The sequence below is a fragment of the Aegilops tauschii genome, chromosome 2 (genome assembly GCF_002575655.3).
Source record: "Aegilops tauschii subsp. strangulata cultivar AL8/78 chromosome 2, Aet v6.0, whole genome shotgun sequence".
In the NCBI taxonomy this organism is placed as follows: domain Eukaryota; kingdom Viridiplantae; phylum Streptophyta; class Magnoliopsida; order Poales; family Poaceae; genus Aegilops; species Aegilops tauschii.
In genome coordinates this window covers 636,682,606-636,754,180 of record NC_053036.3, presented here as the reverse complement: position 1 = coordinate 636,754,180, position 71,575 = coordinate 636,682,606, and the positions used below count along the sequence as shown (strand labels likewise).

Genomic DNA, 71,575 nt, shown 5'->3' with positions numbered 1-71,575 from the left:
CCTCAAAGCGTCAAGCCACGGTGTCCAGATCGAGTGCGGAGGCCGAATATCGTGCTGTCGCCAACGTGGTTGCCGAGTGTTGCTGGCTCAGGCAACTTTTGGGAGAGTTGCGCGTCGACGTCCCCAAGGCCACGGTCGTGTACTGTGACAACATCTCCAGTGTCTACATGGCGGCCAACCCTGTCCATCACCGGCGTACCAAGCACATCGAACTCGACATACATTTTGTTCGGGAGAAGGTGGCACTTGGCGAGCTTCGCGTTCTACACGTCCCAACCACGCAGCAGTTCGCCGACGTGATGACAAAGGGGCTACCTACAGCCGCATTTGAAGAATTTCGGTCCAGCTTGTGCATCCGGCCACCGGACGCTCAACCTGCGGCGGGGTGTCAGCGGATATCCACTGGTTGACCCAGCCCTCTGTATACACGACCTAGTCTTCCCCCCTCTCTGCGCACTAGGCGCACGATCTCCACCTGTGCACGACTGCACAACGGCTGTTCTCTGAAACTGTATATATGCAGAGCTAATGGATCGGCATGCACTGTGGTGTATTGCCTTCTCACAGTACCGGCCGCGGGCGCGCCGGAATGCTGTCTCCTCTCGTCTCAGGCACTCGATGGCACCGATTCGGCAAGAACAATTCGGTTGCGTGCCCTGGTGGGAAATCAGGTGATGATGCTGCTCCTCGACTCTGGCAGCACACACAGCTTCATCAACAAGTCGTTCGTTGATCGCATCGGCTTGGCAACCAAAGAGATGCCGCCGGTGGACGTGTGTGTCGCCAACAGTGACCGTCTCACCTGCAACCGCATTGTTCCTGAGCTCAAGTGGTGGATGCAGGGGCACACTTTTGCCACACCCATGCGCAAGCTGGACATCGGCGCGTACGAAAGCATCTTGGGCATGGACTGGCTCGCCCAGCACAACCCCATGACTTGCCACTGGCAGGACAAATGGGTCAAGTTCACGCACGACGGCGAGGAGGTTACGCTCCGTGGCGTGCCCACCAAGGCGTCCACCACACTCAAGGCGGTCAAGCCCGACGAGCTGCGCAAGATGATCGCGGGCAACCACGTCTGGGCCATGGCCATGGTGGATACATGTGGGCGAGCTCCGCCACCGCGGGCAAGTGGGCAAGCCAGACGCCCCTCAGCAATCTGCTGGAAGAATTCGCCGACATCTTCGCCGCCCCACAAGTCCTGCCTCCACACCGCCAGTACGACCACGCCATCACCCTGGTGGAGGGCGCAGTCCCCGCGAACACGCGTTCGTACCGCTACTCGCCGCTCCAGAAGGACAAAATCGAGCGGCAGGTCAAAGAAATGCTCGACGCCGGCGTGATCACACACAGCGTCAGTCCGTACGCAGCCCCGGTGCTCTTGGTCAAGAAGAAAGACGGGATGTGGAGATTCTGCGTCGACTACCGTCGCCTCAATGATGCAACGATCAAAAACAAGTTCCCGCTACCGATCGTCGACGAGCTGGCGGGCACAGTTGTCTTCTCCAAGCTGGATTCCCGCGCCGGATACCACCAAGTCCGCATGCGCGAAGAAGATGAAGCCAAGACCGCGTTCAAGACGCACCACGGGCATTTCCAGTTCCAGGTCATGCCGTTCGGACTGACGAACGCTCCGGCGACATTCCAATGCCTCATGAACGCGATCTTTAGTAAGTACGTGCGCAAACTCGTGATCATCTTTATTGATGACATCCTTGTTTTCAGTGAAACGGTGGAGGAACACATCGAGCATCTCTGGATCGTCTTCGAGCTCCTGCGCGCGCACCAACTGTTCGTCAAGGAGAGCAAGTGCAGCTTCGCCTGCGACCACATCGGCTACCTCGGGCACGTGATCTCCAAGGAGGGTGTCGCCACCGACACGGAGAAGACACATGCCATGGAACAGTGGCCAACGCCGACGAATGCCACCGAGCTGCGCGGGTTCCTGGGGCTCACCGGCTACTACAGGAAATTTGTGCCGCACTATGGCATCATCGCCAAGCCCCTCACGCAGCTCCTCACGAAGAAGGGCTTCGCCTGGAGCGAGCAAGCACAAGCAGCGTTCGAACAGCTCAAGACCGCGATGACGACGATGCCACTGCTCGCCCTGCCCAACTTCGACAAGCCATTCTCCATTGAGACCGACACGTCCGACACGGGCTTCGGGGCCATGCTCGTCCAGGAAGGCCACCCTGTCACGTTCTTCAGCAAGGCGCTCGGCGTGCGCAACCAGAAGCTCTCGACGTATGAGAAGGAGTTCTTGGCGGTGATGATGGCGATCGACAAGTGGCGCCCCTACTTGCAACGCGGCCCCTTTGACATCCTCACCGATCACAAGTCGCTCTGCAATATGGGGGAGCAACACTTGGAGACAGAGCTGCAGCGCAAGGCCATGGCAAAACTTGTCGGGCTGCAGTTCCGCTTCCAATACAAGCGCGGCCTCGACAATGGCGCTGTCGACGCCCTGTCTCGAGTGGGCAAGCAGCTCGACCTGGCCGCGCTCACGGCGTGCCAGCCGGCCTGGATTTAGGAGGTCCCCAACTCCTACTCCACCGACCCGGACGCCCAGGAGCGCCTGCAAAAGCTCGCCATCACCAGCCCGGACGACGACGGCTACGAGCTGCACCATGGCGTCATTCGTCGCAGTGGCCGCTTGTGGATTGGCGCCAACACCGCGCTCCGCACCAAGCTTATCGCTGCGCTCCACAACAGCGCGGTCGGTGGCCACTCCGGCGTCACGACGACGTACCAGCGCGTGCGCAAGCACTTCGAGTGGCACGGGCTCAAGTGCAACACTGAGGAATTCGTGCAGCAGTGCGTGACTTGCCAGCAGGCCAAACACGAGCACTCCAAGCCAGCAGGTCTCCTGGCGCCACTGCCCATTCCGATCGCGCCCTGGGAAGACCTCACCATGGAATTCATGGAGGGGCTTCTGTCGTCAGAGGGCTTCGACACGATCATGGTCGTGGTGGACCGCTTCACCAAGTTCGCCCACTTCATCCCCCTAAGCCACCCCTTCCACGCGACGCAGGTGGCGCGCGCGTTCTGGGATAATGTGGTCAAGCTACACGGTGTGCCGACATCGATCGTCTCCGACCGCGACAAGGTGTACCACCAGCAATCTCTGGCGGGAGCTGCTCGCCGGCGCCGTCACGAAGTTGCTCTACTCCACCGCCTACCACCCGCAGACGAACGGGCGGAGTGAGAGTGTGAACCAGTGCATGGAGATGTACCTCCGATGCGCGGTGCACGACACCCCGAGCAAATGGCGTCGCTGGCTGCCCATGGCGGAGTTCTGGTACAACTCAACCTTCCATTCATCGCTCAATTGCACTCCGTTCAAGGCGCTGTACGGAAGGGGGCCAACTTGGGGGCAATGGCGGCCTGGCCGGATGACGCTCCCCCCGGTGATGACCTGGACTGGGCAGCGCACATCCGCGCCCAGCTGGAGCGTGCCCAGAAGCGCTTCAAGAAGCATGCCGACCGCAACCGCACGGAACGCCAATTCCAGGTGGGTGAGCAGGTACTCCTGAAGCTCCAGCCCTACATGCAGCAGTCCGTCGTCAGCCGCCCCTGTGCCAAGCTCGCCTACAAGTTCTTCGGGCTGTACACTGTCGTTGAGAAGATCGGGCTCTTGGCATACAAGCTCGACCTGCCAGAATCGGGTCTTCCACGTCTCGCAACTGAAGCCGTTCACGCCGGATTACACGCCGGTGTATGCTGAGCTGCCGCGGGTGCCTGACTTGTCCGTGGTGAGCATGGCACCTACGCGCATCCTGGAGCGACGCATGATGAAAAGAGGCAATGCGCCAATCGTGCAGATCAAGGTGCAATGGGGGAACAGCTCGCCGCCGGCCACCACCTGGGAGGACTACGAGATCCTCCGACACCGCTTTCCAGAAGCTCTCATCTGGGAGGACGACGAAGCCAGCACTCAAGACGGAGCTCGCTCTCAAGGAGGGGAGAATGTCACATCTGGCCACTTGTCCACCACTTGTCCAGTGTGACGTGGCATGGATCGGGCCCCACCTGTAAGCGTGAGTGAGAGAGAGCGAGGAGAGTGTTTAAAAGTAGCCGGCCGCCTGTGGCTAAGGCATGCGATGTGACAAGCTGTAAACCTCATCCCCAATCCTTCCTGTGGATGCAATATCTTCTTCCTCTCCAAGTCTCTCTCGCTCTCCCTTACCTACTCCCGATCCCCTTCCTCCTCAGTTCGTTACACTCCCTCGAGCCTCGACCTCCCCGGCAACCTTCCTCCCCTCCCAAGTCCTTGTCTAAGATGGTTGTGAAGTTGATATCTTATCTCTACTTATCATTTTGATGCAGCGCGGCATTAATGAAACTAGCAGATCTGGAGTACTGTGGCACCACTAGGTAAAGTGTGGCACCTTATAATCTGTTCTTTTGTTTGTGTGTGTGCGCGCGCGCGTGTAATATAAGAACATCCACAAATTTTGCCCAATGAACTTTATACTTCTGTGACTAAGCATTGCCTTTTCTTGATAATACCAATTACTAGTTAAATGACACTTCTTGATAAGTAAATAAAATGTTGCTGCAGTAAAAGATATTATAGCTAGTCAGATGTTATATTATGCAGAAAAACAGCAGCACTTCCTTTAGTACGTCCTTTCACGTGTGTCTGTCTGCCAATTTATACGACATGACCTTTTTGACCAAATGGTTTCCACAAGCCTGTTATTACATTTTTCCAAATAGAGACCACCATGCTGTTACTAGGAATTCCATCATTTTCGCCTCAAAATTTAGGATCTTGTTCTACAGTATCTCAGGGGTGAAATTGATCGTTGTCGTAGCAGTGTTCATATTTGAATTTTGAAGCCAAGTAGTTCTGTCGTGCAACATGATGGATTGGACTGAGGTGCCTGATACTTTCTAAGAGCATAGTTCGTGTGATATTTGCTTGCTGAGATGCCTGGATTCTTGTAGGACAGTGGTTGAAATGTATCTCCTTTTCCGTATCCCCTGAACATGTTGTAAGCTAATTAATATCTCTCTTGCAGTTACTTTATCAAGCTGTTTCTGGATAAGAAATATTCTTTGCCGTACCGTGTACTCGATGCTGTTTTTGCCCATTTCATGCGGTTTCTTGACGATGAGAGGAGCATGCCTGTTATATGGCACCAGTCACTGCTCGCCTTTGTGGAAAGGTTAGTGATGGATGTGTAAAGTTTGAAGGCATATTTTGGTTAATCGGAAAAGCATCACTCTTAATTCAGCAGAACAATTACTGTGCTTGTAATATAGCAGGTTCTCTTTACCTGCTTTTCTTCTCTATTAAACCTTTTCCCATAACTGGGGCAAAGTGCTTAATGGGAAAAATGTTCATATACGGAAATCCTCTCATTTCAAATTGTTCCATATGGACGCTGTTGCAAAGTTTCCACTTTTTCATCCACGTGTTGCTAAATATTTTTATGAACAGATATAAGAATGAGTTGGAGAAGAAAGACAAGGAGCAACTCTTGCGCTTGTTAGATAACCAGAAGCATTATTTGGTACGACTCTCATTTCGCCATTCGCATGCCTGCATGGATTTCGGAACGCTGCTTATTTTACTGAAATACGCTCGCCGCTGTCCATGTATATACAGGTGACTCCAGAAATTCGTAGGGAACTTCGGAGCAGCGCCAACAGGGGCGAAAAGCCGACCGATATGTCGATATATATCCTTTACTGGCCGCACCATTTATTTCCAGTCCTTTGCTTTGCATGTTAATTGCTATATCTGGTCAAGCAAAATATTTCATTGTGCAATCAAAGCCTTTCTACTGCCTTGTAACACAGTTGTGTCCTTAACTCCGTCCTTACGCTCACCTGTTTCCGTGATCACCAAGCCGATTGAAGAGGACAGGTGGAATGTGCCAGAGGTGCCCATGGAGGAGGATTAATGGCCGGAGAGCGCCACAGTTTGTTTGCTGTGTGGACTTCATCGGCGCTTCAGTTTTGATCATAGCGTGTTTTTGCTGTGTGTACCTTCTTTTTGCTGTTGAGGAGATATATATATATATATATATATATACCCTGGTTTGTAAGAACCGCTGCTATGGAGGTTTGATCGAACACGTTAGAACAAAAGAGTTGAGATTACATTTCAAAATGTATTCATGGTTCCTGAATCTGGCACGGTGTAGATGAAGGAAGTGAACCTTGTGTATCATTGGAACACAACACAATTTTCTGACACTACGTCAAATGTTAGGGCTGCCCTTTGTTTGGATACACACTACAGTAATCTTGGGTCTAATCAAATCTTTGTTGAGACCCTTAAAAAGAAGGGACCAAATTCAAATTCAAAAGCGAAATGAAATGTCCAAAAGTTAATGGCGTAAAATAAACATCCGTTTTGCTAATCCTCATCTAGATGAGAATTGGTTATAAGTGACATATATGTAACTTAAGGGAATAAAAGGTCGCCTACTAGATGCCCAAGTGTTTCGACACTAGTTATTTTGACATTAAAGGTGCTACAATAATCCTCATCTAGACTACATTTTTAACACACAACCTGACACTTGCCAAAGCTGCTGCAAATAAGGGAAATTGCTTCAGATAAAATCCATTAAGAGATCAGGAATAGCTAGCAGGTTAAATCCTTGTTATAGCAAGTCTGAAAGTTCAGGTGTATCACACCTCACAGAAATAAATGCATTGCCTACAGTGTAGCTAATAGAAATAGGGATTGCCATGTAAATTCTCCCCTTCGTCAATTCAAAAAACAGTGAATCATACGTACTATATAGGTACAGTACACATTTTAAATTTTTTTTTAAGCAAGCATACTTGTATGTCCCCACATAGACAGCAACTCATTCTAAAATTATTTCCCAGTAGTGCAAAGAAAATCCATCTACAAGATCATCAATCACCTCTAATTTCTCACATCCTCCCACTCACGCCGATGCGGGACTATTTCAAGGCTCCCAAGCTCCTGGTCGTCGTCTTCCACAACATGCCCGTCGAGAAGATGAATGCGCATCAGCCTTGGCGACGCCCTCATCATCTGCTTCACAAAACAAGTCTGCCAACTAACACCGTTGAAGCCAATGACCACTAGTTCCTTCAGGAGGTGGTACTCGTGTTCCCCTTGCACATCTAGTCCAGCACCCATGTTCTCTGAGCTCTTGTCAATCTGCACTCAGATCACAAAATGTTTACTTTCACAAATTATTGAGAACTAGAGCGTACGTTTGGTTTCAACACATACACGACTATGAGATTATTTCATCCAGGAATTAATGGCATACATGAACATGGAGCGACTCCAAACAAGGTGCGGCATCTAGTAGGATGAAAATCCAGAGTATGTCCCAATGTATCGGCACGTTGGCGATGAAAAGCTTCCTGAGATGACTGAACGCACTGGGAATGGCGGTTGGCTCAATCCACATCTACATAAACCAACATGCAATGATCTTTTAGTAGGTAGAGAAGAGACGTAAAGTTGGTATTCCAGAATGAGTTTTTGAGGTAGGTTCTCTCGCCTGATGTCCTTTCAGTTGCAGAACAAGCTTCTCCAGCAGCGGCATCCCTTTGAAGAATTTGCTCAGCGGATATGTCATGTTGCTAACTTGTAGTTGTCCACTTGTAGTCTCTTTAACTTCGATGCCGGGGCACAGATTCGTAAAACAGGATAGTAGACACAAGAATACTTGAGCCTGAAGTCCACAAGCTGCACACAGTTGGTTAGAACATCGCCAACGCTTCCAAGATCCAAAATCTTGCACAGCGTGAGCTCCGTGAGTCTGTGGAACAGCAAGGAGTTGAACGCAAAATGATGGAAACAACGTGATAGCACAAGCCGCTTCAGCCGCACATTCTGCAGTAATCCATCCAAAAGCCGGAAGTCATAGAGATGACACCCGAAGCCTTCAAAGGCAAGCTCTAAATCTTCGACGCCGGATCCGGCAATCGCTGCAGTAATCCATTGATCAATGCAACCGCTACTCGTCCTAAAGCTTTCAATCCTCAGCTTCTTGACAGACCTGCGTCGGAGCACGTTCCTGGGAGCCAGAAGAAATGCATTCACCCGTTTAATGTAGCATCGCATGGCGCGACGCTCATAGCGTTGCAGGACGGATGAGAGGCGACGGATCCTCCCCATCCACTGCTCATACCGACCTCTGACAGCAACAAAATCAGTCAGATTCTGCGTGTTCTTCTTGTCTGCTTGGTACCCTGCCTTGACATCCATCAGGATTTGTTTCAGCCTGTAGTAGCGTGGAGGGAGGAGTTGATGAACAGAAAGGAAATAACTTGTGTGCGACCCACGAGGAAGATGCAGCCATCGCTTGGAAAGGATGGTGGTGGTTATTGTTGTGCGTGCATCTAGCTTGTCAAGGATCATGATTAGCATGTCGTCAGGTAAGGTGCTGATCCTGTCATCACAAGTGTTGTGTTCCTTGTTCCTATGCATCTGGTTTTGTTTCCATGATGAAAAAGAGTAGTATGAACTTTTAGTCAGTGATTCCAAAAGAGTTTAAACTATAGATCTTAAACAGCATTGCCTCTCCATAGCATTACAATTAACGCATAGAGGACAATGGAGCAATCCAAAGAAGAAAACAAATAACTGCCCTGCCGTCTACCCTACCCTAGGGAGCTTGAGAATGATCCAAGCACAGATCTTTGGAAGGATGCAAGGATATATAGAGGGATACCCGTTTGGAGCATGAGGAGGCGTCGGTCACAGCCGAGAGATCGGATGCCTTTCTGAGACGGCGGTAGCGTCGAGGAGGATTGCCCGTGTCCATCGGATCCGAGCAGTGATGATGGATGGCTCACCGGGCGGTCGGCGCCTCGGCGGTGTGTAGATCTGGGCTTGTTTCTCCCTCGAGTTCGGCTTTTATATGACCCTAATGGTATCTCCAGCACGGGCATCTCGAGCCGGACTCAAAACGTGTGCAGGTGGACCGGTGTCACACCGGTTAAAAAAAACATCCGCACACCTTAAACCGGAACCTTTTTTTTTGGGGGGAAAGGAGGATGTACCCCCGGCCTCCTTCAGAACCATCTACCCCCCCCCCCCCCCCCCCCCCAACGGATCTGCTTTTCTACTTGATAGCGATTATCCAAATCGTTGTTACTGAGTGCGCGTGACTAATTTTGCCACCCCAGGCCCCAACGATGGGACCTAACCCGTTCTACTTTATAGAAGCGCAACTGAACGTCGGACCAACCCCTAACGATGTCGTCGTCCTGGCTGCCAGACTCGTTCACCCACGCCGATAGCACGCACCAGTTCTTGCGCGCGTTGAGGAAGGATTTGGACGCTTACACGTGGCCGTAATCGGAGCGGCACCAGGTCCAGCAATCCTCGATGCTTCGCTCATCGTCCACCTCTGGCGAAAAGATGACCGTCACATCATCGTACCGCCCGACAGCCTAGTAGTCCTGGGTCGTGTTCATCACGCTCGGCTTCAACTGTACAAACATTTTTACATTGTTTAAAATGTTGCTCCCATTTAAAAAATCAAAAGGTGTTTGGACTTTAAAATTTTGTTTTTCGAAAAAAATGTTTCAAAAAGTATTCAATTTTTCAAAACTGATTCTGTTTAAAAAAAAATTTCACTTTTTAAAGATTATTGAGAATTTTTCTCACTCATCTGTTCAGGTTCCAATAGTTGGTCCCGTTTTAAAAAAAATCAAAAGTGTTCGGACTCTAATTTGTTTTTCAGGTTTCAAAATTTGTTCCCATTGTTTAAAAAAATGTTTATGTTTCAAAAAGTGTTCATTTTTCCAAAATTGATTCTGTTTTAGAAAATTTATTCATTTTTTCAAATATACAGTGCTTTTTCACACATCTGTTCAGGTTTCAAAAGTTGCTCCCATTTCTTTCAAAAAATGCTCGCACTTTAACATATTGTTCAGGTCAAAATTGTTTATTTTCAAACAGTGAACCCTTTTTCAAAATTGATTCTGTTTTCAAAATGATATCCTTTTTTAAAAAAAGTATTCAGAATTTTTAAAAAGTAGTCGCACTTTAATTATTTTCCAGAGATTTCACGAATTGTTTACATCTTCCATATTTGTTTGCCCTTAAAAATGTTTCTTCTAATCTCGACGTTACTGTCTGTTGTTAAATGTTTCGGGCGTCTAATTATATCAATGACTGCCATCTGTTGTAGCGGCTTGCGTGAGCGTTCAGTAGTGCCAGGTCTCAAGTTCGATCCCTATGTGTTGTCTATTTGGTGTATATTTTTGCGTCGCGCGTTATGAAAAAAGAACTTGCTTCGCACGTGGTGGGCCGGTCCAATAGCGTCCGCAATCAACAGTTGTCAGTCTTTTTAGGGAGCAACTAGTTAACGAGCGCTCCTTCGGGAGCCTCGCAACGATCAGCGCCACTTGACGCGCTCTCAGCCATTCGTCACGTGTCGCGCTCTGTACGCTCCCTTCAGATTTTGTTTTTTTATTTTTCCGCACGCGTTTTCAGCTTTTTAAACGGTTTTTCCCAGTTTTTATCGACGTTTTGGTTTTTTCCCGGTCTTCCTTCGCGTTTCGACCAAAAAAAAGTTTGAAATTTTTTTTCCCAAAAAAACGCGTTTACTTTTTTTTCTTTCGTGAAAAGTCACGTTTTTTTTTGCGAGAGTCACGGCCGTGCCTTCCGGAAACGAAAAAAAACGCGTTTTCTGTTTTTTTTCTTTCGCGAGAGTCACGGTTTTACTTCCGCGAGAGGCACTTTTGTGCTTTCGTGAGAGTCACGGCCGTGCCTCTCGGAAAGGGAAAAACAAAACGCGTTTTCTGTTTTTTTTTCTTTCGCGAGAGTCACGGTTTTGCTTCCGCGAGAGGCACGGTTGTGCTTTTGCGAGAGTCACGGCCGTGCCTCTTGGAAAGGGAAAAAAATACGCGTTTTCTGTTTTTTTTTCTTTCGCGAGAGTCACGGTTTTGCTTTTGCCAGAGGCACGGTTGTACTTTCGCGAGAGTCACGGGCGTGCCTCTTTCGGAAAGGGAAAAAGAACGCGTTTTCTGTTTTTTTTTTCTTTCCACGAGAGTCACGGTTTTGCTTCCACGAGAGGCACGGTTGTGATTTCGCGAGAGGCACGGGCGTGCCTCTTTCGGAAAGGGAAAAAACCGTGCTCCCGGTTTGGTTTTTTCGTCCGGTTTTTTTCATGAAAAAAAGTTCGTCAAAACCTATCAACATGCGATCTAGTTTTGAAGATCTCGACGCGAGGAATCCAATGGTGAAAACGGTTTGAGATTTGAACGCACGGTTTAAGAGATAAAACGTTTTGAATAAACGAATCTACGAAAAAGGGGAAAACTCGCAGGTTGCGACAAGTGGCGCGCTGCATGTGCGTCACTTGTCGTGACCAGATGGAGTATTCTTTGCAACGAGTACTCCTTAATTAGTGATTTCGGTCTTTTTACATCATGTATTGTGAAAAAAGAAAAAAAATAATAGACTGAAAAAACGGAAAAGAAAAAGGAAATCTCGCTTCGCGCCTGTTGGGCCGGCCCAGTTGCGTCCGCAGTGAACAGTCCCGGGATTAAACCTGCCACATCCATAATCCCTGTTTGGGTTCAAAATAGACCGGGATCGACAAGTTTGGTGTGCTCATTTCAGGGATTGGAAGTTCAGGGATCGATTTAGCTTTCGTCTATAAATTCAAGGTTTATTTTGGACTTTTTCCCTGGTCCGTTGGTGCCGTGATGCAACAATATTTTGGCCCATTACCGTAGGCTCCTCGCTCGACGGCGCCCCGGCCGCCACCGCCGCCGCTTTGTTATGGCATGCCCGGTGAGGAGGCCCAGTATCGGGTGGGATGCCACGTTCATGTGCTACTTGTATGCTATGGACCGTCGGCAACAACGGCAAGGCAAAGTGATCTCCAATCCTCAAGATCGCAAGCCGCCGTATCTGCTCTGCTGCCTGTACGAGCCCTTGCATGCACAAGAGAGTTACAGTCTGACAATGGACGGTGTGTTTGGTTATCATGCAGCTTAAATGTTGGTATATCTTCTACTCCTCCCAGTGGCGGAGCTTCGGCTCAATTCGGGGGAATAATATGCTTTGGGCTAATTTTCTTTCAGGGGCACCGCCCAGGTTGGCCCCTCAAAAGCTCCGCCGCTGCCCTCTGTCATGGAAAAAGTGTCTTTGATTTCGTAAAACTTAGGCCCTCCACTATATAGGTCAAAAGAGATGTTAAATTCATCTTTTCTCCGTTTGACACCGGTTCCCTCCATTGCCCAATCGCCGCCATAATTTTTTTTATATGGAACCAGAGCAAGTAGCCGCTCCGATTCCCAGCCGGTGTCAAATACGCAAAACAGTAAACAATTAGCGCCATGGCCCACTGCAGAAAGCAAACCACATTCAAGTAACTCACGTGAAGCAAGTAGTCGATGGCTTGATTAAGTTTTTTATTCGTGTCTAGGTCCTGTTTTTTTCCAGGCTGCAAACACAACGTTGTGAAATCGGTGCCAAATAAATTCTTCAGGGCATCTCGCTACCCAACCGGTTACATTTCATTGGATTGGGCATCGCCTACATAGTGGAAGGCTTTAAAGTTGTACTAAACCAAAAACACTTATTTTGGGAAGGAGGGAGTATTTGAAGCCCGGAACAATAAGCCTCTTGTTGACAGTGATTTAGCAAAATCTCATTTCCTGCTAACATTATAGATAATGTGCCAAATTCTGCTAAATGGTATAATACTTCATAATTGGAATCATTTTTCTATGCTGGTAACAGTTTTAAGAAACACTCCCTACATGTGGCATGTTTCAAATGTTAAATTTTGTTAGCAACATGTGCTTGGATAATAATGTTGATGATTTTGTTGGCAATTTCTAGTGCGGCATAAGGCTATCAACATGCCATCTTTGTATGTGCTATTTGTTCATCAGCTAGGTAGGTTAAACGAGTAAAGCAACGCCGAACATGAAGATGCAAGACAACTGCTTCTTTGACAACAGGTTTTAACTGGGTGGAACTGAAACATCCGCTCCGTTCCATATACGCTTGCTTGTTATAGTCAGCATCTACTCCTCACCCAACAGGGTGAGGTTGGAGTTGGACCAAACATCCCAAACACATACAACATCCATCACAACCAAGGTGAACAACGGCGGGTAATTCGGTGACGACGCTTACTAACAGTTTACACGAAAATTTGGCATCATCATGGGCTACGCCGATGTGCCGGGCACGTCTTCACCGGCCGCTGCAGGAGGCCCCGAGCCAGGCTTGGCCCGCTCGACCACAGGAGGCGGCGGTGGCTTGGATGGCCTGTTCGGCTTGATGAGCCCCACTTTCTCCGCCGGTATGTCAAACTGTCGTTTTCACACAAGCAAAACACAACGCCGCAATGTCAGACGTCAGGTGTCGCGTAGTTTGTTATATCATAGTAAACAAAGAGGAAGCCATATTGCACGTCAATGATGTTCGCGAGGGAAACTTATTAACTTACCCTGTATCCACACCCAGAGATGCACGCGTTGAAGCACTCCTGGTGAGCAAACAAATCAAGTTTATTAGGAAAGAAAACACCGGTTACTGAATCTGTCAGGAAAAAATCACAATAGCAGTGATGGAGAAGCAGATACTAATTTGTTGTTTACAAACTATTTAACGCAGAGCTTTCAGCAGTAAGACAGAATCATAGACTTGCAGATATGGAAATAACACACCGTCCAGAAATTTACAGTAAAACAGCTTGCACATTGAACTGGCATAAAACTATGTATAGAAATGATCCCCATAAGTAACCAGCCAGCTGATAGATACTGACCAGACTATCTATGTCGTATTAATATTTGCATACCAAATTTTCGAAATTAATCAAACAAACTAGACTAGTGCAATCTAACTTGACAGTAAGTAACAATTCAGAGTTATCTACCTGCTGACTTGCGTTCTGCCTGTTAGCAGAAAAGCTGAGGGCTCAATGGCTCATGCTATCACTCAGGACAAGTTTTAAATACAGGGAAAACCAAGGATTCAGTTATCCCAACAAAAATCCCCAAAACTAACATATGTGTTCCAAGGAAAATGGTAAGCAGAAGGGAAATATTGTGATATACTGATATCGCACAGAAAAAATGTATACTGTACAGCAAACACTATAGAATCAGGAGTGTCCTGTTCATGGTCAGAACATGTGAATCCTATATAAATACTTATCAATGTTTACTATTTCAAATCACTTTTCACAGCGCAGTATCACACTGCTATTCAATCTTAATTATATATGGCCAGCTAATTTTCTGAGACTGTCTCACAGTTGCAGTCCAGGCGTCGAAACTTGCAGCTTAGTACTTCTGCTGCTCCAAGGACTTGGGAGTTAGGCCCAGCATGAGTATGCATAATTTAAACAGATTTATAGGTAAAGGGGTTGTTGCATAACAGATTTTGTACTTATAGTCGAAGGGGTTCAGTGAGGAGAAGACATCTGAAACAATTTAGAAGATGTTATATTAACAGATCAAGAACTCACCAAGGAGTAACTGTCCTCTCCTGGTGACCGATCGATATAAGCACTCCACTGACGATCTTCCAACACCGGATCCTTGTAGCATATTTCAGTGCATTTACCTATGCCTGAGGATTTCACAGCATGTGAGTTAGCTTGCACATTGACAGGTGTACAAATTGAAAGACAACAATCTGCTATTTTACAGTCACCCAGAAACATAACAATCTGCTATTTTACAGTCACCCAGCATTAAAAAAAAAGGCATATACAAGTAATGAAGAAGACCTTACTGTAAGGAAAATCAGAGACTTGTTTCAACAACAGAAACAATTTGTTTTAAAAAAGCAAGCTCTCCTAGGCCATGGAAATAATGGAGAAAATGCAATTTCCTAAGCAAGCAAGGCACCAAGAATGGAAAACAAATAATAATCCACTGATTACCACTACAATTTACACGCATAGCCATATTTAAAATATCGAACGTCTACGCTATACGACAAGGAGCGCATCCACGGATACAATAACGAAGATCTACACTATACGACAAGAAGCGCGTCCCCGGATACAATAACGAACATCTACGCTATACGACAAGAAAAGGCGTCCTCCGACATTTCGCAGTCAACCACGATTGTTACGTGTCAGAATAGAATTGTGGCAGGTAACGACTATTGGCGAATGCTACTAAAATCTGAACCATGAACAATGCCAATTCAACAACACATGCATAATTCACTCTGTTTTCCAGGGCAATCGATTTAGGAAGGCGACAGCCAACATAGATTAACCACATTGCATATATCAAATTCGAAACTGACGAGGCACATAACCAAAAATAAATCTGAAACCAAGACCAAACCAGCGGATCAATCAGTCAATCAAACAGTTGCATTCCGCGGCTGGTGGTTGGGCAGGGGGGCACTCACACTCCTCCCAGGTGTCGCCGTCCGCGTTGCACCCCTTCTTGCAGAACACCCTCCCTGCGCGTCGGCGAAACGGCAACCGACCAACCAACCAAACAAACCAACCGTCAGTCTCGATCAGCCACAGACAAGAACCCGCTTTGCGCGGGGAGAGATTGGGAGGGAGGGAGAGGGCGCGCGGGGGGCAACCGACATGGGATTTGGACGAGGGTCGCGTACTTCTTGGTGCAGCAGCTGCCGCACGGCGGCGTCCAGTCGCCGGAGAACATCGCCTTACCCTGTTCACGACGGCGCGCCGGCTCGTCCGGTCCGGCGGGCGTTCGCGCGTACGGCGCGTTCGGCGTGAGGGGGGTGGGGTGGGTGGAGGATGCGTGCGGCGGCGCCGGTCACGGGAGGGGCAATGGGGGGTGGGTGGGGGTGGGGTGGGGCGGAGGGGGGAGCGGAGGCGGCGGAGGCCTTGCGCTTTTGAGGTTGTCTGGTTCGGAGGAAATGGGGGAGGCCCGGAAACTGTCGGGAAGGCCCCTCCACGCTTCTCTGTTCGCGGATGGGCCCTTGGTTGCCACCATGAGAGAAATTTATCAGGTTTGCAGGGAGCAAAGCGCAAATGTGCGCTTCACCTATTTATTCTAGGTATACATACCGTATTTTTTTTAAAAAGATTAGCAATTCATTTTGGTATATTTGTGTGTGGTGATTTTTTTGCTCTATTGGCCAGAATTAAGGTTCTATGAAAACAAAAATATCAGTATGAAATTCTTAGCGGCACAACCGTAAAAAATAATCGCTGCCGGCAATTTTTGAGTGGTTTAAGTTTCTGTCTGGCCATTGGTATCTAATTCTCAACCAAGCTAGATGTCGGTGGGCACAAAATAGTTACAAGGTGGTCTCATTTTGCCCATTTGGCCGTCAACGAGATAGTGGGTTCCCTCCCCTCCGTCTGCCGCTCCGTTGGCGGAAGGGTGGGATAACCACGGATCTTGGCTCTGGCATGTAGATAGGGTGTGGATAGCTAGGGTTTCGGCTGGCAGCACTGTGGAGGCAAAGGTGCTGCCGGAGCGAATAAGGGTGTCGCCGCTCCTTCCTATGTGTGTGTCTTCTAAGCTTCGATGGGGAGCGTGCAGCTTGTGGTGCTCGAGGAGCTTCACATCTTGCGAGGTTATGTTTCCTCTGGGCAATCAATGAGATAATATCGAAAATCGTGCATGGTAGGGATCTCGTCCTTCGACCCCGTCGTGGTCACGTCACCTCCTCTAGTGGGTGTGTGGTGGTGGTGGGGAGGTGTGTTGGAGGAGGGGCTCGCCTGCTAGCTCTTAGGATTGCACGGGTAGGTCTCTGGTGACGAGTCGGGTGTTGTCCACCTTTTTTCAGGGCCACAGGCGATGGCATCCGTTTCTTCAATACGGCAGTACAGAACCATAGCTTCGGTAACTTCTCGCCCGCGGGAGAGGCTAGCTCTAGTTACAAGGCTGAAGAAGAGGGGCGGCATCGGCGAGCCACCGTCTCGTTCCGGATGTCGATGATGTCGGTATCACGAGGGATTGTCTTGTAATTTCTGCTTGTTTCTGGATTTCCTTATAAGGTGGGGCTTGAACAAAATTACTTATTTCCCGCAAACAAAATAAAAAACAATGGCAGGGGTGTGGCATGTACAACAATGATATAGAAACTTTAGCACTCTGCATGATATATTTCTTAGTTTAGCACCATGCTTTAATGACATACTAATTTATTACATTATTCGAATAGAAGTCCATATTAAGCCTACATGATTGTTGACCATATCTCAGCTTCCAAGAGGTGATAGTGATACTACCATCAGATGATGCAAACATGGACAATTCATATTAGTTTATTAGAGGAGCATCCTAGAAATTATCTTGGCAAAACGAGGTATATTTGTTGAGAATGCTGACCTCCTCATCTCCTTGTACTCGTGGATATGGGGAGGGCAAAGATAAGCAACGACTATTGGTGCACAACTTAGAGGGAAAAGGCATATTACCAACCAGTACAAGATGATGCTGCTAAACACCACAGGAAGGTTGAATTCCACATGGTAATGTACATCCATCATCGTGAGAAAAGCATTAATGACTTTGGCAACCACATGAAAGCCAATTACTACTATCAATTACTACAAGTTGTGGGTTTGGCTTAGTATGGGACGTCCGTCGATAGAAATAGTGTTGCAGGGAGGGGGCAGTGGAACAAGGAGGAAGAAAAAGAAAAATAATAATGAAAGAGACGCCCCATGAAGGTAGGCTGCGGCCGGGGTGAGAAATCGAAGAGAAAATGACAGAGTTAACCCAAATGAATGAGCGAGCAATAAAGACTTACATCAATAATGGGTGGGAGACGGCGGGCGATGGCCGGCAAAGAATTTCAGCAGCAATTTCCCCCTCTCTTCTTATTAGGTGACACAGACCAACAAGATCCAATGCGCCTGCCGGTTGATTTGGTGAATCTAGTAGGTCAAGTGTCCATCCTCGTGTCTTGAAGTCCGTGCAGGCCCGTTACGAGTTGTCACCCTTCCTCGCGTCACACATGAAGAATCTCCGGTTTATTTCTCGCAAAAGAGGAAATAATCTCGGCCTATTTTAATGTCTATAAAGATCCTCAAACCCCAAAAGGTCCCAATCACTCGGATCCATGAAAATCGTGACTACAAACCTAGCCCTGTCACGAGGCCACTCCCATCATCCATTCATCTGAATCCATTCTGATGTAAGGACTCGCGACAAAGTTCTACGTAAATGTGAAACTTGTTTCTTAGTGGAATAATCGGCTATTTAGTCCAGGCTTTATTTAAAAAAAAAATTGGCCATAATACTGATAATATTACGCCAATTTGAGAATTAATAATTTAGGCGATGCCTCTACTTATACATGTCTTTTTTGTGTTCTCGTTTTGAAGACGAGAAAACACTAACATGTAGAGCACAGCCAAAAAAGGAACATATCGAATCTAGTACTCACATGCCTTCTATTGTAATGGCATCTCTAATCCAATCCCCAAAACTTAATTTCTAATAAATTTCTGGGAGTAACCTAATCCATCCTCAAAAAATTAGTGCCCAATGTTTTTTCCATACTCAATAACAAATGAGACCCAAACAAAATCTTCCAACCACCTCACTAGGTGTGTCCATTTTTCATTGAGTGTGGGAGAAGGAGAGGATGTGTTTTGAGCACTAACAAAAAATGTCAGTTTGCTCTGATACATGAGGTTGGAGGGGCTGGCTTTTAGCTTGATACAAAACTTGTTGGGCACTAAAGAGCTTTTAGGGATCGGTTAGATGTATCTTTTCCCTTCAAACAAAATCTTTTCGTACTTGAGGTTTTTTAGGACGGATTGGAGTTGCTTAAAAGCATGTACTACGCTCCAAGGTGGACTACTACCTCACAGATGCATGCTTGAGGGGCAACTGCCAGGGAGGATAAAACGCAAAAAAGACGACTGCCTGTAGAGCCAAACAAGTTCTTGCAGAGGAGCCGACTTCCTCACCGAAAAGTGCTTGAGAAAAGCAAAAAATAAGGGAGGGAAAAGACGAGAGAGAACTAGAACTAGACCGGAACGAGCCATGGATGAAACAAATATAAAGATGGAGAGAGAGAGAGAGAGGTGGTCCACAAGAAGACATTGCTTCCGTTGGGTGTGGGTTATCAATACAGTGGCCTCACTATTTTTTTTCTTATGTGGAGTTAAGACCACACCTAGATTCTACCTGCCTGCCTCCATGCTTCATTCCGTGAGAGTGCTCCAAGCACCATAGATGACCAAGATGTCTTTGAAACTCCCGAAAAGGCTATTAGCTTCATAAAACTTCAACTTCAATTTTGATATGAACATTAAGAAATATAAAAGATGAACCGGCTCCTTATTATTAGTATTACAGTCAAAAAATATTTTCCTAACTTTGTCAACTTGTTTGTTGTAACATGATGTTTCAAATTTCGTGTGCATCTCCTCAAATGTGTGAAGAATGTGTGTTAATCTTTCGATTGTGCTCCACTATTGGGGAGCGAGTATTTGTTTTCTTTTACCTTTGCTCAGTGTTTAGCATTTGAACTCTAAGTTGTGACAATCTGCTTGCCTCAAAGCAGTGTGAAACTCTTTGAGTTTTGTTAATGAAGTTGGGTGAGACTTCTCATCAAAGAGAAAATGTACCAGTGCCCACTGTCAAGATGAATAATCACATGATGGACGCAACCCTAGTTGATGTCATGGTCACGTCATATCACACACCATGCATAGCTCAAGATCCATTTGATCATAAACATCTCCACCATAAACGAATCATGAACTAGTGAAAAATTTCAAAAAGGAGAACATAAACCAGTGAAAGGTGCAACAAAACCAACTTTGCATGATGTGGTGTCAAACTGCCGCATCGGCGAGCTACGGTTGTTGTATTACTTGTTGTTTTCTTGTATCTTTCACCGGGATAGACGAGGGAGGAAGAAAGGTGGGCATCAACAATGCTGGGTGGGAGACGACATGCGACGGCCAATAATTCTGGCGGCGATTTAGTGCGACTGCGGAGAATCTTGCATCTTTGCTTAGGAACGATGAATCTAGTAGCAGGTAGTATACGTAAGTGTCCGTCTCCAAGGCCAAGCAACCAGTTGTGAGTCGTCACCCCTGCCCATCCTGCGTCATACAACATGCTGAAAGAATATCTGATTTATTTCTCTCAAAATAGAAAAATAATCTCGGGTTATTTTAATGGCTAGAAAAATTCCTCAAATCCAAAAAGGGGCCCAACCACTTGGATCCATCCAAACAGATTCTGCCCCCATCTCGCAGTCTCCCGGCACCAGGTCTCACAAACCCGATTCACCAACACTTGAGACCCACCGGAATCCGAGCTCTTATAGTTATAGGTCCAATGCGCCGCGTCCATGAGGTTGGTGCCCCACTTGGATGATGAGTGCAGTACCAAATGTTGTCATGACCATCAAGCCACACGCCGCACATAGCTCATGAGCTATTCAATCACCTCCACCCAAACCAAAACATAAAAAAAACATTTTTTTCTCTTTGTTTTTTTTGCGGGGTAAAGGGGATTGTATTAATTAAGTATAAGAAATGTTACAATCCCTGAGGATGAGGTCTTGAATAGATCCAGGACCCGCTCCTAACCATACCACAGTACGATTCTCTTCACGGCCGAATTTTGCAAGCAGGTGGCTCGCATGGTTCTGGGCTCGGGGTATCTTTTTCAGGCTTGTACACCGGTCTGAAGCCATACGATGCTTGATTTCACCCACAAGCTGGCAGAGAGCAGAGCCATCCCGGCTGGGACTATTAACCATAGCAACGAGCTCCGCTGAATCAGACTCCACCACAAACTGATGTGCACTCCACTGCATTGCCAGATTAATTCCTTCCAGACATGCGCTCATCTCAGCTTCTAGGGCCGAACTACAGCGATGGAGGACGCGGCAAGACGAGAAAATTATCAGTCCCATCCAGTCTCTCAGTATCATTCCGGTGCCCGCCGCCCCTGTCGCGGGGATGAAGGAGCCATCCACATTTAATTTGACCACCCCGGCTGGTGGTTTTTCCCAAGGAATTGGCTCATCCGGCTGTACCATTGGCTGCACCGGCAGAGGAGGTCCATCCATAATCCCTTTTCCTTTAATAATTTTCTCAACGGACTCGGTCTGGATCAACTTCAGGGGTCGCATGTAACTACACAGGTAGCGACGGGATCCTTCAATAGTTGGCAGCGGCTTATCATGAGTAACCTCATTCCGGGCATGCCATGCGCGCCATAGCACCATCAGGACACGCGCACATTCATCCACAGGCAGCAAGGTGATGAGTTCAGGGATCTAGTCCGGTGGCAGCTGCTACATGGTTGCATGTGAAGGTAAGCACCACACCTCCTGCATGGCATTCCAAAGGGCATACGCATGCGGGCAGAAGTACAGGGCATGTCGGAGATCCTCTTTTGCATGGCCGCAAATCTGATAGTAGCCAGTCACCCGCATGCCTTCACTTCAGTTGCAAGAGCATTTGACATAGCACGCCAGCCAAACGTCCGGACCTTTGGTGGTACAGGAAGATTCCAGAGTTGCTTCCATACTTGCCGCTGACCGTCCGGCTGTGCGCTAGAAGATGCCCAGCTCATCGCCTGATCCTTGAGACGCATACCCAGCTTGTAAGCACTTCTCACGGTGAAGATACCGTTTTTTTTCAGGATTCCATGCCAAGAAATCTGATTCCTGCCGTGGCGATGTTCTAATCCGCAAGATGGCCTCCACATCAATCGGGGCAAAAGTCGCTCGAATTTTTGATTCATCCCACACTCCGTGTTGATCCAGCAGACTAGAGACTTGGTTTAGGCGAGAGCAGCCTCGGGGGCTAAGTGGCTTAAGCGTTGATGAACGAGGGATCCAGTTGTCCCGCCATATCCGAACCGAAGCTCCGTTTCCTATCCTCCATATCATCCCTTCCTTGAGTAGCTCAAGACCATAAGCAATGGCAGACCAAGTCGACGATGGCTGGCCCGCGAACACTGTGTCCAGAATATTGCCTTGAGGGTAGTATCGTGCCTTGAGCACGCGGGCACACAAACTATCCGGGGATTGGATCAGTCGCCACGCTTGGCGGGCCAGAAGAGCTTGATTGAACACCCGCATGTCCCTGAAACCCATGCCTCCCTGTGCCTTGGTTCGTGTCATTTTATCCCAACTCAACCAATGCATCTTCCTCTTCCCGTTCTCTTCACCCCAAAAGAAGTTCTGGATTAGCTTGCTTAGATCATCGCAGACTGACATGGGTAGTTTGAACACTCCCATAAGATATGTGGGTAGTGCTTGTGCCACCGCTTTGATTAAAACTTCCTTCCCACTCTGAGCAACATAATTATCTCCCCACAACATGATGCACTTGGTGAGACTCGATTGAAGGTTTTCGAACTTGCCCCGGTTCATGCGACCTTCTGGAGTTGGGAGCCCCAGATATTTGGACTCAAAAACCTGCTTTTCCACCTGAAGTGTTTGGCGTACTGCTTGTTGGTCCGCTGGTGAACAAAACTTACTGAATTCAATTGAGCATTTGGCAGGATTTATGAGCTGGCCCGTGCAAGTGGCATAAGTGTCAATGACATGTTTAACACGGGCTGCTTGCTCCTCTGTGGCCTTGAAGAATAAAAGTGTGTCATCTGCGAATAGGAGGTGGGACACTCCTGGTGCACGGTGGCAGACTTTGACCGGTGTTATACCCCCTGCTATTACCTCTGACTGAAGCAAGGCAGACAATGCATCAGCAACAAAAAGGAATAAAAATGGGGATAGCGGATCACCTTGACGAAGGCCTCTTGATGGGGAGAATGCTTCCAATGGGGCTCCATTAAATTTTACAGAGTATCTCGCCGTGGTCACGCACACCATAATCCATTGTACCCACCGGTGAGCAAAGCCCATCTTTTGCATTGCCTCCTCCAGAAACCTCCAATCAACACGGTCATAAGCTTTAGACAAATCGACCTTATATGCACAATACTGATTTTGTGATTTTTTTTCTCTTTGAACTGGTGGAATCTCAAAAAGGGAAAAAACATAAACCAATGAAAGTGCAACATAAAGAAACCATCGAAGCAACGAGCAAAATCATGGCCGGCAGTTTATTTGATACCACATCATGCATGGCGAGTTGACACAACACGGAATAAGCAAGGCAAGAAAATAAAAAAGAAATGTTTGAGCCAAAAAAAATGCTATTGTAAAAAAACAAAAACCCAACAGAAACACAAGTGGTAGTGCATCACCTTCTATTCTTCCCCTGGTAGACCTAAGCCTTCCCACCCGGCCAAAATGCCGCCAAAAAGAAGAAGAGAAAAACAGTGCAGAATTTAGCCTAAACACTGCCAGTAGTATGAATGTGCCCTACTTATACATGATATAAAACACAAATAACTTGTGTAGAAAAATACAAAAAAGCATTCATAATAGTAAAAACATTGCATTGTACATCTTGGTTCGGTGAATCGAGCGTAGTATGAGTTGTCCCTTCTCTCCATCTCAAGTACCGACTATGACTTGGCCGCGACAACCATAGGACGACGACTAGCGAGAGAAGGAGGGAAAAAGGAAGGAAGGAGGGAGAGGAAGAACCAAGGTAAAAATAGCGCCGGTCTTAAAATACACTATTAGCGTGCTATTTACGAGACATTGTACATTAATTTATTTAGCGAGACACTTCTGAGTACGCTATAGCAGGCTATTTTTTTAGTGAGAGGAAGGAAGAAGAAAGAGAAGAAATAAATTGAACATGAATGTGGGTTGCGGTCGGACGAGAAAGAGGAGAGAAAATGACGGAGTTGACCCACGGACGGACGGAAGGAAGGACGAGCCGAGCGAGACAGAAAGACGGGCGAGCGACGCTGGGCGGGAGATGGCCGGAGAAGAGAAGAATCCCGGCATCAATTTTCATCTCTCTTTCTACGTACGGTGACGTAGAGCGGCGAGATTCAGCGCGGCCGCCGGCTGGTGCGCTGAATCTAGCAGGGCAAGGTGCCCGTCCCTGCGTTGCGTCTCGTAGGCCGAGCAGCCAGTCGCGAGCCGTCACCTTTCCCGGCTGCCCATCCGCATCACGCATCACTCCAACAGAATCTCCGATTTGTTTCTCTTAAAATAAAAGGACAGAAAAAGGAATCTCATGGCCTGTTTCTGCGGCTCCTAGCTAATCCCAGCCACGCATCCGAAGTTCCAAACAGAGTGTGGCCCATCACTGGGATCTGGGCTCTCTAGATTGCTATGCTAGGTCCTGTGTGGTGTGTGGTGGTGTGGTGCCCCGCACGGATGGTGAACGCAATCCCAGTGGTTGTCATAGCTCCTGACTTTTTTTCTCCAAAAAACTTGCAACCTATTTGTACTTCTTCTAGAATATGCCAATAACGCACCATATTTTTATACAAGAGGCAACAATATTACAAGATGCCAACAATCTATGCGTATATCAATCGCTGGCACATCAACACCATCTAAAACACACTAAAACTAACTACTCACAAAACAATCTAGACCACCTGCATCGACACCGGCAAGTTTCTGCTATCTAATCATGGCACTACACCAAACACCCGTAATTGCCTTCAGACCAAACGTATCGCGCATATGGCTCAGGGCATCTCCGACACGGTTCACCGATGTAGTTCGATCCCAAAACTATTTAAATATTTGAATCCGACAATTTGGACACCATTAAGCCTTCAACGTGAATCACGAAATTGGATTCAACCGTGTTTAGCCATCCGAAATCTCACAAGCCGGCCCCAAAATCGAGGGAGCCGGTGGGAGTTCGGACGTCCGCTGTGTCAGTCTTCAACACCCCGAACCCACTCAAAACCTCACACAGAGCCCCCACATTTCCACAGTTATGTCGCTCCTTTCGCACCAAAGCACGCCGTTTTCGCCCCCATCGCCTACGTCCGCACGTTCTGCTGTCACCACGACCATGGAGCCCTTCATGATGTTCGACGTCCCGTTAGACTTGTACAATTCCACTTGCATGGTCTGGCTCTCTGAACAACAAGGGTGACGCTTTAGGCCCGCAACCGTCAAGAAGGCAACGTCCACAGCCGTAGCTCGTCCTCCGCAGCTGGCCGTCGGGCTGGTGCTCCCGGGCAATCATAGCCCTGGCCCAACACAAGCCATCATACTGCTATGCCGACCATCTAAACGGTCAGCCCAAGACATAGTTGCCACGACACCTCGCCTCCTCCGCCCGCCTTCCATCGTACACTGTCAACCTCAGTACCAACACACGTTCACGGACTCGCAGTCCCCGCAGCTCATCCTAGGAGCCCGGTCACTGTTTGACGGAATGCCTCCCTTAAGCTCGACAGCGACCACCAACGAGGTGATGGTGAACATGATCCATAGTGCGACCACGAGGACGGGCAAGTCGAGGACGACACCTCGCCACAGCCAAAGCAAGAGACGCCAACAGACACCTAGCAGCTAGAGTGTGACGTGCCCGATGCGAACGAAAAGAGTGCTGAATTTAGCATAAACATTGCTAGTTGTACGAATTTGCGTTGCACTTTCATATCATTTCTGTATTTATTCAGAAGTAATTCGTCGATATCGTGCAAGTACAAAATGCTAACAACTCCTCCCAAAAAAGTACAAAAAATGTACTCAAACGGGCCCAAATAGCGAGGCAACGTCAGATTTTTAGGCAAGACAAATTGAATAAGCATTAATGGCAAGTTGTGTTCATTGAGGATGACACATTTAGTTGACGAACATGACAAATCCGCCCCAATTCATTTATTGCCGGGAAAAATTGCCGTGCTTGAAGACTAAAGTTGCCATTCTCATGTAATACAAATTGTCGTTAAACATGTTCAATTTGGCATGTACAAAAAATTGACGACAAATTTTTAGTTTTTTCGTGAAGAGACGGATTAACCATTTGGGTTGGGTGAATGTGGCCGCACGAACATGACAAATTTAGTTGGCGAGCATGACAAATCTGCCTCAATTAATTTCCCGACAAGAAAAATTACGGTGCTTGCGGACTAAAAATTACCATTCTCACACTAATATAAATTGTCACGAAAACCATTTGCTTTGTCATGTCTAAAAATTTGATGGAGTAGATATTTCGTAAAGAAATGGATTATTTAACCATTTGGGTTGGGTGAATGTGGCCGCACGAGTCGTCGCTTCTCATAAAAAAGAAGAAGCCTCCAAGTCCCGGCAAGGGGCAACCAATGAAGAGCCGTCACATGAGCTCCACCCGCACCAGAATCTCCCATTTATTTTCTCCGAATGGAAAAGAATCTCGTGTGCCTTTTTCTCGACGCTTGCTTATAAAAAGATTCCAAATCCCCGTGGGCCCCGGCCACTTGGAGGGATCCAGCCAGCCACCACCCAGCAACGACGTACCCGAACAAACTCTGCCCCCACGCCCCTCCCGGAACCCCGTCCACTGGACCCTTACTGACCGACTCTCCGGGCCCACCGGAATCTCGTTTCTCGCTGGTCCAGTGCGCCGCGTCCACGGCGCGGTGCCCCAGGCGGGTGATGCCCCCGCGCGTCCGCATCAGCCGCGCACGCAAGTCGCCTTGGCCTTGGCCAGTGGTGGCCGCGCACGGGACCGAGGCGCACGCACGCACGCACGCAGACGCGGACGGGGACGGGACTCTCGCCGCTGCACGCACGCAGACGCAGACGCAGACGCAGAGGGGGAGGAGGAGAGGGAGGCGACGAGCGATGATGGCGGCTGGGACGGGCCGGGTCCTGCCGCTGCTGGCCGTGGCCGCGGCGCTCGCGGCGGCGCTCCTCTACACCGCGCCCTTCTCCAAGGTCCAGCACCATTCTCGGCGGCGACCGGCCGACGCCTCTCTCTCGAATCTGCGGTGGTTTGGTTTTACGGGGACTGACTGTTTGTTGTTGCGCGCGTCGCGTGCAGAGCCTGGGCGGCGAAGGGTGCAGCCTGCTCCCGCACGGCCACTTCTGGATCGCCAGCCAGCGGGTCGTCGCGCTCGGCCGCGTCGGCCCCGCCGCAGGTATGGCACTCCTTCCATCCCGCCTCCATCGCCGCGAGCGTTGACCCCCGTTCCATCGATACGTGGTGGGAATGCGCGAGAAAAAGTCAAAACTGATATGTGATTGGTGTCTGTGCTTGTGTGCAGTGGAGGTGAAGGAGGGGCTGATCAACGCCATCGCCGTCGGGGACTACCGGAGCTTCGTGCTCCGCCGCCCGCTCGTCGACTACGGGGACGCCGTCATCATGCCCGGCCTCATCGACGTGTAAGCCAAACAAACTGTCACTGAATGAATTACTGTCTCTGAAAAAAAAATTTACTGTCTCTGAAGATAATTACTCGCCTTGGGTTTCATGGTGGCCTTGTACTTTCAGGCACGCGCATCTCGACGAGCCTGGACGGGCGGAGTGGGAGGGCTTCTCCACCGGCACAAGAGCCGCCGCCGCAGGTGTGCATTCTTTATGATTTGAGTTCAGCCACACGCCTAAGCACTTCAGTCTGTCTCTGTCTGTGCTAATCAGGAGCAGCAACCTGATGTAAGCTAGTATAATTTTCCTCTCACGTTAACAAACATAGCAAGCAACATTACTGGCCCTCCTATCTTTGGATTATGATTGATTTAGCAGGAAGTGGTAATCAGATGTCTTCTCCCTTGCTCCATGGTTCTGCAAATTAATTCCTTCATTTTCAGGTGGCATAACCACTTTGGTGGACATGCCTCTCAACAGCTTCCCTTCCACGGTTTCTGAAGAAACTCTCAAACTCAAGGTTCAGACTGTTTCCTTGTTGTACGTTTCAGTAGTTACATGATTGCTCCCACCTCCCAGCTTTTTCTGCAACTAACACTGATAATACTTGCATGCTTGATTATCAGGTGGATGCAGCTCGGGATAAGCTGTATGTCGATGTCGGTAAGTGGCAAGATTCAGTATCATGGCAAACTAGCAATGTCAAGAGTCAGAACACTGAATTTATCTTATCTACCATATCCATAGAATTTCAGCATTTTGGTTTTATTTTCTGAACAGTAATGCTCCATCTGAATCTGTTTCATAACTGGCTTGCTTGCTCTTCCTATATAGGGTTTTGGGGAGGCCTTGTACCTGAGAACGCCTTAAACCCAAGCAAATTGGAGAGCCTGCTAAATGCAGGAGTGTTAGGACTTAAGGTTTGTTTCTCAACAAGTAATACAGGCTCAATCATTTCCTATCAAAGCATGCATACACTAGAAGGAGGAACTAACTGTATTTTTCTGTTCTAGTCTTTTATGTGCCCCTCTGGCATCAACGACTTCCCCATGACAAATTCAAGTCACATCGAGGTGCGCTGCTTTCTTAACTCTGCCATATTAAACTTGGCCTCGGCAAGAATTTCACACTTCTACTTATGGAGTCCCTAAACTAGTTCATCGTCCCGTTTTCGCACTATAGGAGGGCCTCGTTACATTGGCAAAGTACAAAAGGCCCTTACTTATCCACGCAGAACGCATACCGGATGTGTCGAGCGATGAGGAGCTTGATGGCGAATTAGATCCTCGATCATACGCAACATACCTGAAGTCTAGAACTCCAGCATGGTAATTTACATTTTGCCGAAATGTAATTGGTAACCACGCTCTATGAGCTGGAGAGTGCCACGTGTTTTCTTTTGACTGAACATTTCAGAGTGAATGGATTACAGAGGTTCACTAATTAATTCTAGGATCTCCTATACCCAGGGAGGAGTCAGCCGTTAGAGATTTGAAACGTGCCATGAAGGACACCGAGGTGGGAGGCCGGTCAGAAGGAGCTCATCTTCACATTGTTCATCTCTCAGATTCAAAAACTACCCTCGACCTTCTGAAGGTGCGACGACATACTAGTTTACCCTCCATTTTCCCCGGTTCTCTTGGCCGGTGCATCACCGACAAGTTTTGCGCTTGCAGGATGCAAAACACAGCGGCGCAAAAGTCACTATAGAAACCTGTCCTCATTACCTCGCATTTTCGGCGGAGGAAGTTCCAGATGGGGACACTCGTTTCAAGTGCTCTCCTCCCATACGTGACGCCGCCAACAAGGAAAACCTCTGGGAGGCTCTGCTTGTATGCCATCTCCCATCCTTCCCAATTCTGAAACTTGCTGCAACCTGTGATCAACAGTTCCAACTAGGCTAACTTTTGCATGAACGAATGCTAGGATGGACACATCGACATGCTCAGCTCGGACCACTCACCGTCAACTCCTGATCTCAAGCTAATGGAGGAAGGCAACTTCATGAAGGCATGGGGAGGTATCTCGTCTCTGCAGGTTAGTTTGCTTCAACTGTTTGTGTAAGCGTGCACATTTTTCAGCAGAATCATATTGCCAAACTACTGCATACGTACATACAGAACTGATGAGAATTCACTGTGTTTTTTTCACAAATTGCTGCAGTTTGTGCTCCCTGTAACATGGTCACATGGGAAAAAGTACGGCATCACTCTGAATCAGCTAGCCTCGTGGTGGAGCGAGAAGCCCGCCGAGCTTGCGGGGCAGAAGAATAAGGTAAGCAGTGCATCTTAGCACACAGAGAACGGGGGAGTTCACTCTTCCACTATCTTCTGAAAGAACAATAAAACAGAGACAGTACATAGCATATTTACATTTTCGAAAAGTAATGTTGGTTTCAAATGATCGGATTGAAATCACCAAACTCAAGAGCTGCATCGCTTGTTTTGCGCAGGGGTCTATTCTGCCGGGGTACCACGCTGACATCGTTGTGTGGAAACCCGAGGCGCAGTTCCATCTCGACGACACTCATGCCGTATACCACAAGCACCGGGTTCGCTTCCCGACTCCAAAAAACCATGAAACTTTACACTGCTCCAACAGTCCTACAATTCAAACCAAACCCATACTCATTTCACACTTCGTTTGCAGAACATCTCGGCTTACCTAGGGAAGGAGCTATCGGGCAAGGTCCTGTCGACTTTCGTGAGGGGGAACCTGGTTTTCGCCGAAGGGAGGCACGCCGGGGCTGCCTGCGGCGCCACCATCCTCGCCAAGTAAAACTGTAGAGCTACCCGCTGATTTCTAGCGTATATGATCTTGTGCGCTATGTTGTATGTATGTATAATTGGATCCAGTGCATGCATCGATTCCCCTCCATTGTGTATACCCACCCATTCATTGGACAGCACCAGTGTAGGTTATTTCTCTGAATTATTCAGATGTACTAGTTCTGAGCTTCTGAGTTGTGATAATATCTATGAGAGGAGTGTGAATTATTCTGCTACTCTTATAACTTCCCGACGAATTTTCAGCTGTAAAAAAAAGCCTTCCTGGATTATCCAGACACTCTGTTTTTGTACTGTGTACGAATTTGCAGAGGCTCAGGCACAATGCAATGTCTGCGCGTAAACGAAGGGAGAAGGCGTATTTCTCCTGTACGTTAAGCCCTCAATGAAGCGGTATGGGTTTTTTGGATAAGGCTGGCTGAACGCGGCCGCGTGTTCCAACTCCCACCTCCGTCTCCGGCGGGAAGCGGAGACCTCCCGCTCCGACTACCATTCCGGCGGCCATGGCCACCACCGCCGCCGCCGCCGCCGCCGTCTCTAACCTCTCCCTCCGCCTCCCATCGACACTCCCCTTTACGGTTTCCTTCCCCACCCGCCTCTCGCGCATTCCACACGCTCCGCTGCGACGCCTTCGGACGGCCTCCTCGCGAACCCTAGCAGCGCCCGCCACGTCGGAAGTCCCGGAGGCAGAGGAGCTGCGGTTGGAGGCGGAGTCCGCGCTGGAATGGGGCGGCGTGTGCGCGCGGCTGGCCGACTTCGCCGCCACCGCCGCGGGCCGCGCCGCCTGCGGGGAGGGCCGGGTCCCCGTCGGTCAGAGCCGGGAGGAGAGCGAGCGGCTGCTCGAGCAGACCGCAGCCGCGTCGCTGCTCTCGGCGCCGCTGGATTTCGGCGGCGTCGGCGACGTGTCCGCGGTCGTCGCCGCGGCCGCCCGTGGCCGGCTGCTCGCCGTGCGGGAGATATGCGGCGTCGGGGGCAGCCTCCGGGCCGCGCGCGGGGTGTTCGACCAAGTGAAGAGCCTCGCCGAGGAGATGCCAGATGGGAGGTAATGGGATTGGTTCAGCGCAAAGCAGTTTTGGAACACTGAAACACAACATCGATGAACTCGAATCAGTGTAGCTCATAAGGTTTCTTTGTGCAAGTGACATGCAGTTTTGGGCTAAAATTCTGAATGCAGATCCCTGTTTGGACTATATCCAGTTAGCAAATCATCTTGATGAACGATTTTCTGTATGTAGGGAACATTGAAACACAACATTGTTGAATTCGAATCAGTGTAGTTTCAGCTTGTAGCTCATAAGGTTTGTTTGTGCAATAGCACACAATTTGGGCCTAAAATTGTGAACGCAGTGCCCCGTTTGGACTATATCCAGTTATGCAACTCAGCTTCGGTTTTATCATTTTTACCGATGGCGTCTTAAGATATTTTGTTGGTTCATCCTCTGCAGGTACACCTCTCTTCTGGATATACTGCAGGGCGGTGACTTTTTGACAGAGCTTGTAAAAATGATCGAGTTCTGCCTTGACTCCAATCTCTCTATGGTCCTTGATCGGGCCAGCGAAAGACTGGGAACGATCCGCAAGGAAAGGAGGATGAATGCCGAGATGCTAGAATCCCTGTTGAGAGATACATCCGTGAAAATTTTCCAGGCAGGTGGGGCTGATAGCCCTGTGGTCACTAAGCGCCGCTCTAGAATGTGTGTTGGTGTTAAAGCTTCACACAAGCATTTGGTCCCTGGTGGAATTGTTCTGAGTTCCAGTGGCTCTGGTGCGACCTACTTTATGGAGCCAAGGGACGCCGTCAAGCTGAACAACACTGAAGTAAAACTCTCGGGCGATGAGAGAGCCGAGGAGTTGGCAGTATTGGGCTTGCTAACTTCAAGAATAGCAGATTCCCGAACGAAGATCAGGCATTTGATGGGGAAAATACTGGAGCTGGACCTGGCTTGTGCTAGAGGTTCATATGCCCTATGGATAAATGGCGTGAGGCCTGCCTTCAGTGACAGGGATAGCAGCAGTGAATCGGACCCAAGTAGCGCGTATTCAGTATTTATTGAAGGCATTCGACATCCTTTGCTCCTAGAACAGTCCCTTGGCATTGCAGAAGAATCGGCCACCACTGAAGCAACTGAAGTGGGGCAACAACAGCTATCTGAAGACCACCCTGTCCCTTCAATGCCTGTTCCATTGGACATGCATGTGAAGAATGATACTAGGATAGTTGTGATCTCCGGACCTAACACCGGAGGCAAAACTGCTACTATGAAGACCTTGGGATTGGCCTCTCTTATGTCAAAAGCTGGAATGTTCTTCCCGGCCAAAGGAAGGCCTAGGCTTCCATGGTTTGATCAGGTTCTTGCAGACATTGGTGACCACCAGGTAGTCTCTGTCTTTTGAAGAGAGTTTCTCTAACCACTTGCGGGACAAATATGCTTATTGATGCAAACTGTTTTCTGGATTGAAGTCTCTGGAGAATAGCCTCTCTACCTTCAGCGGGAACATATCACGTCTTCGCAAGATTGCACAAGTTGTATCAACAGATTCTCTTGTTCTTATTGATGAGATTGGCAGCGGTACTGACCCATCCGAAGGTGTATCCCTTTCAACTAGCATTTTGAAGTATCTTGCTAGTAGACTAAACTTGGCCGTCGTGACAACCCATTATGCTGATCTAAGCCGTCTTAAAGCTGTTGATGATCGATTTGAGAATGCTGCAATGGAATTTTGTTTGGAAACTCTGAAACCAACATATCGAGTATTATGGGGAAGTACCGGTAATTCAAATGCATTGAGCATTGCAAAGTCAATTGGCTTTGATCAGAAAGTACTCGATCGTGCACAAGAATGGGTTGAGAAACTATTGCCTGACAAACAAAAGGAACGCCAAGGTTTACTTTACGGCTCTCTGCTGGACGAAAGAAACCTTCTGGAGTCCCAGGCAAATGAAGTAGCATCTGTCCTTTCAGAAGTTGAGGATCTTTACAACGAGGTACATCTCTTTACCATTATTATCTTGTTTGACATTTCCACAGTAGTGATTCTCATACTTTAAGTTGAAACCTCACTTGATAATAATCTGATTTTGAAGATTCGCTTAGAAGCTGATGGGCTAGATAGCCGAGTAGCTGCTTTGAAGGCAAAAGAGTCTCAAAAGGTGCAACAAGAGTTGAAGTCTGTAAAGTCTCAGATGGACCTTCTAATCAAGAACTTTGAAGTTCAACTTAAGAATTCGAAACTTGAACAGTACAACTCAATAATGAGGAAAGCAGAATCTGCGACCGCCTCATTGGCTGCTGCTCACCAGCCAACTGAGTTTGCTGTCAGCGACGGCGAAAACAAGAGTTTATATGTTCCTCAAATTGGCGACAAAGTGTATGTTGAAGGACTGGGAGGCGGGAGTATGGCCACTGTTGTTGAGATACTCAGTGAAGATGGGAGCTGTATGGTTCAGTATGGAAAAATAAAGGTCCGGGCCAAGAATAACAAGATGAAGTTGGCCCAGAGAGACACGAAGGAAACATCGGCTTCTTCCTCGGCACAAGGAAAGGTGCGCTTTGCATCTGCTCTATAATAGATTATCCAGCTGCTTTTATTTTGGTTTTACTCATCATTTGGCATGCAACATGATAAACCTGTTTGAAATGTCGGAAACCTAGTGTAGCCACTGACATAACTTACATCATATATTTCGTCAACATAACTGTGGTCAAGGACCAATGTTGTCCCTTTGACTGCTGTGTCCGTGATAAAATGTACGTTTCAAATGATATTTTGCTGAGGTTCTCACTGGCATCTAAGTTCTTCTCAGACCCTATTCAAATAGCTGTAGGCTCAGTTGGGTAAAGCAGGTCTCGTTAACACTCATCAATAGTCCCATCATGTGCTGTTGTGCATAGAAACATGGTGTATTCAATGCTGGTTCGTTCTATCCGTTTCAGAAAATCTGCGCTGCTAGGCTAGCACATCCAGTTTCTCCGAAGGACGGACTCAACTTTAGGTTTGCATATATCGTTCCTTTCCATCGAGTTGGGTCGTCGGACGCCCCATTAGACGACTGGTATCATGTGTTCCCCAGCCAACTGGCCATTATCTTTTGAGCCACGCACGCACGTACGCACTGATGGCATATCCACCATCCTGCTTTATGTCGGTACGCTCCCCGTCCCACACGTGGCATGTTAGCATGTCAATCTTGGGAGGGAAACGGAGTTAGCTCGAGCCCTACAGGATGCATTGAATCTGACATTGCTGGTACTATTGATGATTCCGGCTTTAGTTCGGGTAGATGCAGTGTGGAGCAAGCTAGGCTGGACTGGGCACACATTGGTCCATGCAAAGCTAGACCGGTGGATGTGGATCCATGCATGCACCTTAATTAACTGAACTCCCATCATATATCATGTAGGCAGCGTATGATTGGTTGTATGGTCAACGTTGTCTATTATCTATCACCAAGCCTTGGTTTTTCAATCTTGCCCTGATATCACCAGGCCCTGCAATGTGTAATGTTCTTCTAAGTTGATGTTTTACATCTACGGTGGCATTTGGCAGGGACGAGCACAGAAGCGGTCTCCAGCGGGGACGGCGCAGACCGGCAGCGTCTCCTTTGCCCCGGCAGTGCAGACGTCGAGGAACACGGTGGACCTGCGGGGGATGCGTGTTGGCGAGGCGTCCAACAAGCTGGAGATGGCCATCGACGGGTGCAGGCCATACCAGGTCCTCTTCGTGGTCCACGGCATGGGCACCGGGGCGGTGAAGGAGTGCGCGCTGGACGTGCTCCGGAGCCATCCCCGGGTGGTGAGGATGGAGGACGAGAGCCCGCTCAACTACGGCTGCACCGTCGCCTACATCGAGTGAATGAAGTTACAAATCGATGGCGGCGGCACTGCTGACTGCTCCACTCCGTACCTTACAGCAGCGACAGCTATACATCACAGTTCACAGATGACACACAAGCAAGAGAGTTCTCCTGCGTTTTGTAGAGAAAAGTAAAACACACAACAGAGTTGGAACTACGTACAGAAGAAAAAAGAAAATTACGCAACAGAGTTTCTCAATGCGAAACTGTTGTTTACATCAGAAGATATCCATCCACGCGGTGGAGGTGGAATTGAGCCGGGCCTGGTGACATGGGAGGAAGAGGGTGTTGGAGGTACACGGGTGGTGGTGGCCCAGCCGGAGGCAGGGATTAATGTAATGGGCACTGGTGCTGGTTGATTCTGGTGGATATACGACGGCGCCATTCAAGTTTGCCCTACAGAATCAAAATCGAACTAGATGCAGATTGGTGGGTAGGTTCATGCGTGCACATGCGCATCAGTGCGCTTCTCTGGAGCGATGCATGGGCACACGGATTCTTTTTGTATGCCGAGGTCTCATCTTTCATCGGTTTCGCTACTACTCACCAGTGCTGCCAGGGGCTATGTTTCATTCGCACACAGTGCATCACGTGAGGACGGACTGCACAAGAACAAAGAGGTAAGATCACTCGCGGTCAACGCCTAACCAGCGCCTCCACGGCTGTCTGCTGATGATAACATTAAACTCCGTTTCTTTAAACCACAATATACATCCGATGCCAGATTTTTAGCGTTGGGTTTGGCTAGGCCTCAGTCGACCGAGATTTAATCACAGATATACCATGGGTTAAGACTTGAGATCCAGATTTAGCAAGACTGTCACGTCGTATCCTGATTGGATGCAAGGCAATTAGTCGCTGCCGCATGGCAATTTTCAGTTTGGAACATGGCAAATCTTACACAAGAGCATGACGCAATTTATACTATGTTTTCGCGTGCCAAGCCTGGACGTTTAGCTGGCAGTCTCTAAAAATCTGGTGTCAGATTTTTAATACTAACCATTTTTATAGGATTTTCCGTAAATAATTTTTTTTTTGATTTGATAGGCGTGAGAAGGAAGTTGACCGTGCGCCCCAACCAGATGAGGCGAGGCTTGTTTATTTAGCCCATCAAATCCGGGCCAAATTCCGGGAGCACGCACGTACGTGCACACCTACACACGTAGGCCGGCGGGGTGGGGTGGGGTTGCACAACGCCTTCCTTTGAATTGATAGCCTCGTCCTCGCTCTGATAAGCGGGAGAGAAAGAGAAAAAGGTTTAATTAAGTCTCCAACCGCCGCACCGGACACCCACGTAGGCTGTATCCATCGGCACATGCAGCGTCGCTGACCCGCCGGAGCCCACCCCCCGCCGGCCCCGCGTGGCAGCCGGAGCACGTCAGCGTCTACGTAGCTCGCGTCGAGGGAGCGGGTCATGTGCCTGCCAGCCTCCCCGCCCCCCTCGTGCTCCTGTCAGAGCTCTCTGTACCTGTACTTGCAGAAGCAGCGAGGAAAGAAGGCAGCCCCACCCCCGAATCTTCTTCCCTTCCCCCCGCACCATCTCATTTGTTTAACGCCCAATCAGCGGCTAATGATTCATTCCATTCCAATCCATGCGATGCGAGCGAGCGAGGTCTGTGAGATGCCAAGAAGATTAGTAGTACCACTACGCTAGGTGACAGTCGAGACCCCCTTTCAATCTGCTGGCATTTAGCTGCTTCCACCGATCCATCTTCTTCTTCTTCTTCTTCTTCCTGTGGCAGCATTTTGTTGTTTCTCCCCCTCTCTTCTGCTTCCTCCTCCCATCTTCTTATTCTTCTTCCTCCCGCACTCACTGTTGACGCCATTCTCCTGCTCCGCTCAGGCTCTGAGCCGGGCTCCCAAAGGAGACCCATCCGCTCCTGCTCTTGCTCCGCATTCCCTCCACACCCCACTCCTGCTCCTCTTCTTCTCCCGCCGTCCGCGGCGCCACTGGGGAGAAGCGAGCAGCAGCCTAGATATAGGCGCCGTGGCCGCCACGGCCGAGACAGACAGAGGGCCAGAGAGAGAAAGACCAAGGGGGGATATCATATTGCTGCTCCTCCTCCAAGATCTCCATCCCCTTTCGAGCTCCCCGTCGGGTCCTCCCTGACTGGTGAGCAATGCGGCGGCGCGCGCCGGGTCTGGGAGAGGAATAGGAGGCGTCGGCGTTGGTCTTGGTCTTGGTTTCGCTCGCGCGGGACAGCAGGAAGTGGGACCAAGAAGAAAGCGGGGGCAACATGGCCGGCGGCGAGGGCTCCAGCGCGGCGGGCGGGACGGGGGAGATGCGGTCGCTGGCGCTCACGCCCACCTGGTCCGTCGCCACCGTGCTCACGCTCCTCGTCGCCGCCTCGCTCATCGTCGAGCGCTCCATCCACCGCCTCAGCAACGTCAGTCTCTCTCTCTCTCTCTCTGCAATTTTTTCCTGTCCTTTTCTTTCCTTTTTCACCAAACACCAAACACCAAACACCAAACAGTTGGTCTCAAGTGTTCCGAATAACAACTCAAACGGACTCCTCGTTTTTTCTCTGCTACGGGATTTTGTCCTTTACTTTCTTCTAGAAAAGGGAACGAAATCCCTATCAGGAGTAACTCTTTTCCTAGTACTGTACTGTGTGTGTGCACACCGAATTCCAAACATAAGTGACCTCTGCATGATTCCACTCTTCATAAGCTTTTCTAGTAGTACAACCTTGTTACTGAATGAAAATTCAAATATTAATTTTCTTGTTCATTATCACTGAGTTCCTAGCACTGTACTGCATGCGCACTGAATCCCAAACATAAATCGCTCGATTTTAAGTTTTCTCACCATCACTTGGTGGGCTAATTCACGGTGTTCTTGTGCTTCTTCAGTGGCTGAAGAAGACTCACCGGAACCCGCTCCACAAGGCAATGGAGAAGATGAAAGAAGGTACCTGCCCATCTGCTGTTCCTTTGTTTGTCCTCTCTTCTCATTTCTCTTCTCTGAATGCTCTGAAATGTTAGCTAATGGTTTGCTCTGTTTTGCTGTAGAAATGATGTTGCTCGGCTTCATATCCCTGCTTTTAGCGGCGACGTCGAGGATGATCTCCGGTATCTGCATCGACTCCAAGTACTACAACAGCAGGTTCTCCCCGTGCAACAAAGAAGAGGCTGAGGAGTCATTGAGCACCGAGCACGACCTGACTCGCAAGCGCAACCACATAATCGATGCCATCCTGCATCGTTCTCTCAGGAGGAACCTTAAGGCGCAGTCCCATCAGGTGGAGAGCTGCCACGAGGTGTGTCTGCAAAGCTTCCTTGGAATGGCTAAACTTGTGTGGGAATCCTTTCGGTGATTGAGGAAGCTCATTGCGGTTGCAGGGCTTCGAGTCGTTTGTTTCGCATGAGGGTCTCGAGCAGCTCCACCGCTTCATATTTGTCATGGCGGTAACCCATGTGACCTACAGTTGCTTGACGATGTTGCTAGCTATACTCAAGGTTTTCCCCCATTATCATGTGGATTAAGCGTTTTCACCTTCGTTTGTTATATTTAGAAGATGGGCATGAATGTGGGCTTGATGCCTATTCGTTGGATGTTGGCAGGTCCATACATGGAGAAAATGGGAAGATGAAGCATTTAGAGATAATCACGAATCTTTTTCCCGTAAGTGCACTTATCTTTACCCCCTTCATCTTTCAGAAGAAAAGACAATAATACAATGTCGAAACACATCTGAATTCATGATGCAAAGAAGATCTGTGAGCTTCTCAAATTTAGAACGCATAACTAAAACAGAAGCAATTCAGAATGTGTAACTTAACAGAAGCAATTGAGGACGATGAAATCAGTATTAGCTTCTTATATGATCCTATCAAAATAACAGATCCTGAGATAATATGTGTTACATGGTTTGGTTAGGAAGATTTTAAGCACGTCTTTTATGCTTGCTTTAGCAGTTCCTCTTGTCTGAATTTTGCAACCATGTCAATTCCCTCTAAATATAATTTTCTGATCATATTTGTTTTATTTTCCTAAACAAATGTTTTGAAAATCTAGTAGGAAAAACCTTCTGATGTATCAAATACACCGTTGTTTTACTTCTGTAACTGGAGCAAACAATATCCTGGTGTTGTTGGTGCCACTGTATACTTAGCCACGTTGACGTTAACTTCTATCTGATGGTTCCTCTTCTAATTTGCCTGTAACAGAGATTGCGTATGCATCAGCAACTAGAAGGCAACCACCAGCACTTACCAAATCCTCTTCATTCAGATTTTGGAGTCAAAATAATGCGGTCATGTGGGTGGTATGTTGAGGAAAATAATTCTTGTTGCTTATCTTAGGCATAAATTTCTCCTTTCATGTATAGAGCTACTGTAATTTCACTGTTATAGGCACCACTTAAGATTCTTGTTGTGCCATTGTACAGTTTTGCTTCCTTGCTCAATTTGGTCAATCTGTTGTTCGAGCTGACTACCTTATCCTTCGCAAGGGTTTTATAATGGTAAGATAGTTATCCTGGGCCATCTTGGATAGAAAATGATGTATCTATCGGGCAGATACTCTGTTTATTTGTTTTGTTTATTTGTTTTGCTGAGCTTATACCTTATGAGAAAGGCATACTGTAGTTACACTGAACTTGGTATTTATTAGTCACACACTCGTGCTCGACTTGTTAATAATTTCAGAACCACAATCTTGCACCAACGTACGACTTCCACACTTACATGATACGCTCAATGGAAGAGGAGTTTGAGAAGATTGTTGGAGTGAGGTTAGCTTGTCTGCATGCTTGCCTGCTTATGAATATTAACTGTGCTCTGTTTTAGTATTTTATTCTTGCATTGGAGAAATCTTATCAGCTAACTCGATCCTTTGATGCAGTGGAGTGCTGTGGGGCTTCGTTGTTGCTTTCATGCTATTTAATGTTGATGGTAAACTTTGAACTACTTTTCTTCCAGCGATATATTTCTGCTTCCTCGTTTATCTAACGTCAGACATGGTTTGATTTTGTCGCAGGATCTAACCTGTACTTTTGGATAGCCATCCTCCCTGTTGCTGTAAGTCGCAGCCTGCTTCTTGTATATTCAGTAATGTAATGTAGGTAGTTTCACTCAAATTTTGATGTTCTCAACTGGATTCAAATGCTCCATAGCTTGTTCTTCTAGTCGGTGCGAAACTGCAGCATATAATAGCCATTTTAACATCAGAGGGTGCAAAGCTGACTGCATTTGGACCAAGGATAAAGCCACGCGATGATCTCTTTTGGTTCAAGAAACCAAAGTTTCTCCTGTGGCTGATTCACTTTGTTCTCTTCCAGGTAATTACCTGCAATGCTTGTTAATGTGCTAAAATGACACTCCCTCTGGTTCGAAACAAATAAAGCACAAACCTAAACTTATGCATGCCCTGGTTTAAAAATTTCTGCAGAATGCATTCGAGCTGGCCTCTTTCTTCTGGTTCTGGGTACCACTTCTTACTTGCCTACTGTTAACAATATATATTTATCGGAAATTCAGTTAGAAGTGGCATGAGGAGTTAACATACCTATATCCTTGTGCTGCAGTGGCAATTTGGTTATGAGTCATGCTTCATCAAAAACCACCTACTGGTTTACTGCCGCCTTGTATTGGGGTAAGCAGTCTGTAGAAGCTACTACTTAGTTTCTCGTTGTTCCATTAATTTTCTCGTGTTCGTCATTATGATAAGCCACAATCTATAATTTCAGGTTTGCCGGACAGTTTCTCTGCAGTTACAGTACGTTGCCTGTTTATGCGCTTGTCACACAGGTAACAATTTGTTTATTCACATGACATACCACAGCAACATTTTAATGTAGTTTAATAAATCATCAAGATCCCATTATGCATTTGGGAATGCATATGTTCCACGTTCACATCTGCTGTTTTTCGGCAAAAAATACGGCTAATACACTGTTGCTGGTACGACAACAGATGGGATCAAAGTACAAGGCTGCCCTGATCCCCAACAGGATCAGAGAAACCATGCACGGGTGGGGCAAGGACACAAGGAAGAAGAGGAAGAAGCGGCGCGGCGACGATTCCACCATTCGTACGGAGACCAGCACCGTGTGCTCCCTCGACTACGAGGACGAAGACGACGACGGCCATGGCCATTCCGATGATGCCACGACACCCAGGTTGCCGCCATACCTGAAGATCGAGCTACGGCCAATGCGGGGCGGCGGTGGCATTCCTACACCAGGCATGCCGAGCCACCAGCTTCCGACTGGCGGCAGCAACTGGACCCCCGGCGGCAGCTCCCAGCACGCTCTGCTCCAGCGACAGGGCTCGGCCTCAGCCTCCGCGCCGTCGTCACCGCCACCGAGCAGCCATGGCCGCGGCGTCGTAAGGTCGGCGTCGATGCCGGGGATCGCTGCCGTGGCAACGATAGCCTCGACGATAGGCCTTAGCACCCCGCCGACTCGGCTCAGCGATGATGCCCATGCATAGGAGGACACTGGACTTATTTGTGTTACTATAGGATGATGATGACGATGACTGATGAGAGATAATGCTAGGATCATATCATAGATGAGAGAAAGATATAGTACTTCATATTGTGGTCATATAAGATGGTGTATAGTTTTACATACATGATCAATTATACTAGTGCTGTCATCATGATGAAGGCCAAGGGTGGATAGCGGACTACCAAGATTTTTGTGAAAGCTTCATGATGAAGACTTTTTGTTTACAAAAATATTCTTTTGAGCGATCGAACATCTTCTACAAATTATTAATGTTGTTCCTTCTCTTCAGAAGCTCTGCATTTCTCTCTAAACACCAAATATTTTCACCATTAGGTGAATATTTTTTATGCAGATAAAAAAAATCATAATGTTCTACACCCTATGCAAGTGTAACTAAAATTACAAGAAAAAAAATGAGAGACACACAACCAAATTTTGTTGTTGTATATAGTATTGGACCTACAAGTTGTTGCAAGTAAAATTACAGCAAAAGTCTGGTGCTAGCCTGCTAGTGTATTCTATTGCTACTTGACTAATGAAATAAAAGTTTTGAGAAAGAAAAATCTTTGTCAAGATGCACAAAATAATCATATTAATGTATGATAGCAAATAGACTTGCTGTTGTTTGCAATTCTAGACCACCAATTCGTCTTTTTTGTGCAGCCCTGCTTGAAATTGTTTTGTACGAAATTGTACCGAGCAATACTGTGTTCTAACATATACATGCAAGGGTCATTTTGAAACTTATAGAGCCACCTTGTAATTGTTTTTAAAAATTAAGAAATCGCTGGAGTTTCGGAGCCAAGATTCTGCATAAAAAGTTGACCTCGGTTTTCTGATTTTACCCTTTACTAGATTGAAAATATAAATATGACACCACATTGTTTTGGGCTTGGACATGGCGCGTCATATTGTTCTCTTATAGCCTATGATGCAGGCGCCCACTTGGTTTTTCTTTGTGTCTATGCAGGTTATCCTGTGTACCAAAGCTTGCTGCAACGTTGCGCCCAGCAGGTTGTATTGGTAGAACAAGTGGTACATAGAGGCATAGTCGAGCTGCCCCTCGCCCATGCCAGGCCCCGCCATAGGGAACAGGTCAGGCACTCGACCATGACGGCGGCACGTGACTCATACAATGGTGAGGCATCATCTCCCCGCGCCGGAAGTCCTTGCTCCGGCAGACGAGCGTGGAGGCAATGACCATGGGGCCGTTGACCTTGGCCGCAACGGTGACACGCCACAAGCCGTCGTTGCCTATCCACAATGTGCAAGGGTCACGGAAGGTGTCGCTAGGGACGTCGGCTGGGTTCAGGATGACGAGGTTGTCGGCGGGCTTCACCCATTCGCGTAGGAACGGGCCGGCATGGTTCTTGCGGAACAAGGCAAAGTTCTGCATCTGCACCTTGTGGGCGTCGATGCAGGTGTACAACGAGGCTGGGATGCCATCGGGGAGAACTGTGGCGGAGCCCGATCAACAACCACTCGCGTTGAAGGGGGCGCTGGGTCGAGACGGAGTGACCCCAAAAGAGGTTGCCGGTGGCCCACGTTGCGCCCAACGGGTTGTACTGGTACACGGCCTTGTGCTACATAGGCCCTGTCATCAACTGTAGGTTCTAGTGGCGGAGCTATGTACAACTCAGGGGGCGGTGCCCCCCCCCCCCATTGGACCAAACGGTGATTATTTTTCTGGTGGAGGGCTTAGATGAGATTTTTTTGGCATTTTGCATCCCCATATACTCATGTTTTGGCCTTGCCCCCTCTTGCCTGCACAATTAAGTTTGAAATCAGATATTACAAGGTGCATAAAGGTTTGAATGGTTTTCACCAAGGAGAGAATATAGTTTTACATGCAAATTCAAATCCAAATAAGAAACAAAACTCCATAATAAAAGGGTCAGTTGTGATAGTGCTAACAGGCTCCAACCATGGCTTCGTATAATTTATCTACTCTTCACAGTATGATTTCTTTTTTTATTCCTCTAGCTAGGTGTGGGTTGAATTCAAATTCAGCCCTTTATCTCATTGATTTTCTTTGTAAAGTCGGAAATTGCTTGCTGGTCGTGATGCATACCCTTTATTTGAAGGCACAGACTGCACAAGTTAACGACATTGATAGAATGTTTATTTTCTTGGTCCGAAAACTTCTATTTAGAACTTATAACTGGCACAAACAAACCTAGAAAGATGAGATAACCACGAGTAGTATATTAAACCAAAAGCAGATGAAGTCAATGAGCATAACTGAGATCAAGACATGTGTCTATGTTGTGATTGGATAGGACTATGGCACAACCACTTCAAATTAGTCCACCGGCATCACCTAAAAATCAATCTCCACGTTGTAGCCAAGTACTACTTATCAACATAGGTGTTGGTCCGGCATCGCCTAACAACAACAGAGATAACAACTTATAATTAAACTAGCATCCATGGAGGCTTAGAATATGTGACAGTGCAGCTTAAATGGACATATGCACAACGCAAGTGGAAGACTCAGCCGTAACAAATGGAAATATAATATTCATCCCCCAATCATACAAACCCAAAATGCATTTCAAACATCAACAAAATAGCTTAAACTCAGGAGGCATCAAAGACACAATACCTTATAGGCTGGTGTCGTGGAAAGGTCACGGCAGATGTCCTAGCAAAAGGACTTAGTCGTGGAGCCATCGCAACTAGGTAGATTAAAGGGGTTAAACGGGACAAAGGACATGGGAGTTTATACTGGTTCGGCCCCTTGCGGTGAAGGTAAAAGCCTAATCCAGTTTGAGGTGGCATTGCTTATGTCTCGATTATCAGGGAGCGAATCCGCTTGACCTAGCTTTCAATCTGTTGTTTCTTGTCCTGAACCGCCGCCGGGTCGTCCCTTTATATACACAGGTTGACGCCCAGCGGCTCACGGAGTCCCGGCCGGCTCATAGATAACGTGTCCGGCTCGGTGACTATCTTTACATGCCTTACAATACAAGTCTTTACATATATGGTGGTTTACCCCTACGGGCTTTAAGTCGCCTTTGGGCCTTGGGCCCTTAACTAAACCGCCATCTTTAATATCCTCGTGGGCTTCATATGATGAATCACCATAGGTATAACCTGGCCCCTCCTAGGCGGGTCATACCTAATAGTTATATCCCCAACATTAGGCCCCAGATTGATTTGAACTGGTTCATGTCAATCTTCAATACTTAGAACAAATCTTCCCTTCTTCATTTGTGCGAGAATTCATAACCCGCCATGACGTCATCTTCTGGATTTATGATAACCCGCCATGACGTCACCTGCCATTAATTCGCACAATATCCAATATATCTCAACGGATCTTTATCTTAGTAACTGTCCCGAGAATCGAGGCGCCCAAGCAGCTGGATAACCATGTTTGGCCTCCTCGTTTTTCACGCCCACTCATTAACCTTTCCTTATAAATAGTCACGGGCAGCCTTTTCTCATTCTCCCCTCTTTCCATCGTCTTCCTCCTCTCTCAACTCTCCTGTGCTCGATCTCCGCCGCCGCCGCGAAGCACACCGTCGTCCTCGTCCTTGGCCGCTGCATCACCCTGAACGAACCAGAGAACGGCAGCGCTCCTCCGCAGCTGATCTGCATCTGTAAGTACTCGCTCTCCAACGCTCCAGATCGCATTAGGGTTTCGGCTGTTCTCCGTGTTCTTCGTAGTTCTTTAACCGTAGCACCTTTTGATCTGAAGACGGAACAAAACTTACGCGGTAGTGGTTTTGCCCTTGCCTTCAATGCCAGCGGACCCTTTTTCCTTGAAGAGAGATCTCATTAGAGCTTATGAACTCCTACGTACTGGTTTTTAGGTCTTTATTTATTTTATTTTTTTGAACTGCCGCTGATCCGAAATAATAATTATAATCTATGAAACCTATTTGCACGGTACTTAGCAAGAAACTGCATCTTGATAGATCCACCTAGTCATGGCGGCTCATATCACCGGCTGTAGTTAAATTCAATGCTCAACAAATTCTTGTTTTGATAGACATCAAACTGCTCATGGCGGCTTATATAACTCGCTTTAATTAGTCATATAGCATTAGGCCCCTTTCTAAGCCGCCATTCTGAATATGTGCTGTAACACTTTCCTTCCGGCTTAAATTTGAACCGACAAATTTGTTCTTTTCCTTTCTAGGTTTCTTTCTTCATAATGCCGCCCAAACAACCACTTCCTGTAACTGGGTGCCTTCCATCGTCACGAAAAACACACTTCAAGACTTTGTGAAAACCGGTTATTTGCCGAAAAAGTCTGTCATGTCTTACCACGCCCCCAAGCCGGAGGAAGAGAAACCTCAGCCAAAGGAAGGCGAATTCATTGTCTTCACTGATCATATGAACCGGGGCTTCTCACCGCCCGGCTCTAAATTCTTCCGGTACATTATGCACTTCTTCAACCTTCATCCTCAAGACATCGGACCCAATTCCGTGTCAAACATATGCAACTTCCAAGTGTTCTGTAAGGTCTATCTTCAAGAGGAGCCCAGTTTGGAGCTATTTAGAGAGTACTTCTATTTGAACCGCCAGAACGAATACTCCAACGAGCCTAGTTTGGAACTTGGTGGGATCTCAATCCAGCGAAGAAGAGACGCCATTTTCCCTTATGCACAACCGCCGAGTCATCCCAAGGATTGGAATCAAACATGGTTCTATTGCAAGGATACCTCTCCAGCTGATGAGAACGGACTGCCCGGCTTTCGCGCCCTGCGTCTTGAATCAAACCATCCTCTCCCTGACAAGCTGTCAGCCACTGAGCGCAAAAGACTCGCCCCTACTATTGCCAAGGTTAAGGATTTGCTGGGGAACGGCTTAACTGGCATTGACTTGGTTCGATGCTGGGTCGCATGGAGGATTATCCCCTTGAGTCGCCGCTCCGGCTTAATGTGCACCTACACCGGTAGCACAAAAGATCCACTGCGCCACAGCTCCGAGGAGTTAACTAATGACACCATCAATGAGATGACAAAGTCTCTTCTGAATGAGAGCCCGGCTGATTGCAGCAAGGTGGGCCTAAGCCCTTTCTGCGAGTCTAACCCGACACCAGAAGTAAGCTGCCAAACTAGCTATTTTGCCTTCATCTTTAATACGTTGTTTTAATTCAACTTTGATGAGTTTCACAGGCTGATGACGACTTCTGGAAGAAAGAATATGACCATGAAGCTACAAAAAGAGCCAAGAAGGCCAAGAAAGCCGCCAAGAGAGCCACCAAAAAGAGGGGAAAGAAGCCCAACGCTTCTGAATTGCTTCAACTGGATGACACCTCTGAGTCGGAGGTAGCCCTTGATTCTCTTGGCTCTTTTTTCAACCATCTTATTGACACTGATTATCATCAGGATGACACGGGAACGAGTCAGGCAGTGGAAGAAGAGGTAACTATCATTTCCTCCGACTCCGAGCCCTTGCCAAGACAAAAAATTCGAAGAGTAATCTGAAAAGTAAGATTTTCACACCCCTTAGCTCATCTGGATCCTCACTTTCTTTTGAAGCAACAACATCATGAGAGCCGGCGACAGACTCGGACAAGCAAGGATGCAGAACTATCCTCCGGTTTACCGAATACTCCGAGGAAGCGTCGAAATGAGGTCACCCCCGACTTAAACTTTTTTTATCCTTTGGCGGGTCTCACTCGTCAACCACTCAATTCTTCCGACTCAAATTACCAGGAAACATTTCGTTCCTCTTCCGGCGACTCAATTGAATCTAATATGCCGGCTTTCAAGACTGCTCCCTGGTAACAACAATTATTTATTCTCTTGTTATGCTTTTTGATACTTATTCTGACCTCTTATGAATTATGCAGTGGAAAAGCCAAGCCCAGTAAGAAGGCGAGGGTGAATAAGCCGGTTGAAGACCCGAAAGTTAGTGCCCCGGAGCAACAAACGACAGCACCTGACGACTCTGTTCCTCCATCATCAGAGCCGGTTCTCAATGACCCACCAGTAACTTCTGACCCTCCTATGGAGCAAGCCGGAGATGATCCTTTGAATCCTGAGACATCCAGTCCAGTGAAGACGGCTGACAGTCATGATGATGACGTGGTGATCACCGGCACCGGTTTTAGAGAGCCGGGAAGGCCTATTGTTTTAGCCAAGCACTCTGCCAAGGAGGAACACTTTGAACAACGCAAAGTGCGATTTGATGTTGCCAATTATTCTCAACTGAGCATTGGTGAAATATACTCTGGCTTTCTCGGTCAAGTACACAGCAGCCGTGAGCTTGAAGTTACACGGTGAAGCAGATGCACCAGAAATTTGAGGTATGAGCTCCTCCATTCTTAAGTTTATGCATATCCTGCCAGCCCCCAAGTCTACTACTTATGATGAATTTTGAATATGCTGTAGACTTGATCACCATGAACATGAATAATAACCTATGAAAGAATCCTTTCAAAATCCGGCTTAAAGCTTCCGATTTAAAATAGATATGTCTTGATTAGTACTAAACTCGTAGCCCCCAAGGGCCGGTTTAATCTGTATGAATGAGCCGGTCCTTCATACTCTTGAAAGTAGTACGCACTTGTGTAGTTCTCGTGAGCCGGCTGTGGCCATTTTCAGCATAAACTGGTCGTAATAAAAATGAGTAATATGCATTATCCCCCAAGTGCCAAGTACTCTTACTCGCAAAGTGCTTGGGACTTATTCACATAAACTCCCACATAACTAAAGTTTTCGGCAGACATTAGCCCCCAAGTGCCAAGTGTTGTTGCTTGCAAAAGGCTTGGGACTTAATATGCGGAACTAGCATTGAATAATGATTTTGATCCGGTGTATGTACAAACCACCACTACTCAACTTCAATCAGAGCTGTCTGAAATGAAGACTCGTTTGGAGCTGCAAGAGGCTGAGACCCAGAAGGCGAACTCAAAGTTCGAATTTAGTGTGGCTGAGGCAGAAAAATTGAAAGCCAGCGTTGAAGTTGAGAAAAACGCCTGGGCTGAAGAGAAAATTGCTTTGACATAACGGGCTGAGAAGGCGGAGGCGGCTCTCCAGGAAGCGATCACTGAACTCACCGGATTAAAACGCCAGGTGTCTCAGATGGTTTCTGCTATCTTTGGTAAGTCGCCTTATGATTATCAAATTTGAATATCTTCCTTGATGATATGATCTGCTTTTAACCCATCCGTGATTATTATGCAGGCTCTAGGAGCAGCAACCTCAACCAAGACATGCTTGTGAAGCTAAAGGCGGTTTACACATTGGTGGAGTAGCTTTACACTGGTGCTCAGCACGAATTGGCCACAATTTCTCCATCCAATGAAGCCCCCACTCTCTTGGTTGATGTGCTAAGGAAGCTTTCCGTCTTGCCCGAGAGGTTTAGTGAAATGAAGCGATCATCTGCGAGAGCCGGAGCTGTGACTGCTTTAAGCCGGGCCAAAGCATGGTTACCGGAGCTAGACTCAGCCGATATCTCTATCGGGTATCCAAGCTTTAAGGAAGACGACACTCCATTTGACCAGAAGGACTTTGCTGCTTGCGTGAAGGATATACGTCCTCTTGCCAGTCTGATTGCCAATGAGACAGACCTCACCAAGTATCAACCGGCTTATGACTTGGGAAATCAGAAGATGCCAACGCTGTCTTACAAAGTGAAAGACCTGATCCCCCCAATCCGTAAGCACACTTTTGCTCCTGAAGTTGACCCGTCCAAGCTTATTGATGATGAAGCTGAGTTCCAAGCTTTGAGTGGCATTGAGTGGTCATCACCAACCTTCCAGGAAGTAGAACAGGACGAAGAATCGGAGAGGGATGATCCAGAAGCGTCGGGCCATCAGAATCAAGAAGAGTGATCCGCTGGGCGGTTCATATTGTGTGACCTTCTGAAAAACAATTAATCATTTGGACTCCTGGAGTCATGTAATAGGGTAGAAATAACTTTGCTCTGTTGTGCCATCATGCACGTTTATGCTCAATACTGTTAAGCCGCCACTTGATACTTATCCTTGTAGGTTTATGATTTTTGAGTGGCGTAGAAAGGTTTCAATTTATCCTGCACACAAGTAAATCAAAAGATCCCTTGGCGGTTTTACCGCAGGGCGGGTCATAATATCTCGTGTACAACCACTGATGCTTAAAGCAGTTATGGATAAGGCTGGCTGAACCTGAATTGAAACATAATAATAATAATAATAATATCATACCTGTGATATTGCACTGCACTGCCGGTTTACGATACTTGTGCAGTAAGGGTGAGCACCCAAAGCTTTTTAGAAGCCAATATGTCCAAGTGCTGGATATCATCATGTATGGGCGGCTTGTCGCCTCTTATTAAGCCGAGCAATAAAAACCATGGGTAAGCTTCAAATATGAGCTGTGAAAGTAAAGGCTGCATGGCCGGAATTACTGTAAACCAAGAGGCAAGATAGTATCAAGAAGAACCATAAAATCTTCAAAAAATCAAGCCAAATGTCAAAAGCGAGGCTATGCTTCGAATACGAGCAGGAAGCCGGACCATAAGGGTTAATAGCTATGATTCGAATACGATCAGGAAGCCCCCGAATGGTTTTTGGCATTGCCCCGATCAAAGGGGTACCGACAGCTATGATTCAAATACGATCAGGAAGCCCCCCAGTGACCAAAGTATTTAACGGCTATGATTCGAATACGATCATGAGCCGGACCAAGAGGGGTTAATAGCTGTGATTCGAATACGATCCAGCCCCCAAGTGATCTAAGTGTTTACGGCTATGGTTCGAATACGACCAGGAAGCCGGACCAAAGGGGTTAATAGCCATGATTCGAATACGATCAAGCCCCCAATGATCAAATTGTTTAATGACTATGATTTGAATATGATCATGAGCCGGACCAAGAGGGGTTAATAGCTGTGATTCGAATACGACCAAGCCCCCAAATGATCAAAATGTTTACGGCTATGGTTCGAATACGACCAGGAAGCCGGCCAAAAGGGGTTAATAGCTATGATTCGAATACGATCGAGCCCCCATTTGGTCTTTGAAATTATGATGACGAAGACGCATGATTGTTGAAGATGAACCAACAGAGACCCTGCTTTATTATAATCATCATAATATATACATTGTCAAAAATATGTACATCATAAGAGCCGGCGGCTCAAGTGTAGTAAGGCCGAAGATGAGCAATATTCCACGGCCGCGGGTCTCCTCCTCCGACTTACGTGAGTCCTTGTGCTCTCGAATATCGATAAGGTAGTATGACCCGTTGTTCAAGTTCTTGCTGACCACAAATGGTCCTTCCCAAGGTGGGGATAACTTATGCATATCAGTTTGATCCTGGATGAGTCGGAGCACCAAATCACCTTCCTGAAAGGTTCTAGACATAACCCGGCGGCTATGGTAACGGCGCAGATCTTGTTGAGAAATCGCTGAACGGGCTGCCGCAAGATCGCTTTTCTCATCTAACAGGTTAAGTGCCTCCTGACGTGCTTGTTCATTATCAGCTTCAACGTAAGCCGCCATGCGAGGATAGTCATGACGGATGTCACTAGGGAGAACCACCTCTACTCCGTAAACCATGAAGAAAGGCGTGTAACCCATAGATCTGTTGGGGGTAGTATTGATACTCCATATCACAGAAGGTAACTCCTCCACCCAACAACCCGGCGTCCGCTGCAAAGGAACCATAAGCCGGGGTTTGATGCCTCTCAAAATTTCTTGATTGGCTCTTTTAGCTTGACCATTGGATTGGAGGTGAGCTACTGATGACACATCAAGGCGAATATGCTCATGTTGACAAAACTCTTTCATAGCACCTTGGAAAAGTTAGTGCCATTATCGGTTATGATACTGTGGGGAAAGCCAAAGCGAAAGATCACCTTTTTAATGAATTGAACCGTTGTTGCCGCGTCACACTTACTGACTGGCTCTGCTTCAACCCACTTTGTAAATTTGTTGACCGCCACCAAGAGGTGGGTCTTTTTATCCTTGGAACTTTTAAAAGGTCCAACCATATCAAGCCCCCAGACTGCAAACGGCCAAGTAATTGGAATCATCCTCAATTCTTGAGCCGGCACATGAGCTCGCCATGAAAATTTCTGGCAACCATCACATTTACCGACCAAATCCTCTGCATCAGCATGAGCCGTCAGCCAATAGAATCCATGACGAAAAGCTTTGGCCACAAGGGACTTTGAACCGGCATGATGACCACAATCTCCTTCATGAATCTCACGGCCTTCCTCAGGAGAGACGCAACGCTGAAACGCCCTAGTGACACTGCGATGGTGTAACTCGCCATTGGCAATTGTCATTGACTTAGACCGTCGAGTTATCTGCCTGGCCAAAGTTTCATCCTCAGGTAACTCGCCCCGGGTCATATAAACCAAATATGATACTGTCCAATTTGGGATAGCGTGAAGAGCCACCACCAACTGCGCCTCCGGGTCAGGAACAGCCAAATCTTCCTCTGTATGTAATTTGACAGAGGGGTTATGTAGAACATCCAAGAAAATATTAGGTGGCACCGGCTTACGTTGAGACCCCAACTGGCTTAAGGCGTCAGCCGCCTTATTTTTCCTGCGATCGATGTGTTCCACTTGATAACCCTTGAAATGCCCGGCAATAGCATCAACTTCACGGCGATAAGCTGCCATGAGTGGATCCTTAAAATCCCATGTGCCTGAGACTTGTTGAGCCACCAAGTCCGAGTCGCCGAAACATCTCACCCGGCTTAAGTTCATCTCCTTAGCCATCCAAAGACCATGGAGTAAGGCTTCGTACTCAGCTGCATTATTAGTATAGGGAAACATCAACCTTAGAACATAACAAAACTTGTCACCTCGAGGGGAAGCTAAGACAACTCCAGCCCCCGAGCCTTCCAATTGCCTGGACCCATCAAAGTGAATAGTCCAATATGTGTTATCCGGCTTCTCTTCAGGCATCTGCAGCTCTATCCAGTCGTTGATGAAATCCACCAGTGCTTGAGACTTGATAGCAGTGCGAGGCACATACTTCAAACCATGAGGCCCCAACTCAATGGCCCACTTGGCTACCCGCCCTGTGGCTTCTCTGTTTTGAATAATATCCCCTAAGGGAGCAGAACTGACCACAGTGATGGGATGACCCAGAAAATATTGTTTAAGCTTCCGGCTGGCCATGAACACCCCATAAACGAGCTTTTGCCAATGTGGATACCTCTGCTTGGACTCAATAAGCACCTCACTGATGTAGTAAACCGGCCTTTGAACCGGATATTCCTTGCCAGCCTCCTTCTGTTCCACCACAATGGCTACACTGACGGCACGGGTATTAGCAGCCACATATAACAGTAATGGCTCCTTATCAATGGGAGCAGCAAGGACTGGCGGCTCAGCTAGCTGCCTCTTCAAATCTTCAACTGCGTCATTAGAAGCTGATACGTCTCCGTCATAACTATAATTTTTGATTGTTCCATGCCAATATTATTCAACTTTTACATACTTTTGGCAACTTTTTATATTATTTTTGGGACTAACATATTGATCCAGTGCCCAGTGCCAGTTCCTGTTTGTTGCATGTTTTTTGTTTCGCAGAAAACCCATATCAAACGGAGTCCAAACAGGATAAAAACTGACGGAGAATTTTTTTGGAATATTTATGATTTTTGGGAAGAAGAATCAACGCGAGACGAGGCTCGAGGGGCCCACGAGGCAGGGGGGCGTGCCCTAGGGGGGCAGGCGCACCCCTGACGCTCGTGGACACCCCGTAAGGCGGTTGGTGCCCTTCTTTTGCCGCAAGAAAGCTAATATCCGGATAGAGATCGTGTTAAAATTTCAGCCCAATCGGAGTTACGGATCTCCGGGAATATAAGAAACGATGAAGGCCAGAATCTGGGAACGCAGAAACAGGGAGAGACAGAGAGACAGATCCAATCTCGGAGGGGCTCTCGCCCCTCCCAAGCCATGGAGGCCATGGACCAGAGGGGAAAACCTTCTCCCATCTAGGGAGAAGGTCAAGGAAGAAGAAGAAGAAGGGGGGCTCTCTCCCCCTTGCTTCCGGTGGCGCCGGAACGCCGCCGGGGCCATCATCATCACTACAAAAAAAAATACACTTCCGTGATGATATGTGTTTGTCACAGTAGGTCGCGTTTTCTGTCATGCATGTACATCCATGACGATTTTATGACAGAATCAAGATAGTCATACCTGTGCTGTCGTAGAAGTGTTCCATGACATTACCAAAATTATCATCACGGAAGTGTCCACTTCCATGACGATAAATCGCGCGTCATAGAAGTGCTTTCGTCAAGGGTGACTGACACGTGGCATCCACCGTAACGGAACGCCGTTAAGCTATCGGGTGGGGTTTTGGATCCGATAACCCGTTAACAGCCTGGACCAATGGGGATTTTCCACGTGTAAAATCATCATTGGCTGGAGGAAACACGTGTCGGCTCATCGTTGGGACAGATGTCATCCACTCATTGGACAGAAGGCGCCTATGATACGTCGACACGTGGCACGGCCCAACAGAGGCCCATTCCCGTGAAAAGGCTGGCCCGTTTGACTTGGTCAAAAGGTGGCGGGCCGGCCCATGGAAAGCCTGTTAACGGCCTGTTCGCATATAGCCCATTTACAGCCCGCTAACCCAAGGCCCGTTACGCCCTATCCGAATTAGGCCCAGTAGCGTCATCTGGGCCATCCAATATGATTCCAGCCCATTTTCACTTCTGGCCCATGTATGGCCCATGACGTCTTTCGGCCCATATGAGGCCCTTTGTAACTCTTGGCCCATTAACGGCCCGTGGTGAAACTATCCCGCAATGAACAGTGTATCACTTTATACCCATTAACGGCCCATGGTGAAACTGGCCCGTAATGAACAGTGTATCACTTTATACCCATTAATGGCCCATTATTCCGTTGGGCCGTTTCCAGCCCATGTTATCTTTCGGCCTTCTCAGAGCCCATTTATTCTTGGGCTCATTTCCAGCATTCGTTTACTTACGGCCCGTTACTGTCATTTTCTCCTTGTGCGCTAAATTCAGCCCGAGGTTACAGTCGGCCCGTTTGTGGCCCGTTAATACGTTGGGCCATTTTCATAGCGTCATCAAATACGGCCTATTAACGACGGCCCGTTATGGTCGGCCCATGAACAGACGATTCCAACTCTAGCTCGTTTACGACCATAATGCGGTCTGTTATTGGCTCATGTTTGGCCAACCGATCATACGGCCCGTAGAAGGCCCATTGATGATACGGCCCAAAGAAGGCCCATTGTGTCTACGACCCGTATAAGGCCCATTGTTTCTACGACACATAGAAGGCCCATTGTTTCTACGACCCGTAGTAGGAGGGAAATGGTAACTACAGTAAATATGTAGCCCATGGTTATTGTGGCCTAGTTTAAAAAAATAGGTTATTGCGGCCACTAGCAAACCGCGGAAAAAGAACTGCACTGACTACAAGCAAAGAAATAAACAAGACAATAAGGCAATAAATAAGCAAGAAACTTACGCTAGGCTATCACGGCTATTACACATATTACATCCACTGGGCATCAAAGTTCGCCACCAGTGCAAATATAGGGAACACAACAGCATATAAACGCCGCAGCAAAACAAGTCCAGAACTGAAACCACTTCAGAAGAGCTCAAGAAACAATATCCTGGGTACCCATAATGCTGGCAAGATGCTTAGCAAGCTTATTAACTTTCTCTTGTTTGGCACTTAAGTCCTCCAGCACTTGCTGTTGCACCAGAAAGTATGCATCTGAATTCTGCAGGGACTTCCTCAGTCCTTCGGCTTCCTGTCGCATAACATCTGATCGATGTCTTTCAACTTGAAGTTGAGACTCAAGAAGCCGAACTGATTCAGGCAATGAGTTCGAAGAGCTGGTGCCAGCAGTAGTAGCTAGTAACTCGAACACTACATCAAGGCAGGACTTTGGGGTTGTCTCAGTGTCTTCAATATAGTTTTTATCAGCTTTCTTGGAGGCCAACAGGGATGTCTCACTATCTTGAACCTTATTTGCATTACTTCCTTTACCATTGCATAACGGGGGTACTCTTCTCCAATATTTTATCCGCGTTCTAAAAGAGAAACAAACAAACACATCACAGGTTTACAATGTAGTATATGAAACTCATTTTGGTAAACCAGTTCAGTAGTAAGGTGGACAGGATAACAACATGAAACAAACATATATCTATGTAGTATGGTCACTGTATGGTCTATATCATTCTAGTTTATGTTGCCAAATCAAGATAGATACAGTTCGAATCATATCTATTTAAGACAAAGCAGCATAGACATAATATAAGTGTGGGAAACGACACAGCAATAACAACACTTGTAATGTGCATGGCATGAGAACATAACTATTTATTCAATTGAAACTAAAATCAACATAGAGCAATTTACAACAGCAAACACGTTAAAGAAACATGTTTAAAACTTACCTGTTGCGCCATTGGAGTTTCAATTGCATCCTTCAAATTTGAAATTAGTTGGTATGAGTAAATACAGTGATGCAAGAGCAAAGTAGTATGAACCATAGCTACGGAACCTGGCCTGAGAACAATTCTTCTTCTGCTTTAAGCGTTGACTTGGGGTTCGGAGTGGTGGTCCTCATGCTTTGGGCACCGCAGTTGCCTTACTAACTGCTCGTGTTTGGGTGCTCTGTGGTGGAGACGGTGCTGTGTCAACGGGAACTGGGTTACTATCTGCTGGGGTTGGGGTTAGAAGGGGTGTAGCTGGTTCTCTGTCCAATTGGGTAGGGGTACAATCTGCATGAGTCTGGGTTATGTGTGGTGGGGCTGGTTCTTGGGAAAGTACAACCGTGGTTCTATCTGCATCGACAGGTAGCACGATCTTTTCTGAAGACCGTGTTTTTACTTCCACAGATACTGCCATCACCCCCTCCAGTTGAAATGGCTGATAAACAAGAAAAGTAATTGAATGTACAGACATTGTAAGATAGACAGGTGCAATGGATAGTAGGGAAGAAAACAGGGCATGAAATAATTCACATTTATGTTGTCTAACCAAACAGAATAGCAGGACATAATTTCATATATATGATGGCTAATTAAACAGGATAGCATGACAATTTCACATGTATGATGGCTAACTAAACAGGATAGAGTGACATACTTCGAAATATGATGACTATGTAAACAGGATGACATGATATAACTATACGATGTGTCTATAAAGTGGTTGGCATGCCATAAATCGCAAACATGCCGTCGATGGAAACATGATGGCATGATATAATTCACGGATAGAATGACATAATTTAAAATATGATGACTATGTAAACAGGATGAGATGATATAACTATATTATGTCTTTAAAAAATGGGTTGGCATGCCATAATTAAGATACATGCTGTCTATGTAAACATCATGGCATGACATAATTCAAATATATGATTTATATACTAAGGAAGTGAGCAGAGGGCAATCGCATATATGATGTGTCAACTAAGGAGATGGCATTAAATATTGTGTATATGATGTAAAAACTAAGCATTCCAATACAACATATGCATGATATGAGTAATATAACCCTGCCAGTTTGAGCATACACCTCAGGGGGATAATAGGACTGGTCATCTGCCTCTGAATCCTCCTCTGAAGAGCTATCTGTAACCAACAAGATATCTGCTTCAGCAGGTAGCATTGTCTGCTCTGAAGACCTTGTTTTCACTCCAGATTTCTCCATCACCAATTCAAATGGCTGATGCACAGGAAGAGCAGTTGAATATACAAACATTGTCGACAAAAGCAATTAGAAATACAAAAAAAGGACGACATGATATAATTCACATATATGACGCTTGCCTAAATAGCATGGCATTGCATAATTCACATATGTAATGCCTTGCAACAAGATAACATTGCATAATTCACATATATAATGTCTTGCAACAAGATGGCATTGCATAATTCACATATATGGTAATTAGACACTAAACAGGTGGCATTCACACAAAGCATGTCTAAACTAAGCAAATGACATAGCAATGCAAGATACCATACGCACGATATGAGCAACATAACCCTACCAAGTTAGAGCATGCACCTCGGGGGGGGGGGGATATGACTGGTCATCTGTCTCTGAATCCTCCTCTGAGGAGCTATCGGTAACCAGCAAGACATGCGCTTCGTCAGATAGCATTGTCTGCTCTGAAGACCTTGTTTCCACTCCAGATTTTTCCATGACCGTGCCGAATGGCTGATGCACAGGAAGAGTAATTGAATGTACTAAAATTGTTGACAAATTTAACACGTAATAAAAAAATGATGGCATGATATAATTCACATATAAGATGACTGGCTAACCAGGATGGCATTGCAAAATTCACATATATGATGCCTGGCTAAACAAGATGGCATTGCATGATTCACATATACGATAAAGAAACTAAACAGATGGCATTGACACAAAGCATGTCTAAACTAAGCAGATGACATCTTTAATGTGTACAGTAAGCAATGCAAGGCACCATATGCATGATATTACCAACATCAGCATGCAAAGTTAGAGCGAAGACCTCATGGGCTAAATAGGAGTGGTCTTCTCCTTCTGAATCCCCCTCAGAACAGTTATCTTCCTCTTGATTACGATCCGACATGGGTGGAGGGGGGGCTGCCTTTGCGCCCACCATGGAGCGACGTCTGCATGAAATTTTATTGCCACGCAAGGCTCGTCTCTTTTGCTCTACATGATCAGTTCCATTGTGTACAATAACTGGCATGCATAGGAATAAAACATAGTGAGATTATGTAAGGAGTGCATGCACAAATCCAGAGTGATGGCAGCAAACTGTGGATGACATTAACCAGATAGTAGACAGATAGTATTGATTGCTGCCCCAATATGTACCCCACAACCATTTAAAAACTCAAGTTTCAGCATTAGTTTGGACCTGACTCAGAGTCTAATAGGTGAACACAACGATAATGTAGCATGTCATCATATTAAGCGACGCATAACGTAAGCAGACACGGAAGAGTGCGACCTCTCTTGCGGACCCGTGTAGTCCTCAAGGTCATCTGCTCAGTTGATGATGGTAATGCAGCTGTCGTGGCTGCCGGCGGCGGGGAAGAAGATCTGAGGCGGCGAAAGACAGTCTTGAGAGCGGGTCCCTGCTGTGGTGAACCCTTCCGTCGTTGGAGCAGCTGAGCTGGGGTGGAACACAGCGCCGCAGGAGCAGGACAAACCACACAAGGTTTTCTTTGACACATATCTGTAACAGAAGTAATTGAGTAAGGGCTTGTTTGAATTTGAGGATTCTAACAATGCAGGGATAGGAAATAGACAGGAATAGGATAGGAATGCACGTGCAAAACAGAGAATTTAAAAACACAGGATTTCTGCCAATCTGGGTGTTTGATTCACAAGAATTGGAAGATCACAGGATGCAAAAAAGCATGGTGAGATTAAGTCAAACCACAAGAAAATGTACGGTTATAATGCTATTATGCTACTATCTCTTAGTCTTGTGCTTGATGAATAGGAATATGAAAAGGAGGACAAGGGGAAATTAGAATTCCTACGGTTTTTCTTTCAAGGAGACACTAAAGGAACAAATCCTATAGTTTTCCTTTGCTCCATTCCTTTGCACCAAATTCATGAAAAGTAGTACCATAGGAAACTTTCCAATTCCTATGTTTTTCATTCACTTTTCCTTTCAAGCACTGGTGATTCTAGTAGGCAGGCTTGAGCAAGGAAAATCCTACACTAAAAAAATGTTTTTGTGCTACTTCTATTACTTTGGACCCAGGACACTGCCATACTAGCTCAACTCCCAAGCCCATTGACAAATGCACAGCTCAAACGCGCCGAGATAAATAATGATGGCGTTCAAGAGAGTCCATCACGGATAGCTAAGTTGCCTGGTACCTCACTGCTTGTCATATAGTAGGATAAAATAATCGTATTTCACGTTACTACGTGTGCTCAGTGGACAATATATATAACATGTAGAGTAAAAAAGAGATGCAACAAGTGTACAACCTCTTTGGCGAAGCCATATCGATCTCAGCGTGATTGGGTTGGCCGATGAGGATGCTCCGGCTGACTTGGCTGTGGGAGGAGGGGAAGAAGATCTTAGGCGTATGGAGATGCAGCCCGAGGTACTGCTCCGCTGTGATGGAGGGTTTCGTCGTTGGAGCAGCTCCGGTGAGTTGTATGCGCCGAGGCTGAAGCAGGACAAGAGAGACAATGTTAACATGAGTGGAATTCTAATAGCATCTCCAATACATGACGTAAAATACATAACCACAAAGTGCTAGATATAAAATACATCAGCCGCTCATCTCTGAACTTAACTGTCGAAACTGAATTTAACTGTCGAAACTGAACTTAACTGTCAAAACTGAATTTTGCTGTCGAAAAAGATTTTACTGTCGAAAAAGATTTTACTGTCGAAACTGAACACACTAGCAAGGTGAGGCTACACGTCAGTCGACTGACTTTTTCATCTCTGGTCAGTCGATTTTGCAGCCGTTGGATACGGAATCAAGGGCCTGCAGTTCATCTTCAACCTCCACCCCCTGAGCCGCCAGCCACCACCGGCCAAACAGCAGCCCCCCGCCGCCCGCGGCCGGCGGTGCGCCGCCCCGCCCACCCCGAAAACACTCCCCACCGCTGGTCCGCCGCCGCCCCGGCCATCCCTCTAGGCCCCCCCATGCCGAGCTTTTTCTCCGGCGATCCCCACGTCACCGCCCCACCACCGCCGGCGACCACCGCCCCCACCCTGAACCTTAAGATAGATAGTGGGGTACCTCCCTGGCAAGTCCCTCTCCCCGCTGTGGCTGGTTCTTCCTTCACCACGGCGAGCCCCCCCACCCCGTGAAAATCGACTGACCCAAAAGTCGATTCAGTCGACTGAAGTGTAGCTAAATCGGAGCAGCATCGCAAGCAAGAGCAAGAGCGAGAGCAGCAGCGCGAGCAAGAGCAATAGCAAGAGCAGACCAGGCAGGGGACCGAGAGCAAGAGCAGAGCAGCAGCGCAAGTGAGAGCTAAAGCAGCAGCAGTTCCTACTGATGTGGACGTCGCCGCCGAGGGAGCGACGCCGTGGAGGAAGTGGCCGGCGATGCCGCCGTGGATGGAGCCGCGCCGTGTCGGCTCGGGACCGAGCGCCGGCAGCACCGTGAGATCGAATCAAGAAGAAAATGCGGCGATTAGTGTACAACCTCTTTGGTGGCGCCGATTAGGCCGCAGCTTCATCCGAGGAAACGGTGATGATGATGCTCTTCCGGTGGTGCAGGTGAAGACGGCGGTGTGGGAATGGAGGTGGCGTGAAAGACGAGGGGAACATCGGGGCAGCTCCTTGGAGGTGGAGGATGGGGTGGCTGAACCGGCGGGACGACGAGATCGATGACGGATCCTCATCCGGTACGGTGGATGAGGGACGTCGAGGTGTTGCTGTGGACGACGTCGTCGGGGAAGTGGCTCCGGCTGGGTGGCGGACGGAGGAGGGTGTGGGGCTTCGTCGCGGGTTTTTGCGGCCTCGGTGTACGAATGGGTGGGCGGATGGGATGGGAGGGGGAACCATGGCTTAGGGACGCGCTTGTCCGAAATGTGGGTAAGTTACGAAAGTACCCCCACCGATTTGAGGCGATTCTTTTGGTTCAGGGGTACCACGGGCATTTCGCGTGTCGGGATTTCACAGGAGGTGGGAGTTTTCGCGCGCGTTGTAATTTCGGAATAGCAAGGCGCGGGTTGAGATGGAGGGAGTTGTCGGAGCACAACGAGACAAAGATATATCTTAAATATTTCGGGCTAACAAGGCGCGGGTTGAAGAGGCGGGAGTTTCGCAGCACGATAGACAGAGACGCTAGCTTGAAATTTCGGCATAACAAGGCGCGGCTTGAAATTTCGGGAGAATAAGCTTAACGTGTACCCCCCAAAAAAGACAATTTGCACCTCAACACGCACAACACACACACAAACACCATTTAGACTAGAGTAAGGTACACGTGCATTGCACACATGAGATTTGGCAACCAAATTATGAATAAATACCACATTATAGCATGTATGCTTTGAGTCATATATGCATGATGTAGATGTTCGTTTAATTCTTATAGTTCATTTCATTCAAAATCATCTAGTTTTTATAAGAAAGCTAATCTATTTTAAGATTCATGGAATTGTGCGTTGTAAGACATAAAGTAAAAACAAATAATGGCAAATCATGTAGAAAAACATTTGGGCAATTCTGATACAGAAGATTTTAGAACAAAGAAGAAGTGCTTGTGTTTTGATGTTTGTGCATTATGCTTAAGTTCAACCATGGAGTTATACATGTGGCGAAATCTGGTGGAATCTAGATGATATCCAACGGCCAGTAGTGCTCAAATTTGCCATCTTTGGACCATCGAATTCGCCTCATCCAACGACCATCTTTCAAAGTTAAAGTTACCCGCACACAATATAAAAAATTATAAAATATAATATATATAGGGGTATAGATATAGATATGTGATGCGAAAGCCACCCATCATCTCCAATTAGAATAGTGTGTCCATGCACGGATGCGACGTGGCCAAATGATGTCTGCCATCGGTATCTCAAATTCAAATCAGTCTGACCTTGTTCAATGTGTATACATTACAACATGCTCGTTTCCAAACCACACCGCGCAGATCTCCGTTATATTCATGCATGCATGGGTTTCAAACATCAGGATCTCTTATTCAAATATTTGAATTCAACTTTACATTGATTATGACCTCACCTAGTCTTCTACACCCACACAGTCGTCTTCTCTTTATAATTGTACCACTAAATTTCTCTCGTGCATGCATGCACACACACTACCAGTCGGCATTATCCATCGCACACATGCAATCTTTTTCTTCAGGTCGGTCTCCCATGAAGGCACACACCCACACACATCCCCCTCTCCATCATATGGGCATTCTTTATCTCTCACGGGTGCATGCGCAACGATCGATGTTCCTCTATGTATGTGTGTATATAGCTAGGTCTTTCATAGTTTTCCACACAAACCGATCAATCGATATATCCAGTGAGGTCTCACCCTCTTTCCCACGTCCACATCGATCAATCTATACCACTCTATATAGGATTAACATATATAGCTAATACACCCGCATTAATTATATATCCAACGCCCCCTCTCATCATCCATGCCTTCCGCTTCATCTCTCAGACGCGCGCACAATGGCAAAGATAGGGGACAGCAAGGGCCCTGCCCCCCCTAACATCACTATATATCGAGGCTAATATAAATGTGATCATTAGACAATTGCTGCTAAAAATGGTTTAAGTTCATGAAGTGACCCTCCTTGTAAAGGATTAGCAATGCTTGGCCCCCTAGCTTATTTATTTTTCATGGCTCCGCCACTGCGTGCAACAGCACACGTTCTCGCCCCTCTCTCTAAATATCGATCTCGCACTTGTGCACTCCTTCATAGTCTCCCTCCACTCGGCCCCTCGCACCATCTTCTAGCCCCCACCGGATTTTGCCACATGTACAATCTAGTAGACTCCATGGTTGAACTTAAGCATAATGCACAAACCTCAAAACAACAGTGGTTCTCTTTTGTTCTAGAATCTTCCGTATCATAACTGCCCAATTTTGTTTTCTAGTTGAATTGCCATTATTTGTTTTTACTTTATGCTTTACAACGCACAATTCCATGAATCATAAAATAGATTAAGGGCTTCTTTGATTCAAAGGATTCTCAAAGGAATTTTGGAGGATTCTAATCCTTAGGAATTTTTCCTATCTTGGTTGTTTGATTCGTAGGATTGTAAACCATAGGAATTTTTCCATATGATTCATTTGCACTAGATTTCATAGGAAACATCCCATCCACTCAAACCTCTTTGAAAGAATTCTGCGTTTTTTCTATGCACAATCAAACACTCGTACAATCCTGTAGGATTCAGGACGACATTCCACTATAATCCCATGTTTTTCCTATTCCCGCCTTTTGGAAATCCTACGAATCCAAGAGGCCCTAGCTTTTTTATAAAAGCTAATTGATTTTGAATGAGATGAACTATAAGAATTAAACAAAGGTCTACATCAGGCATATATGACTCAGAGCTTACATGCTATAGTGTGGTATTTATTCATAATTTAGTTGCAAAATCTGATGCGTGCAATGCACGTGTACCTTACTAGTACTTCGAGTATGTGCAAAACACGTAAATTAGAATTCCAATGGCACGCTACACAGTGTCTCTCTTACAGTTCATGAAGCCACTAGCACGTATGGAGGCGTTGTCACGACCTCCTTGTGTGGATTGATCACAGTGACGTGCTGCTGGTTCCAGAAGAATGTACTCGTCCTCCCTGAGCCATACTGTTGGTACATGCATGAAGCAAAGATGTGCACGCACGCCACGCACGCACTCATTCCCTCGCACGCACACGCGGGTACACGGGCGGACGCAATTTTGTACCAAGATCCACCCCATGTGATAATTTGACGCGTGTAAAGTCGTTCACTTCATTGATGGTCAATTAATACAGCGCATGCAAATTGAGTGGACGTGAGGGCGGAAGAAAGACATTACTACTCCACTGCGCGCATGCGAGTAGTTAAATCATGGGTTGCTAGTAGTACTTCCATTGGTCTCCTTCGTATTTTGTGCCAATTTTTGACAGTAACATAATATTTACGCATTTGAGAAGTGTAGTCTACTTGAAATTTATGTTCCATAAACTCATCGGGAGCCGTTTCGGGCCTCAAAACCAAAACCATCAATTAATCTTTACCTTGTTCCCATCCCATTCGTAAGCTTACTCACACCTACTAGTACGTACCAAACCCGAACGTTTTCCCACTATGCAGGTATTAGTACTAGTGCTAGTACTTAGGTTACAAAAAGGGGAACTACCTAACCGAAAATTACTCTACCTTTCCTCCTCATAAGTGCTTCTTCTTCGTCCGTCCTTGCCATGGCCGGTGAGCAGAGCTCTAGGTTGAGAACTACTCATAACAAGGGAGCGGCAACCAAGGCCACAGAAAAAAAGAGAGGGCTCGCCGCCACGCAGAGACCTCGAAAGATCTCTCACGGGCAGGCGATGGCTCCCAAGAGCGCCCTAGCCGAGGAGGCGAACATGCCGAGCCAACGGCGCTGGAGTCGTTATCCCTCGACGGCATGCCCGATCAGCTCAATAAGCACCTCAATAAGCAGAAGGAGTTCATCCAAGGCTTGGTGGAGCTGCTGAAGGAGAGCCTCGACGACATGCCCGCTGAGCTCAATAAGCAGGGGGAGTTGACCGCCGGCTTGGTGATGCTGCTGAAGAAGAGCATTGCCTCGGAGAAGAAGGCGACCGGCGAAATCCTGCAACTTCAGGAGGACAGGGCGAAGCTCTGCCACAAGCTCGACCTGTTGAAGGAGAAGAACGCCGGCTGGAAGAAGCTGCATGAGAATAGTAGTTCCTCGATGAAGATGCTGCAGGCCCTCGTCATGGAACAGAAGGAGGAGTTGGCGAAGCTCCGCATCGAGGACCCGGCTGCTGTCAAGGTACGTAATGCGGCCGTGGAACAGATGATGAAGGCTCGCGTCGAGAACTCCCGCGTCATGGACAGAATGAAGAAGATGGCGGAGGAGACGCGCAAGGAGATGTAGGTTGTGGAGGCGATGAAGAAGCAGTTACGACTCCGCGGCGAATTAGATCATTTGGGGTGATAATCTTCCTTCTTCTTTTGCTCCTGTGTTTCATCTTTTGCTTCGGGTGTTTCGCCGCACGTGTCACGTTCTCTGCAAGGCATGAATAGAACAATGCTTTTTTTGAGGGATGAATAGAACAATGCTAACAATGAGATGACTAGCAAATTAGATCAATTTTTTTCGCCATATGGCACTGGGCTGCCATGTTTTGTGCTCCTCCGTCGTAGTACTACTCCAGTGGAAAACTTGAGTATACCGCACGGTTCTTTGCTCCTCCTCAGGTCGTCGGCACATTTATACGAGCAGTCAAATCACAAGGCCCCGCCTTCCAGCAGTAATGAGCCATCAAATCACAAAGGCCGTCGCCTCTCGTGAAACCGACCAAGCTAGACTGCCCCGCCCTCTAGCCTTTTAAAAAATATATACTTTTGTACAGTAGTAGTATCGATGGATTGCACCATGGAGCAAAACTTGAAATTAAAAAAAAGATGGTACATATAGAGAGCGCTCGTCGCCAAATTATGCATATAGTACTCTTAAAAATATGCAAACTCCAGCGATCCATCTATGGACTGGTGCAAGCATCTCGGAGTTGGAATATACGCTTTGATAAGTTGATCAAAGGATATAGTTTTATACAGACTTGCGGTGAAGCCTGTATTTACAAGAAAGTGAGTGGGAGCACTACAACATTTCTGATAAGTATATGTGAATGACATATTGTTGATCGGAAATAATGTAGAATTATTCTACAAAGCATAAAGGAGTGTTTGAAAGGAGTTTTTCAAAAGAAAGACCTCGGTGAAGCTGCTTACATATTGAGCATCAAGATCTATAGAGATAGATCAAGACGCTTGATAAGGTTTTTCAATGAGTACATACCTTAAACAAGATTTTGAAGTAGTTCAAAATAGAACAGTCGAAGAAAGAGTTCTTGCCTGTGTTACAAGGTGTGAAATTGAGTAAGACTCAAAGCCCGACCACGGCAGAAGATAGAAAGAGAATGAAAAGTCATTCCCTATGCCTTGGCCATAGGTTCTATAAAGTATGCCATGCTGTGTACCAGATCTATTGTATACCCTACACTGATTTTGGCAAGGGAGTACAATAGTGATCTAGGAGTAGATCACTGGGCAACGGTCAAAATTATCCTTAGTGGAATAAGGATATGTTTCTCGATTATGGAAGTGACAAAAGGTTCGTCGTAAAGGGTTACGTCGATGCAAGTTTTGACACTAATCTAGATGATTCTAAGTCTCGGTCTAGATACATATTGAAAGTGGGCGCAATTAGCTAGAGTAGCTCCGTGCAGAGCATTGTAGACATAGAAATTTGCAAAATACTTACGGATCTGAATGTGACAGACCCGTTGACTAAAATTATCTCACAATCAAAACATGATCACACCTTAGTACTCTTTGGGTGTTAATCACATAGCGATGTGAACTAGATTATTGACTCTAGTAAACCCTTTGGGTGTTGGTCACATGACAATGTGAACTATGGGTGTCAATCACATGGTGATGTGAATTATTGATGTTAAATCACATGGCGATGTGAACTAGATTATTGACTCTAGTGCAAGTGGGAGACTGAAGGAAATATGCCCTAGAGGCAATAATAAAGTATTATTTATTTCCTTATATCATGATAAATGTTTATTATTCATGCTAGAATTGTATTAACCGGAAACATAATACATGTGTGAATACATAGACAAACATAGTGTCACTAATATGCCTCTACTTGACTAGCTCGTTAATCAAAGATGGTTATGTTTCCTAGCCATAGACATGAATTGTCCTTTGATTAACGGGATCACCTCATTGGGAGAATGACGTGATTGACTTGACCCATTCCGTTAGCTTAGCACTCGATCGTTTAGTATGCTGCTATTGCTTTCTTCATGACTTATACATGTTCCTATGACTATGAGATTATGCAACTCCCGTTTACCGGAGGAACACTCTGTGTGCTACCAAACGTCACAACGTAACTGGGTGATTATAAAGGTGCTCTACAGGTGTCTCCAAAGGTACTTGTTGAGTTGGCGTATTTCGAGATTAGGATTTGTCACTTCGATTGTCGGAGAGGTATCTCTGGGCCCACTCGGTAATGCACATCACTATAAGCCTTGCAAGCATTGTAACTAATGAGTTAGTTGCGGGATGATGTATTACAGAACGAGTAAAGATGAGACTTGCCGGTAACAAGATTGAACTAGGTATCGAGATACTGACGATCGAATCTCGGGCAAGTAACATACCGATGACAAAGGGAACAACGTATGTTGTTATGCGGTCTGACCGATAAAGATCTTCGTAGAATATGTGAGAACCAATATGAGCATCCAGGTTCCGCTATTGGTTATTGACCGGAGAGGTGTCTCGGTCATGTCTACATAGTTCTCGAACCCGTAGGGTCCGCACGCTTAACGCTATGATGATAGTTTTATTATGAGTTTATATGTTTTGATGTACCGAAGGTTGTTCGGAGTCCCGGATGTGATCACGGACATGACGAGGAGTCTCGAAATGGTCGAGACATAAAGATTGATATATTGGACGACTATATTCGGACACCGGAAGTGTTCCGGAGAAGTTTCGGAAAAAACTGGAGTGCCGGAGGGGTTACCGGAACCCCCCGGGGAAGTATTGGGCCTTAGTGGGCCTGAGGGGAGAGAGAGGGCAGCAGCCAGGAGGTGGCGCGCCCCCTCCCATGAGGAGTCCTAATTGGACTAGGGGAGGGGGGCGCGGCCCCTCTTTCCCTCTCCCTCTCCCTCTCTTTCCTTCCCCCCTCTCTTCCTAGTTGGACTAGGAAAGGGGAGTCCTACTCCTACTAGGAGGAGGACTCCCCGCCTCTCCTTGGCGCGCCAAGGGCAGCCGGCCTCCCCCCTTGCTCCTTTATATACGGGGGCAGGGGGGCACCTCTAGACACACAATTGATACGATATTTTAGCCGTGTGCGGTGCCCCCCTCCACCATATTACACCTCGATAATATCATTGCGGAGCTTAGGCGAAGCCCTGCGTCGGTAGAACATCATCATCGTCACCACGCCGTCGTGCTGACGAAACTCTCCCTCAACACTCGGCTGGATCGGAGCTCGAGGGACGTCATCGAGCTGAACGTGTGCTGAACTCGGAGGTGCCGTGCGTTCGGTACTTGATCGGTCGGATCGTGAAGACGTACGACTACATCAACCACGTTGTGTTAACGCTTCCGCTTTCGGTCTACGAGGGTACATGGACAACACTCTCCCCTCTCGTTGCTATGCATCACCATGATCTTGCGTGTTCGTAGGAATTTTTTTGAAATTACTACGTTCCCGAACAAAGGTCCCATGAATTGAATCATCCATGTTGGTGACTAAAAGAGCCAGCTTCAGCATCCCAGTCTTAGCACCCCCGGCCTCCATCCTTGCGACACACGGTACACGTCGTTTGCCACCTGCTCGACCCTAGTGTCACTGATAAAATGAAGTAATAATACAGTTAAAATAGAGCGAGTGTCCTCTCTATCATTTCATTTCCAATGTAGATAAAGAAAGTGCTTCTCTTTGTTAATGTATGTTTCATCAACTAGTCCCATTGTTAATGTTTAAGCGTTTCTGCAAACTGGGGTGCTTAATTTTTGTTGATCTGTACAAAAATAAAGATTTGAATGTCTCAAGGGGCCTCCTTGTACTACCGCTGTACACTGATGTTCATCACCGGCAGAAGGTGTATCTGGGAGACTTGGGACGATTTCCAGTATGAGGCGTCGCAGGGCCTATCTCGCCCTCGCAGCATGGCATACTATGATACTATCGCAATATTTTCTTCTATTTATTTTGTGTGTTTCATCAACTAGTGCCACTATAATGTAATCACGCTTTTTCATTATCTGTGCAAACAGGGTTATTCAGCTGCATTTTGGTGGAACTGCACAAATGTACGTATGGAACCGGCATATATGCAGAGTGCGAGGTGTGCCAAGTAAAAATTACCGACACCAACCATGCTGCATGCACGCATTGGCATCCACTACCACCAGTGGGATGTGTGGCGCTCTCTGTGGACGGATCTTTCTCGGCAGCAAATCCTCTAACCAAATACTAGTAGCTTATATTGGCAGTTTTCTAGGGAGTACTCTTTTCTGAAAGAAGCACCAATCTATTTTTCTTTATTTGTACACTGTGTCAAACTTTGACCCAAAGGTACAGAGCTATTTTAGGATGATTGGCGTAGTACTCGGAGACTGATTGTAAGCATATTTTCATTAGCTGTCACACTGATTGTAAGCATGAGCAGGTGGAAATTAGGTTAGTGCGAAGCTTACCTTAAACCCTACCGCCGCCGTTGAAACGAGGCGAGCGTCGAGGGAACCGTGGAGAACGGCGGGGAAGCGACGTCGTGCCATCCGACCTCCTCTTGCGGTGGGATAATGAATACTCCCGTGGCTCCGGCTGGCTCTGCATCCTCACGAACGGCACACCATACTCGATCGATTCGTTATCCTCTGGGTGCTCGACCTTCGACCTGTACGCCCACCACCTCCGCCTGACTGTCGCCTCGGGCGAATCTGTCTGCTCCATCGCCCAGAGGAGATACTCGATGAACTCGGAGGACTGCGGCGTGACTGCCGCCGAGGAGTACATGTACATCGCCGCCCTCATCGCCGCCGTCTCACTCTTTTGCATACATTGCCACATGGCCCTCACCGTCCTCGAAATCTCCCACTCATTGTCAAACCAAGTAAGGATCTCCTTCAACCTGGCTAACTTTGCCTGGTCGCCGGCGGCGATCTGCCTGATTCGCTGCTGCATCCTCTCCATATATGTCCTTCTGAGTGGTCCGGTGCTAGCTTTGGAAGATGGGAGGAGAGACAGTGGTCTTGCAATAGAGAAGAGGGAGAGGCGAGACGGTGGTTTTGGAATGGAGATGATGGAGAGGAGAGGAGGTGGTTTTGCAATGGAGAAGATCAGAAGAGGGAGAGGCGAGACGGTGGTTTTGGAATGGAGATGATGGAGAGGAGAGGAGGTGGTTTTGCAATGGAGAAGAGGGAGAGGAGCGTGCGGCAGCGATTTAGGATTGGACGAGAGAGCCAGCGCACTGTGACTGGATCAAAATAAAAATCAATTTACCCTTCAATTAAGAAAGCGACCCCACATTAACTAGTCTCCCTTTTATTCTGGGTCATAATTGACCATGATTTTCGCACATAAAATATATGTTATACATTGCAAAAATAATATAATTTGAAAGTACATTCAGATACGAACCAAACGATACAATTTTTGGTGACATGCATTCACATTTTGCTTGTCAAATACAGTACGTGGTCAAACTTTGACCAAAAATACGCAAAACAACAAAAAGATACTTCCAAGACCAGCGCCGCTCTTCCGCTCTTCTCCTCTTAAACCACCGCCGCTCCTCTCCTGTTCCAATCTAAATCCAGCGCCGCTCCTCTCCTCTTCCATTTCAAAACCACCGCCCCTCCTCTCCTATTCCAGTCCAAAACCAGCGTCGCTTCTCTCCCGTTCTAATCCAAAACCAGCGCTGCTCCTCTCCTCTTCCATTCAAAAACCACCGACGGCGAGTGAAGGCGCTGTGGAGAAGGAGATCGATGGAGGAGTACAACCGATACGTGAGGATCGCAGACAGCGACCCTGTGAAGCTAGCTAGGATGTTGGAGATACAGTCTTGGTTTGACAACAAGGACCAACTAGTGGCAACGGCGACATCCATGGCCAAATATCTGCAACAGAGCGAAAAGGCGGCGATACTCCCGGAGGGAGTCGCGCGGGAGTACATAGAGCTGCTCCTCTGGGCCATGGAGCAAACAGATTCACCGAATCCGATCGTGAGGGAGCGGTGGTGGGAGTATCAATCCCAGATGGAGCATCCACCAGAGATTGAAGGATCGAGCATCTACAGGGTGCCGTTTGTGAGGGTGTCCTGCCAGAGCGAGCCGGTGGAGTCTTCCTCGACCGAACCCAACTGCAAGAGGAGAAAAGCAGTTGGCCTGACGACGCTTCCCCGCCATCCTCTCCCTCGCCGTTCACATCGTCTCACGGGGCGGCTGTCTGCCGCCGAGGAATAGGAGGGGACTGCCCCCCAGCCCAATGGTCGGGCAGGTTGTGAATTGTCAGGAGGAGCTTAGGGATGTCAGTATTTGCAGGTTGTGAATTGTGTTTTGTGTTGTGTATTTTGAGAGTACTTTCAGATATGAATGTCTTTTGAATTTCAAATTTGCAGTATTGAGCATATGAAGTATTTTATGAATTCCAGAGATCTATTTTTAGCACTTAAAAAAATGTAGTTTCATAGGAGTATAAAAGTGCAGACAATGTGATTCTCAGAGAAGAAACTGCAAGTTTCAGTTTCAGATAAGAAACTGCAAGTTCAGTTTCAGATAAGAAACTGCAACTTTCAGAGGCGGAGCATTTATATTAACACGGCCTTTCCAAACAGGGTTAACATCATGTGGAAGTTTTATTCATGGTCAAAAATGGAACTACCAGCCAGTTAACATCATGCTGATCAACGTTCATGCATAGCACATCTTCATATGATGCACAGTCAAAAAGATATGCTATTTTCAAAATGCCCACACAACGTCGAGTGTGCGAAACACAGAGAAAACGAGGGACGAAGTTTTGGCAAGTGTTGGACGTGGTGTGCGTAGATGACAATGGGGACCCACATGTCAATAAAGGCAGAGGCAAAAAATTTGGAGATATTTTCCCTGCACAGGTGGAATCAAACCCGGGCGGAACAGCTGTCGGGTAGTGTCACTTGGCCACTAG

General features: G+C 47.1%; 3 protein-coding genes and 1 pseudogene across 4 annotated transcripts; 3 read left to right on the top strand and 1 right to left on the bottom strand.

Annotated features, from left to right (window-relative positions):
- Window positions 1-12,922: 12,922 nt before the first annotated feature.
- Window positions 12,923-15,765, bottom strand: LOC109748780 (uncharacterized). The gene is made up of 5 exons (XM_020307805.4): window positions 15,552-15,765; window positions 15,362-15,415; window positions 14,457-14,560; window positions 13,431-13,469; window positions 12,923-13,293 (listed from the first exon to the last, which is right to left on the bottom strand). Exons 1-5 carry the CDS (start codon window positions 15,625-15,627, stop codon window positions 13,150-13,152), a joined length of 417 nt encoding a protein of 138 aa, XP_020163394.1. The 5' UTR covers window positions 15,628-15,765; the 3' UTR covers window positions 12,923-13,149.
- Window positions 15,766-26,435: 10,670 nt separating this feature from the next.
- On the top strand, window positions 26,436-34,953 carry LOC109748802 (uncharacterized; annotated as a pseudogene).
- Window positions 30,279-31,287, top strand: LOC109748801 (uncharacterized). Its single transcript, XM_020307818.4, has one exon. It carries the CDS (start codon window positions 30,403-30,405, stop codon window positions 30,943-30,945), a length of 543 nt encoding a protein of 180 aa, XP_020163407.1. The 5' UTR covers window positions 30,279-30,402; the 3' UTR covers window positions 30,946-31,287.
- A 228-nt stretch (window positions 34,954-35,181) lies between the features above and the next one.
- LOC109748783 (MLO-like protein 14) lies at window positions 35,182-41,479 on the top strand. 2 transcript variants are annotated; one of them, XM_040400155.3, is made up of 15 exons: window positions 35,182-35,374; window positions 37,608-37,665; window positions 37,767-38,014; window positions 38,097-38,213; window positions 38,319-38,379; window positions 38,925-39,022; window positions 39,146-39,220; window positions 39,405-39,490; window positions 39,601-39,650; window positions 39,736-39,776; window positions 39,872-40,036; window positions 40,147-40,182; window positions 40,283-40,350; window positions 40,445-40,505; window positions 40,671-41,479. In XM_040400155.3, exons 1-15 carry the CDS (start codon window positions 35,234-35,236, stop codon window positions 41,187-41,189), a joined length of 1,824 nt encoding a protein of 607 aa, XP_040256089.1. In that variant the 5' UTR covers window positions 35,182-35,233; the 3' UTR covers window positions 41,190-41,479. The 2 variants fall into 2 exon arrangements, with proteins under 2 accessions (XP_040256089.1, XP_020163398.1); XM_020307809.4 differs by lacking the exon at window positions 35,182-35,374 and adding an exon at window positions 36,255-37,141 and having other exon boundaries at window positions 40,671-41,363.
- The last annotated feature ends 30,096 nt before the right edge of the window (window positions 41,480-71,575 follow it).

Excerpts from the sequence above, each read along its gene's own strand:
- LOC109748780 (XM_020307805.4), bottom strand. The coding sequence starts at position 15,627 with ATGTTCTCCGGCGACTGGACGCCGCCGTGCGGCAGCTGCTGCACCAAG. Across the intron at positions 15,416-15,551 it reads GACCCTCGTCCAAATCCCAT|GGAGGGTGTTCTGCAAGAAG; the intron begins GTCGGTTGCCCC and ends GCCGACGCGCAG. Across the intron at positions 14,561-15,361 it reads CGGCGACACCTGGGAGGAGT|GCATAGGTAAATGCACTGAA; the intron begins GTGAGTGCCCCC and ends TGAAATCCTCAG.
- LOC109748801 (XM_020307818.4), top strand. The coding sequence starts at position 30,403 with ATGGCCACCACCGCCGCCGCCGCCGCCGCCGTCTCTAACCTCTCCCTC.
- LOC109748783 (XM_020307809.4), top strand. The coding sequence starts at position 36,992 with ATGGCCGGCGGCGAGGGCTCCAGCGCGGCGGGCGGGACGGGGGAGATG. Across the intron at positions 37,142-37,607 it reads CCATCCACCGCCTCAGCAAC|TGGCTGAAGAAGACTCACCG; the intron begins GTCAGTCTCTCT and ends GTGCTTCTTCAG. Across the intron at positions 39,023-39,145 it reads ATAATGCGGTCATGTGGGTG|TTTTGCTTCCTTGCTCAATT; the intron begins GTATGTTGAGGA and ends GCCATTGTACAG.